Source organism: Thermobia domestica, chromosome 15 (genome assembly GCF_964235325.1).
Source record: "Thermobia domestica chromosome 15, izTheDome1.hap1.1, whole genome shotgun sequence".
Lineage (NCBI taxonomy): Eukaryota > Metazoa > Arthropoda > Insecta > Zygentoma > Lepismatidae > Thermobia > Thermobia domestica.
Genome location: NC_137468.1, coordinates 185,883,929 through 185,956,017, shown reverse-complemented (window position 1 = coordinate 185,956,017; position 72,089 = coordinate 185,883,929). Strand labels below are relative to the sequence as shown.

The 72,089-nt window shown below is 35.5% G+C and overlaps 1 protein-coding gene across 1 annotated transcript; it reads left to right on the top strand.

The window, feature by feature from the left end:
- The first annotated feature begins 17,277 nt into the window (after window positions 1-17,277).
- On the top strand, window positions 17,278-67,926 carry LOC145671381 (uncharacterized). Its single transcript, XM_081740460.1, has 2 exons — window positions 17,278-17,958; window positions 63,063-67,926. Exons 1-2 carry the CDS (start codon window positions 17,597-17,599, stop codon window positions 65,068-65,070), a joined length of 2,370 nt encoding a protein of 789 aa, XP_081596586.1. The 5' UTR covers window positions 17,278-17,596; the 3' UTR covers window positions 65,071-67,926.
- Window positions 67,927-72,089: the final 4,163 nt, after the last annotated feature.

The following is a 72,089-nucleotide window of genomic DNA, read 5'->3' as shown; positions in this document are numbered from 1 at the left end:
TACCTTTGAGTCCCGTTTGTATAGTTTAAAGCCAAAAGGTCCCAAGTTGAATCCGTCATGTAATTTTTACTCTTTAAAGTTAAACATAAAGAACCTTACTTAACATCAACCTCATAATCTGATTTTAATTTTGATCGTTGTGATGTTGATTATACCTAGAATTAATTTTCCCATTTTCTTAATTTCAGAAAATAGAAAAATGGAGCGCACGAAGAAAGAATCTCATGATATATCAGTGAGAAGGTTAAAATTCCCTTGCTTAACAATATTATGCGCTTATAATACATTTCATAATCAAGAATAAAACATGTATACGAAACTTTTAATATCATTGAGATGGGAAAGAAAAACGTATTACAATCTTATTCAATATATTAAAAAGACAAATATTGTGGAGCAGTATATGTAATTAGAGGTAATCCAATAAAGTATATTGTATGTTATTCGTTTCTTTCTATGTTACGCCTTTCTTATTCTTTAATGTATATAAGTTCAATAATTTGTAACGTTCTCGGCCATTAATGGATGGCATGTTTTGATTGAAGTTAATGTTTCTCCTATGAGTATGATAATATGAAAAAAAAGGGGGGGATAGTGTTAAAAAGTTTTGGTCATCATTTGTTTCAATATGAGAAGTGAAGCGTAGCTGTCTTGTCTGTTCTCAATACTAAGGAAAAGGGAGAACTGATATTTCCAAATGAATTTGAAACTTTAGAGGGAGGTTTCGGTTTGTGATATCTTTCTATGCATCTACAAAGAGTGGAAGAGGATGCAGGTTTGAAGCTTTTTTAATCAACAAATTGTATTAACTAAAGCGTATGGGCAGAATACTTTACATTGTTAATTATATTTTGAGTTCTCATTTTCGGGAGATAAGGATGCATTATTGTAAGGAAGGATTAATTCATGTAAAATTGGAACTAGATTTGCTATTGATAGCGAATCTTCAAATAGTTTGACCTTTCAGTAGATACAAATCGAAAACAAATTATTTTCGTGGAACACAGAACAAGAATTTTGACTGGAAAGGTACGAAATATTAAACGTATTAAAAATATTTCTCATTGTTTTTTTGTTTGCTCATAAAACTTTATAGTATAAATGTTGACGTGTGTATTTGTTGACTGATAGTAAAAATTGATGGAAGATGGCTTATTTAAATGTCACTTTGATATGGTAAAATTTAACCTATGTTAAAAATAAATTGATTCCAGATAGTATGGCTTCTGTATCGGGCTTTAAGTGAATAATCCTTCTGTGGCAGTCCTTTAGAACATTCAGTAAAAGGCCATAATTGGTCCGTGTAGGAACCAAAAATAGTCACAATTTGTACGTTCAGGTTCCCATGATATCCACATATGGACATCCTCTACATCAGTTTGGAGTCCATAATAGGTCCATTTTAGCTCCCAATGGACGTCCAGGAGATGCATGGCAACTGTCCCAAAGTAACATCTTGTGTATATCGAGTAGACGTCGTATGGACCAAAAGAACACGTCCTCTGAACGTCCATTGGGCGTCTGTACGTCCATAATTAGTTCGTTTTGGTACCAGAAATGGACATAATATGTACGTTCTGGACGTCCAGTAGATGCACGGCAACTGTGCCACCTGTACTCTCCCGTGTACATCCACTAGACGTTGTATGGACCAAAACCACACGTCCACTGGACATCCCGTAAATTCATTTTAGCTCCGAATGGACGTCCAGGAGATGCATGGCAACTGTCCCAAATAACATCTTGTGTATATCCAGTGGACGTCATATGGACCAAAAGAACACGTCCTCTGAACGTCCATTGGGCGTCTGTACGTCCATAATTAGTTCGTTTTGGTACCAGAAATGGATATAATATGTACGTTCTGGACGTCCAGTAGATGCACGGCAACTGTGCCACCTGTACTCTCCCGTGTACATCCACTAGACGTTGTATGGACCAACACCACACTTCCACTGGACATCCCGTAAATCCATGCCCGGACGTTAAATGGATGTACATTGGACGTCGGTGTGCTGTGTGGGAACGTCCCCGGACATAGGGTAACTTTGTTATTATCAGAGGTACAACAAAAGGTAAGAGGGAAAATCGTCTCCAAATATGACGTTTTCAATCTAAAGTAAAGGATTTTTTGAAATCGGACGAGCCGTTTGGGATGTACACTCTTTATGCGCTCAATGTTAAATGAAAATGCAACGTTGCCATTTACTTGGACCCACAACAGAAGTGTATTTAGTTACTGTCTTTTACGTTAACATGACGATGGTCAATCCTCATTTCAAACAGTAACTTCATTCACATATGTTGTGAGTCCAAGTAAATTGCAACATTGCATTTTCCTTTAACATTTGGCATGAGTGTACAGCACAAGCGGCTCGTCCGATTTAAAAACTTCCTTGGCTTTAGATTGAAAAACAATCTTTGAGTTTTACGTCCTACGATTATGCCGGCTAGGCTAAAGGTGACGCTGGTAATGAGTAATGAATGAAATGGTGGAATAAAGAAAGAGGGAGGAAACGGGAGAACCCCGAGGAAACCCACGCACACGGTGTTTGTCCACCACAAAGTTCACTTGGCGGGAGCTGGCTTTAGATTAAAAACATCATATTTGGAGACTGTTTTCCCTCTTACATATTGTTTTAACTCTGATAATAACAGAGTTACCCTATGTTAGAGGACTTTTGAGACACTTTGTATGCTTATTCAGAAAGTCAACAATTTAAGGGTATATTTAAACTATGTTTTATGCAAGAAGATAGAAGAGGGACATATAGGGTCTAACCAAAAGAAAAAGAAAATGTTAGAATAGTTTATTAAAGAGAATCCACAGAAATAAAGCAAATTATTACAGCTTTACTTGACAGAAAATACAGTTCTAAACATTTTACTCAACAGTTTAGTACAATAATGCATGTACCCAATATTATAGTACAATGTTTTTCAATATTTTCTGGAAGGTACCGAGGAATATTAACACTTCATGGATTTACGAAATAGAAATAAACAAACAAACAAAGGCGTATGTTACTTCAGAAACAAAATCAGTATTATCCACTTTCTAAAATTTGAGTGTTAATTGACAAGGAAGGCAACATACGACATGGACCTATAGCTTATATATTAAGTCAGAATAATTTGTACTCCTAGGAGCAGAATCGGGTTTTCCATACTGACCTCTAGAACACTATCCATTTTAACATTGAACAAGCACATTGCTTTTGTTTGATGCCAAGCGTATTCACACACAACATGGGTATCAAAGATTACCATTAAATACCTAATGCTATATCTGAAATATCATGTTCACATGCTACTGTCATCCAAAAAGTTAAAGCTAAGAGTATATATTGATACGAGAGCGTTTGATCCACTGGTCACTTGTAGTTTAAAGATTGAGAATCGCTATTCTGGCATGATAAGAGTGAAGTAATAAGAACAAAAGAAAACCTAATATTGGCCTCAATCCTAGTTATCCATAACTCCATACTGCATAGACACACGAAGAATCAATCTTGGTAGTTTCGCCTTGCAAAATGAATTTTTTCTTCTTTTTTTTCCGCTTGCAATCCTGACTCCGTTTTAACTTATAGTATAAATACTAACTACAATAGACTAACTACAACGTGATTTAAGACTAATTAGAAATGTTCGACGCGCACTGTTAGAATGCTTAGTTATTTATTATGATTCAGTACGGTACGGTAATCAATTTGCAGAATAATCAATAATTATGCCGAACTCGTTTATTTTTATATTATAAGGAATATGTTATCTAAAAAAAGGAAATTGATTGTAGAAAAAAGGGCACTAGAGAATCTTTTAAATGAAAATCTTGTCAGTATACAAGCTATTGGCCTACAATAATTCTGTATCAATCCGCTGTCTTTGAAAATGTAGAATTAAAATTAGGTTTTGTCAATTTGAGTCGAAATTATTATCCTATCGTTCCTGGTAACAATATTTGGTGCCAAAATATCATGTGATAGCTGTAATCAGTCTAGGATTTAGTGTGTAGTGACCGCGGCATATTGACCAAGTCTCGAACATGCCGGATTATCAGAAGTCTACTGTACTGAATGAATAGGAAAGATCTAAGTTAGGAGCTATCTCGGAATTTTGTTATAACGCGAAGTTTCTGGACAAATTCAGAAACCTAGATAACTTTAATATCAGACTTGCCTATTATTCTATCCATAATTGACAATACTCATAGTTAATATTCATTCTATCAACAATACATCATTTACTGGAATGTATTGGATTAAATAATGAAAAATGATAACAATTAAAAGAAAATCCGTACTTGTTACGTTATGGAATGGCAATGAAACCACAATTGACATTTACATCACTTCGACATAAGAGTTGATTTGATTTACATATACACTCCGTATAAATCAAGAAATTATCATAAATCACTGCTGTTCTTCTAAGCATTTACACATTAAAGCATTTGTTGGTTAAGCGTTAAGCTATTTACTGATTTAATCTAATGTTTACAACAGGGGCGTCATTTAGGGGGGGCAGGAGGGGGCAATTGCCCCCCCAAGAGTTTGAGGAATACATATTCTTTAATAGATTGTCTACTAATATACTAGTACAAAACGCGAAAGTCTTATGTCGGTGGTCTCTTGCCCCCCCCCCCCAAGCGAAGTCCGAAATGACGCCCCTGGTTTACAACCACAAATTCGAACGCTACCAGTCAAATAAAGGAAAGTAGTAAAAGTATCCTATACGTCTTCAAATTCATTTAAATTACACTATACTATATTACTTACAATTCCACAACAAATTGAGACAAAATACACAATCAACAAGAAATGCGTAAAACAAAATTTGTACATTTATTATTCGTGAGTTACTACACTAATAATTATTTAATGTTAATTAACAACACACTTGTAGTGTATATGATATATTCATTGGGAATAAATATGTAAAAATAAACACTTTTACAGTTTTTGGAACAAAATGTTTCATGTGCTATGTAAAAAGTGATTAGCGTTATTTTTATCATCTCAACTAAGAAATTAAATTCTTCATAATTTACAAAGCCAGTAATTCACATATTAAACATAGTTATGAGTCTTTACACACACCATATTACGCTTAACCACTGATAATTTGGTACCGGAAGGAGCAAAGAAAAATACACGACATTTCTAAATTTCATTAATGTCAAGATGGACGCATATTCACAATAAACTGACATCAAGATTTTAGAGCTTGAATAAAAGTAAGAGTATATATAAACATTTGAATAGAAAATCCTTTACATTTCTAACCTATCTAAAAAAAACTTTCACTACTTCTAGGTAGTTAGCTCAGAAAAAGGTGATAGTAGCTATTACTGAAAATCAGCGGAAGTACCATATGGTAACTGAACTAGTACAGTTGAAGTAAAATCATTTATGTACACCTTATATTATACTTGCGTTTAGTTCGTTCTCATAAGGAATTCTAACCATATTTCTAGAGAATATTTGCTACCTGTATAAGTTTAGTAAGATGTTAAAATAAGGTATAATATTACCGTGTTATTTACTAAATTTAATGGATTTTGTAAAATAAATTTTAAGTATCATTTAACTACATCATAAATTAAAAGTGAGTACAATAAATATGATTTTAGTTTGACGTCCAGCGTTACGCTCTATAGGCTAAGGAAGACAGACGATCCATGAAAATGGATGATTATGAAAGAATTGGTGAAACGAGGATGTTGGAAGAAACAGAGGGATTGCCAGAAAACCCACGAACAGCTGTTGTCCACCACAAACTCATATGGTCTGAGATTGAACCAGGGACTCCTAGCGTCAGAGATGAGGATCTACTACTAAGTCAAAACGTCACCACTAACTCAACCATATCCATGCAAAATTACTTTAGACTTGTTATCAATATGCACCATATATATCGTACAAAAAATAAAATCGTAAGGAAGTTTTCAATCTGGATTCCAAAATATCCATTTATAATTTCCAGAATTCTTTAGTCGAGATTTCTAAATTGCCGCAATTGTAGTTAGGTATTGTACAAGTGTGTATGTGGGAAGCTTAGATCACTGACATTGCATTACAATCCAAAAACATGAAGTCGGAATGCGGAAAGGGGTAGGCAAACGACGTGCTTTCGTTGTTAATATATATCACAGGAATGATAATTCAACTCAAGCTCAACAGTTCGCATTTCACCTCGACAATCCAGTTCCTGCAGATCATACAACGGGTATCAAAGAAATAGAGTCCGCACTATTGGAAAAGTCTCAGGATACCTAAGAACATTATTGCAATGAGATAAGCCAACCAGCACAGTCTGCACTGCTCTTGAACTCGTCAAGCTACATACATTGAAATATCCGCCGCAAGTGAAAGACGCATTCGTAATTACGGAATCCAATCCCTATAAAGTGTTAGGATGGAATGCAAGTGCATGCATTAACCAAGAATTATGTAAACAGAGTCAAATTTTGCCAAATATTACTACAAATGTTGGGGCTATTCATAACAAGAGGCCCGTTTTCACTTATCGATGTATGTGAATAAGCAAAATATTTGGTACTGGTGCAAGATTAACCTGAGTAACTTTACCAAGAACCTTTATATAATGAATAAGTAAGAGTGTAATGTTCTACCTATTTCTTACTTAGGAATTATTGTCTGTACGTCTTTGAAGATAACAACGAGAACTATATAGCAATGTTAAATACATTCTTGAAGTCACAGTAGGCAACTTTCTCTATAATTAGCGGAGAAATATACTTTCAACAAAACGAGGTTAAATGTTCACAGACGGTGTCAGGAGTGTTTCCAATCACATCATCTCAAAATATGGTAACTTGTCTTGGCCTGCGCGATCCCTGGATCCCTATTTTCGCTCGTGACTATTTCTTTTACATATGTTTATAAAGTTAAATGTTTAGCTCCCTACCGTCAAGGGATGTTCCACTCCCGTAACAAATAATACACAGACATATAGAGAAGATCCCCTTGAAATGTACAGTGATCGATAATTTGTAACCGAAGTTCTAGAAATGTGTAGAGATTGTTGCCAACTGCAGGACATTGTATTCAAAACTTGTTTTGTTCCTCACATATAACATGAATACTAATTAATACCCTTACACATTCCATACGCACAAGTTTTAAAATAATTTAAATTTATGAAACATAAACTTTAAACATTGCTTTCTCTTCTGGTGGACCCTGTACATGCAACTTAAATCGTACTTTAAGCTGTAGGTCTACAATCTCATAATAGCTGTAGCAGAAAAGGAACATTAAACTTCAAATACCATTACAGGTATATTCATCTCTCACATAAATAAGGGATCTTCTAATTAGGGGAAATTTCTATCACTCTGGAATTGCTCCTTTGCATTGAAAACGCGTAAGTGGATGGCATACATTCTCTCTGTACAAACATAGCCATGAATACCAAATATTTTTTTTTAATTTTCAGCATCCCTCATCCAGTGGAGACTCCAGAGTCTTACAAGTGAGAAACCGGCAGTGGAGAAATTGTCTTCAATAGTGTCTCGTTTATGTAGCAGATACGAAATATCTAAGTAAATCACCATTTGTTCATGTAATGTAAACGACATAACTTTCTCGTAATATTAAAAGGACAGACTTCAAGTTTCTAATAAACAAATACAAATCCAAGCACCTTGCACGTTTTTAAAAGTAATGAAAACTTAATTATATATTAATGAATAAATAGTAAATATATAATTAAACTAACAAAAAATTAAAATCAGAGCTAGCGGCCTATCACACCATTCTCACCCAATATTATTAATAATAAATATATAAATTGGAAATACATCAAATATAACAATAGTAACGAAACTAATAAGTAAGAGAATTTCGTTCTCACTGTGCCCCTTCGATAGACTACCAACCTATGGGAATGCAATACTCAAATTTGAAGTAGTACCTCTATAACTGATGGATGCATTAGAGTAATAAGATTTAAGACACAACCTGTTCCTCAGAACCGGAATCCATACCAAAAAGCCATTACTCGCTATATCTTACTGTTTTTGTTCAATACCGACAAATGTTGAAATCGGAAATTATAAATCTGAAACTCTTCCGCTTTGAACAGAAAGTTAACGGAAAAGATTGAACCTATTCCTGGTAAGCTGAAACAATTGAAAAAATCCACATATCAATCTCTTACCGTTTTTGCTCTGTGTAAATCAGTATTGAAACAGGACGTAATAGTAAATTTCAACTTCCGGTTTTAGTAGTGTTCCGGGTTGTGATGTTACATTGTCTTGAGGCCCTGACTCAATTGTAGAACACCGTTTTCCACTTTCTACTATATTTTTTCTCTTGCGATGAATGTTGAAACCGGAAATTGTTAATTAGAACCACTTCCAGTTTAATAGTTGGTTAATGGAGGAGACAGACACTATTCGTGAGAAGCTGAATCTATTGTATAAAACAGCATCTCCATATCCCTTATCGTTTTTGTTCTATCGGAAGTAATAGTAAATTTGAACTACTTCTGGTTTTGGTAGAGTATTGTGGATAATCATGTTATATTGAGCTGCTGAATCGTTGGCTTAAACCATTTCTCGCTATCTTTTATAGTTTTCGATCTATATATATTTAATGTTGAAAGCATCCTACCAATATATCTTTTACCAATTTTTCTTTGATACCTGTCGATAGACGGACGAACGAACAAAGGCATTCTATAAGACCTGCGACACTTATGCATAGCATAGTTTGGAAGACTAATAATATAGCAATAAATGTTAAATAACAAAAAAATTTTCCAATAACATATCTATCGAAAATAAAATACAATCATGAATACTATAGCAACAAATATAAATGGACAAATACATTTTACAAAATACCAAGTTGATCTACATTTATGCATGTCTTAGTATCAGCTCTGAGCGCTATGCTGTTGAGCTAGTGCCCATCAGCAAAACAAAATAATTTGCAATTTATATATCAATATGGAAGCAGTAAAGAAACATTGTGTATAATAGATTTCAACTGAAATTTCGTATAGTTTGCACTGGTAAATAAACATCTCTGTTTGTCATTTCAAAAGTTCTTGCCTCAAAATCGATGACAATAACAAAGCACAGCAAAAAATCCTAGGAGATGGTGCATGTTTTATTAATAGCATCATCTGAAAGGATTTCCAACTGGCTTGGTGTTCTTCAAGAAGCAGTGGCGACAATCTCTCAACTTGTGCAACCCAGCACTCATCCTACCTTGCACAAAGGCGGAATCCAAACTCTATGTTCCGTCACCATAACCTTCCAAGAAACTGCAGCAGCTTTCGCATGATGAGCAATTCAATATTCCACTGAACATGATGCAGAACTTTGCATGCTTCGATTTCCAGCTAGTTGTAGACTGTTTTGGATGCCAAGAGTAGTATTAAGCATAACAACATTCTCTGTTTTACTAGATGTACATGTAACATACATGAGCTGAACAAGTGTTCATTGACATATGTACTGCGCTCTACAAGCACAACGTTGTGATACACTCCATTTGGTAATTTATGTACAAGAGGAAATATGTTTGGCTGACCAAGAAGCGGTAGTGTAGTATAGTAGTTAACCCACCGTTATAGTGAGGAGGAGTCCAGGATTTAATTCTCAGTCCAGTCATTCATTTTACATTCTTCAAATTTCAGTAGCATTCGTTATCTAAACAAATCACCATTTGCCATGGAACGTAAACGACAAAATTAAGACTTTAAAATCACAAAAATTGTCTCTTAAATCCCAAAGAAGCTGTATATTTTAAAAGCAATGAAATATATATATGTAAATGAGTGACAATAAATACAGTAGAGCATCGATCATCCAAAACAACGGTTAACTGAAAACATTCCAGTGTAGTGATTTCAAATCTATTCGAGAATATTTTTTCTTGTTATTCGAATTTTAACAGTCCTTTTCCAGTCACCAAATTTACTGCCCTGAGACGGCTATGAAGTGGTTAGAAACAAGAAGAATATGATGATGTCTTTTAAACAGGTATGAGATTCAGCGGGGAAAAAATAAATAGAAATGTCAGCTCTGAAGCACACTAAAAGTCTGAACTCCCTTTACTAAATTGTAGGTTTACTTTAATAAACTACTTTATGTAAAGTTGTGTTTATTTTTTGTTCCGTCTTTCTTCTATGACACTGATACAAGTTTTTTCGTAAATGATTGGTTATCCGAACACCACTAGTCTACAATTGTTTTTGATAATCGATGCTTTATGTATATAATTAAACAATAAACAGCTACCTATCACATTATCGCCACCCAGTATTAATAATAACAAACATATAATTTGGAAGCATATCAACAGTAACGAAATTAACAATCAAATAATATGTCAACAAATATTACATAACGAAAAATCAATATCAGAAGTAAAAAAAAAATATGGTCATAAATACTGCAGCAGCAAATATAAATGGACCTATACATTTAAAAAATAGCAAGTCACTGTACATTTATATGTCTTAATACCACATGTGTGCGCTCTACCACTGAGCTACAGTGGCCTCCTAAGCATAAGAAAACAATCTGTAATCCATATAAAATTACTGAATCTTACAAAAAATAATAAATAAATAAATACATGTTTCACTGTGGTATCAAAGATCTCTGCCTCCAACGATGACGAAAACAACAAAGTACAGCAAGAAACCCTAAAAGATGGTACATTTTCTATTAATAGCAGCATCAAAAAGGATTCCCAACTGACTTTGTTTTTTTGAGAAGCAGCGACGACAATCATCACAGAACTTATCCAAAAATTAAATAAACACATATCCAAAGGCGGATCCTCACTCCGTTTTCAGTTACTACGATCTCCCACTGAAGTTGAAACAAAAACATGTTTTCCTCCTTAACGATGATAATGATAATAAATAATACAACAATCGATAAAAGATGAACAAAATAACTAGAAAATTACAAGAAATTCATCAATGGCAATAATACCAAACGTGAAGAAAAAAGGAAATTGAGATGATGGACTGATCTCTATTAAAGTAATTACCCATTCTTACCAGTATTTAATTCATAATTTGGCGAGCATCATTACGTTACAAATTGCAGCAGGTTTTGTATACAGATACAACATTCCACTGAACAGGATCCGAATGCCAAAGATGTTCCTCCATGATACTAAGAATTACGACATTTTGTTTTTGAAAAAACGAAATTTAATATTTGAGTTTTACGTCCCACGCTTATGCCGGTTAGGCTAAAGGAGACGGTGATGATGAGTGATGAATGAAATAGTGGAATGAAGAAAGTGAGAGGAAACGGGAGAACCCCGAGAAAAAACACGCACATGGTGTTTGTCCACCACAAAGTTCACTTGGCGGGGGCTGGGAACGAACCCGGGACCCCAAGCACCAGAGGTGAACGCTCTACCACTGAGCCACCGCGGCCCCGACATTTTCTTTTTATTAAATGCTCATAAAAGATATACAGATTCTCCATCTATATCTAACACGTGTAATGTTACACATATTCTGCCTTAAGAAGAGAACTCGTTATAGTGTTTTGTCTGAATCAGACGGGTCATTTTATATAAATATCTATGCAAATGAACTAAAAACACATTTTATATGAATAAATCCTCGAAACCATAGTACAGTATTGTAATTATTTCAATTTTACCTCAAGACGCTCACGTATGCACTAAAGTAATCACTTTCTTTCCTTCCTCTCTGTTTCTCTCTCTTCGCAAACGACGAGCAATTTATTTCTTTAACAGCTGGGCCAGAAATTCCATCCTAGAAGAAATATTAAAAAAAAAAAAAAAAAAAAAAGCAGCACTTACACATAAGTAAAAGTTTTCTGAAGTAACTAACCTATTCTAACATGAAATTATAATAAAGGCATTATCAACTAAACAGAAAGCAGAAAAATACCGGCGGGAACTCATATTGTCCGGATACGACGTTAATCAGGATGTCCCGTCTCATATAGCCTCGCTGCAGAAAGGGACGTTAAATGCAAAATCAAGTCAACTCAAGAAAACAAAGAAAATAAATCCCTTCATATCAGAATCTATTCTCTATCTCTACGTATATAGTTAATTTTAAACTTTACAGGATAGTAAAATTATCATTCCTACCTATGATTGTATTTTGTGTATTACTCAGATACAGTTTTGCAGAAAATATTTATCAACTAAAACTTACTGCAATATAAAAACTTAAATAGAACTCTATACTTATATATATTGGCCTTCCTGTCCTGTTTTCCTTCTCGAATTCGCATATGCATCTTCTGAGAACGAAACCCACTTATTTCATAAAAATCTACCTTCCTACAGGATTCACGAAACTAATCGAATGAAATACCTACATAGCAACAACTTTTAATTGTTTTTTCGACTAACATCACAAGAATTGTTTAAAACATCTGTACTTCTCAATCAAAAGTAGTAATTTGCGGATGTCGTCTTTAACGCACTTCTTATTAATGCGAAGTAAATGGCGCAATTACAAATTAAATTTAATGAAGCTAATTTATAACATCCCATAATATGTACCCTGATGTAACGTTTTTAATTTGTGTAAAAGTTTCTTCTAATGGAGTGCATTGCATAAGTCCTTAATACTTACAGCAGCGTGCAGGTTAAGTATATGCACACCACTCGAAATAAATGTTGAAACGTTATAATTATTTCAGAAATTTTCTTGGGTTAACTTTACAATGCCCGCTTCAGCTGGTATATTCACTCAGAATCGAGAAATTACACTCTATTTTATGAAAATGGATCCAAACTCCACTAACCTTAAGCAAACCCGTTCATTCCCCCTACTCTACTTATCAATATGTTAGTCTATTCTATCCTACCCTACTCCACCATACCTTTTTAAAGTGGCCCTATTAATCGATGCGCATCTGGAGTGTGTATTGTCCTAAGATTTGCACTAGCTGACATGACAATACCCCATTCATTATTTTAGATGAACTTCAAGTGAGCCGCCAAATGTAGTTGTTAAAAATTACAATTCTTTCACGATTTGCATATAAATACAGCGCCCGGTCATAAGCCATAAAACTACAGTGCAAAAAATACAACCACTCCAAGTTGGGTGGCGCATAAAACACTAGAATGGTATTGAATCGACTCAAGGCAGAGCGATTATGCTGCACCCCCGTGAAAGCGCTGGAGTGCTTCGTACGGGTCACACGTCTCAGCGATGGTGAGTATGTGTGCAAGCGTAGAGAGTGAAAACACGAGGGTTTTCTCAGTGACAGTTCCTATGACGCTTCTAGTGGTTTAACACTAAGGAACGCTCACTTGTAAAATAAAAATACAGCTTTTGTATACTGTGCAAAAGTATTACATTGTCAGAAAATAATATCTAATACGGTCGTTTTGTGTCCCCTCGAGAAGACGGTTCTACCAAATTAATGTTTAAAAGACGATGTGAAACTTTTTTTTTTTTTTTTTTGTGAAGGAATGGGGCTGCGAGTATAAGTAAATACTGTCTGTACACAGCATATTGAAATTAATTTTGAGTGCTAGTGAAAGTGTCTTTCTTCCACCATCCTCGTTTATGTGTATCCCTACATCGCTGACGTGCCTGCTTCCTATGGGCGCACCACCTCGCTAACGCCTGGACCCCCTGCTGCGTCCTCCTCTGACTCGGTTAGATAGTATTCGTGGTTGTTAAGAGTGCACTTTGTGCAGAGCAAGTGACTGTGGATATCTAGTTTCTCGCCAATTTTGCAAATATAAGAGCACAAGTACTGCTTATTTCAGAAAATATAGCTGAGCGAAAGCCCCGCAGGGCTCGTTTAACCGGTAAGTACACGCACCCCTTTTTTGTGACAGCAGTACTCTCGCGGGGGTTCAATAGACCCCCAAATTGAAATTATTTATATATATATATAATTAAGATAATGGCATAACTCTACACACGTTTTTGAAAGTATTTGCTGCAATTGGATTTTTGTACTCGTTTTGAGACATTTTGTTCAATTCTTCCATCAGGGAAAAGCCGCGGTTGCTCAGTGGTAGAGCGTTCACCTTTGAGCATGGGGTAACTGGCTCGATCCCAGCTCCCGCCAAGTGAACTTTGTGGTGGACAAATACCGTGTGCGTGAGTTTCCTCGGGGTTCTCCCATTTCCTTCCACTTTCTTCATTTATCACCATCACCGTATCCTTTAGCTTAGCCGTCATAACTTGGGACGTAAAACTCAATGGTTTCAGTTTTCATCAGGACATCTGGCTACCAACACAACATTTACCTGTTTGGTGGGGGGGTGGTGTACATCCCGCGCGAGTACTTAAGGGTTAAGTATTGGTTCTTATAGATGTTCTACACAAAGTTCACTCTTACCTCCTGGATTTTAGTGGTCACCTACCACAAGTTGATTCGTTTTATGCACTAGTTGTTGTCATACGTCCACGCTTTCTGAGCCCTCCTGAAAACAATCTCCAAGAAGTAATGGAGTTTCTCATATAGCTCATGCTTGGCTAAAAGAAATACAAAGTTCAAACCTAACGTCAAAATGTAGGAAATGTCAAAATTAGGTAGAACCGTCTGCTCGAGTAATGGCGTCCTTTTTATATGCACTTACCGGTACTTAGTTTCACCGTACTACAGCACTATACGTGCAATTTTACTATACGGATCCATACCGTAGTATAAATAGTAATAGGAACGGGTTAGAAGAACCGCAGGGGTTCTTTGGGTTCTGTTCTCGTCATAAAATAGGCAAGTTAAAAACTTCCCCAAATTTTTTCGTACATTTTACAATCTGCGGATCCGTATAGTAAAACTGCACCGCACTTTAATTTTACGCTAGTAATGCTACACTTCCGAACTTAAAATCAATTGTATTATTTGCATCACTCATTTACATAAATTATTTCTCATTTCTATCCGTTCAGTGTTCAACATTACCTGTAAATTTGGAAAGTGTGGTGTACCTAAACCAAATCTGTAAGTTTTGCAAGATGTGATGTGCCTAAAATTGACCAGCACCTTCTAGAATACACTACCGATTATCATTACAAATTGCTAACATCTGGTAGAGTATGTCAACACAAATGGGCAAATTGTTCTAACTCGTTTATGTTTACAATTTAGTGGTTTGTTTCGGGGAAACCTACACAACATTTTGCCACCAGCGCAACTGAACATTTTTATTAATTCTTGAAGCACTTGACCATAAAAATCAATAACAATCTTTGATAAATATTCTTCATCATCTCCTGCTCTTTCCACACACGCCACAACCACACATGCCATATTGCAATAGCGACTCGTAGTCTGTACAAGCACCGGTTGCAATGTTGCAATATCAAAGGTATGTAGGTACGCGCAAATGTCCCCCCCCCCAGCATTCTTGAGTCTTATCCAAAAACTATTCAGGAAATATGAAGAGGAAAGTCTTTTAAACTCTATTTGTATGTTATTGATTAAATTACTACTCTAATATTGATTTAATATATAAGCTATTTCCTTTTTTTCAAACAACCACTATCAATGTACGTTTATATACTATTTATATATAAAACCTCTACACTCATGTTATTGAACACGAGATAAATCGAATATATAGTATGTGCTGTAAGCCATGAATGATGGCGTTAATCCGAAAAGAAGAAAAAAAGCAAGAAAATTGCATGCACGCAGTTAAACAAAATTATTTAATTATATAAACTATGCATTATTTTAGAATGGAAGGTGTTTCTTCCATCTTTTGGACTTCAAATTTTTCTATGACTTCATTGAAATCTGAAATGCTGCTCGCCAAGTTTCTCTGAATAGAAAGCATCGCTACCGCAAATATTTTCCGCTTTATTTTCTTTAGGGCCCAGAAACACCTCTTTCCTCCGCAAATATGCATTTTGTTAGCATTTCTTTGTATAAATATACGGTACAAAAAGTCCATTTTCAGAAACCACGTATTTTCTCTGTAAAGAAGCATGAAATCTAAGATGTTTTCCTTCGAAAATGAATAAATAAATAAATAAATAAATAAAGTAGTTTAATATTCCAGCAAATTAGGCTAAAGAAGACAGATGGGTATTGGAAGTAAATTATTTGATATTAATTTATGCTCTCCGCCGGAAATCGAACACAGAATCATGTGCACGAAAGATACAGAGCTAGGAATTAGACCAGTAGTAAGACATTTTCTTCTTCGAGACTCGGTCGATCCCCCCAGAATAGGATTTTTTTAAAAATAAATCTTATCCCAAGAATTTTCACCTTTGTATTATAAATGTTAAATAAAATCTATTGACTTCGAACGACCGCCCCCCAAACTTTCAGCCTGGATCCGTCCCTGCTACCACCAGACTTATATTTGTTCTTTGCGAGTTTATGTTTTGTGAATAACTTCTTTCTTCCAAGCGTCTGTATCTCGCTCACCCTGCTAGCGCTGCTAAGCGGAGAAATTCGCAACTATTACAGAAGCTGACCAGTTGCGGAAGAAAGGCAACCGCATGAGTCCAATACGGGAAGATAGGAGCGATGCAAGAATAAATCCACTTCCCCATGTTGAGATAGGAACTCGCTGCCATATGCTCAATGATACTGCTTCCAGTGGCAACGTTCGATGCCACTGGAAATGTAAATCTCTCTCTTTCTTATCGTTTTTTTTTGATTGATTTTTTTGAGAAATGCATCAATACTGTTTTGCGCTCAAGAGCAGAGGTTTATTTTTTTACTGATACACTTACTTTAATACTTAAAAATAATTTTAGTATTAAAAAAATATCCAGTTGCACAACCATACAACATATAGTACCAGTCGCCACTGCCATATTGAATACAATTTACCCATGCTAAACTGTTGCTAGACTAGGGTCCAAGTTGCTCTAAATTAATTAGTAACTTATGACTAACTGAGATGTCTACTATGTGCTAAACAGAGATTCTGAATACACTTTTCATAACCAATCCTTAGTCAAACCCTTAGTATTTAGCTAATCATTCGTCAAAATGACTCTGCATACGGACCTATTATTTTGCGTGAGGTACCGTTATCACAAGACACCTGTGATTAGTACAATCAAGAAATTTTAACATATTAACCTCCAAATTCTTTAAAACCTTGAAGTAAATCATAATAATTAAAAATAAAGTAATTAGTCATATGGTTCTTATAATTTGGAAGATAAAGAAATGGAAATAAATTACTCCCCGGGAATTTATATGCCAGGGAAAGAAACCGGGAAAATCCAATTTTCTCTTCCAGCAAGGAATATTCCCACTGCCCAGCCCATCACTATTCACGGCGTGGGGTTGGATTTGGTAACACTTCTCTTCGCATAATTATCTACTTTATACTTTAAATCTTTTGTTAAGTACTTCGCTTTTATAATTTATTATACGCTTAATACAAGTAATAACAGTCCAATGGTCTTTGTTACCTGGGACATTAAAATGTTAAGAACTTATTGTTTTCAAACTGCATTTATTCTGTATTTTATTAAAATCTGATCGTATGTTTGATTGCAAGTGTAAAGTTGGAGTGAACGGTCTTGTCAATCAATTCATTAACACTGGCAGCTTAAAAAACAAGGGAAGTACAAGAACTGTAAAATTCTTATTAAATTTGAAGTCATAATGGCTGGTGAGGTATCTGTTAAGTTGGAATTGATGTGCAAAGAAGAAATTGATTATGACTTACCTCAGGAAGATCCACTGGAAGGGAAAGGGTGGACATACGAATTGATGACTGAAAACAAAGAATTAGTATTATCTACAACGGAAAGAGAGCAAATAATGGAGAAGGATACAGTTATGTATTCTTTGGATGAGAAACTAAACGTTGATACGGTGAAATCAGAATTAGCTGTAGAACATCCTGCATTTGAAAATGATAAGGAAACGCTAAGAAAACTAGTGGTTCAAGAGACTTGCGCGTCGTACTCTAAGGACTCCCAACAATTAACAACAAATAGTTTAAATTGCGTTCTGCCAGAAAGGTAATATTCAATTTTTCATAAAGTAGTTGGCTCAGATTAATAATACGGATACATAGGTTCGGAGAGTTTGTAGGTTAAATGAGAGATATCTCGAACGTAAATTACTAATCTATAATTTGGAAATAACATGACACACATAGAATAACCGTATACAAAATTATAATAATAAGATCTACACCATCGTTACAAATCTTATGTAGTTCGTATCTTGATAAAACAATGATTCTTTACTATTAAATATGAATTTCTCACCAAAGTTTATTGTTGTATATATTTACAATATGGGTGCTCGACGATAGTGTTTTATTTATATAGAGTCTTAGGTAAAATAACCGATTTTGAGAAGAACATTTATCCTAAAATTTTCGAAATTTTAAAGTGAAATGGTTATTTTGGAATAAAAACTATGTACGTTTGTTATTTTTTTGAGGATTTAGCTCCAATGAGTCTATCCCCAATTTCCGGAGGGCTTCGACAGACATGAAAATGTAAAAGGTAAAAGAGTATTCTAACCCACAATGGATGTTTAGTAATTGTAGATGACAATTCAGACATAAGTTTATTTCATACTGGTATTCATTTCTTTAAAGACTGTCGCCTTTTTATATATTCACCAATCAATTCTAGGATATGGACATCTATTTCTTCATACGAAGTCGAACGTAGGCGATACAAGAATTATGGTGCAATCAACACTAACCAACATGTGCTAGACGGTCTGTAAAAGAAAAAGATTAATGTGTAAATGAGGGCAAGGCGCAGGTTGTTAGTCCGACTGGAAGTACAGGGATGTGTCTGTTAGGATCAATTGGATCAACGCAAATAAGTATACAGGGGCCGCGGTGGCTCAGTGGTAGAGCGTTCACCTCTGGTGCTTGGGGTCTCGGGTTCGATCCCAGGCCCCACCAAGTGAACTTTGTGGTGGACAAACACCGAGTGCGTGGGTTTTCTCGGGGTTCTCCCGTTTCCTCCCAATTTCTTCATTCCACCATTTCATTCATTACTCATCATCACCGTCTCCTTTAGCCTACCGGCATAATCGTGGGACGTAAAACTCACAGATTTCATTTTTTGCAAATAAGTATACACGAAACCGAGGATAGCGCAAAGCACTGTATATAGCATAAGCCTACATATCATATGTGTTGAATATGTATTTGTACGTTCCTTAAGACATTGTGAGTAACACCCTGAAATGCTTTCATTGCTTGCATATTTGCGTTACAAAATAACACAATACATTAGGAACGTAAATTTCTTACCTATGTAGATTCTTTTAGTCCCAAATATTTTTTTCCGTGTTACGATTTAGCACATTGAATTTTGTTATTCATGTCGCTTACAGTGTTTGCTATCTACTTTTTGAACGAATTTATGTATAACACGCACAATACGGTATTATTTAAAATGCTATTACGAATTAGTTCCCTGTTTTTATAATAAATCTCGACCAGTTAAAATTTTCATATTCGTTGCTCCTGTATACAAATTCCCACCGTAGAGTTTGTATACTTCAAAGTACTTTTATGCAAGACATCACAGTTTCGAAGAAACTGTAGACTGTGTCATCATTTGGTTTACCATAACAGGGGAAAAAGAAGTGTTAAAGAAGATATTAGAAATTTACTCTCTCTCTCTCTCTCTCTGTCATCATGTTAGAAAGATGAAGCTCGGCTCGAATACAAATTTACAAGAGCAAGTTAACATACACTTATGACTAACAATATGGAAAAGAGTTCTTTAGAGGTGATATGATAGGAGTTTCGTTTGGCTACCGTTTGTTCCTGTTTTATAAGAGGAGGTGGTTCCCGTAACGAAAGCCAGATATAATAATATTGGGATTCGAACCTTGGATCTCTTTTGGAGTCTTCCTTGACATCATTCATTTGTAAAAGCCTAATAGATCCAATAAGGAACTGACAAGTAAACAAATAGTCTCACTCCCACGGTCCTAGGATTCGGGCGTTAAATATTTTAGAGGCATGAGCCGTATACCCACCGTCGCCGTTGCGTCAGCTCCAAGTTACACTGGTCAATACTTGTAAAAAAAAGTACAAGTGGGGCAGCAATGGATAGTGAGAGACGAAAGTAATGTTTGTTCTCCACTGTTTAGAAGTACCTTACCTGTTTGGTTTTACTCTAAGTCATGTACACTATTAAAAGGTAATATTTTCATTTGCTGAGAAAGATACAATATGAATCACACACTTTGAAATTATTAATATTATTTTCACTGCATATTAAAAAAAGAAATATTTACGAAATCACTTATATTTAGCTTCTCAATTCCAGGAATATAAAACATTTACAAACTTATGAAAACACAATATTTCACTGAGACGAAAAGAATGGCCCAATCACTATGGTGAACGTACCGAGACGATGCCGCAATAATACGCGCAGTTTCGACCGAACGAAGATGATGAATCGGTTAGTGGCTATGCAGTCCACTGCAGAAACTTTACTTCGATCGCTGTATAAAGTTCACAAAACATATTTGTTTATTAGGCGGCGTGAAAATTATTATTTGAATAGTAGACTATCAGGATTTACGTAGTGTGAATTCATTACATTCTTCCTGTTGGTTGCACTTATACTTGATGCAGCTTAATATTTGAAAATGTAACTTATAGTATGTTGCACTAGCTTGACATTATGAAATATTCCAACTTTACATTTTGAAAGACTTATACTCTCCCTTTTGAGAGTATATACACTTGCAACTTCACATGTTGAGAAAAAGAGAATGTGAGTCCTCTCTCCGGATCTTCACCTGCGTCGCATAGTTGCCAGTCAGCGGCGCAAGAATACACTGACTAAACTAAAATATAGTTCGTAGAAAACATTAAGTTTTTGCGTTATTATATTGTTAATAATATATAATGAATGGTTCATAAGTTAATAGAAATCACATTAAAACACTGATTGTTCGAATAAGTTGTACAATCGACGATTATTGATAGACTTCACATTGTCACGTAGAATTCTGTCATCGTCATGAGGGCTTGGTGCGTGGGCGGACAGCACGAGAGTAGCAAAATTTTTCCTCCAAATATGGGCTGACGGGAGGAAACAAGACTGTCTGGAGAAGTGAGGTACCTTCTGGGTGACAAATTCCTGAGCATTATTCTTCTCCAACTGTTAGCTGATTGCATTATATTTCTAAGGATTGAAGCTGGGGAAATACGAGGGTTGGTTTAAAAATCCAAGCCAATCCATACTGTTATAGATGGCGTCGAACGGAATGTCCACTGAAGATACCACAGAAGTGGGCAAGAACCCTGGAATCCAAGTTTTCCTAACCATACTGCAACATAACAGCACTCACAGCATTCCATTAGTCCATAAAGGGTTAATGTCATTTGTAGTTCGTTCACACTGGTGAATAGCAGTTTGTAACTTCACTCGAACGCACATAATCGCGAAAATCGAAGAATAACGAACGCGAGGGCCATTTCGTAAATGTCTTTTGAGTCCTTTTTATTTTTATTATTTGTTTATATTTTCCATTTATTTCAATTATTCCTTGAAATATAAACACAAGATAATTTCAATATTTGAATATAAATCAATAGTTATTTGTAATTCAAAATACTATTCAACATTATACTTCATAATGTTTTTCAAAATTCAAACTAAATTACACAAACATATTAATATATTCAATGCAATACTATATTCAATAAAGCATATTGGTAAGGTATCATATTCAATGCCATATTTAAAAATACATAACAATACAAACTAAATGTATACCAATAAATTTAAAATGGTAAAATTGCTTTAATATTTTGCAATAATGCTTCTTAATTGTAAAATAAAACACACAATATCATTCAAAAATAGCATATATCATCAAATAATTCAACTTATCATGATTTTACTTTCCATAAAAATAAAATATTCCTTACAGCTAAATGCATAAAAATTTATTATATCTGAAACACCAATATTATTCATAAAATTCAAAAGTGTATGTTCATTGACATATTAATACAAAATATTTATCAAGAATGTTCAAAATAATTCAACACAACTAAAATATACGATATAATACACACAATTGGTTCATTTTTATTAAAATTACATATTAAAAACACATGTGTAAATATAACACAAAAAATATTTCATTTACTATGAAATGAAAGACTGGGCACATGTGAGCTCGTCACGCTCAAAGTATATAAAAATATACTGCCTGCATAAAGTATGCAAGACCCTAACCGATTTATTTATTAATATGTTTCCATCCCCGAAGCAAAGTGAAAAAATAGAAAGTTTGGTTAAAATTTAAAAATAATATAGAGGGGACTAATAAGAAAATTGCCTACTCCGGGCATTACATAATATGAATAACCCATAATAGTGGAGGAACCTTTGCTTCAATGTCTTCAAGTACTACTTGAAATATTTTCGTATTCAACGAAAAGATTAATGCAAAGTAAATGCAACAATGGTTGCTAACAATTATCATGTACACAAGTTACTTGGTACTCATTTATAGTAAGATGTCCCGTTGCATTTTTTTTTTTAACTAAACAACGCGCCATGAAGTGGGTACAGGTAATTACCATAACTTACCACACCAAACTTCAAGTATCCTCAGCTGATTAGTAATCCCAGAGGCATACTGATTAGGTAAAACGAAGTAACTTGACGTAACACATCGTAAGTATACATTATTATTAATTGACGCTTGGTTGTTATTTAAAAATTGAAATCTTTACTGCATTAATTTAAAATGTGATTATTCAGGTTTATTACCGAATGGTTTCTCACCAGAATATTTAAATTTGTGATTCGAAAGATTTTTAATTTTGTAAAATTGCAACACTGTAATGGAAGATTTTATATAGATTTCCACATCTTCACAATTTAAATTTTATTTTATTTCACTATATTTGAAAATTTTCACTGCGCAAATTCACTCTTGCACTTCGAAAAGAAACACTATATTTTCTATGATTCGAAAAATTAAATTTCGTTTTGAATGTGTTAACGAAAAAATATGCTATCACAAGTAATTTTATATTACGTATGTATGAAATATCAAGATTTTTTTTTTTTGTGTCTCTCATCCAACATTTTCAATATATTATAAAATGCAACAATGTATGAAGTGAAAAAATTAATATTGAAAATTTTCCTGAATCTATTGGCTATAGCCATTCACATGATACATACAATAAAATATTATTGTTTTTATTTCAACATGCAGAATTTTGTAAAACACTAACAGTGTTGAAAAATATTTATAGTATGAAAAATAGTTACTAACAACTGAGAATTTTGTTTAAAAGAACTTTTGCAATGGATATGACCAAAATTTATTTTTCATGGCAAGGTCAAAATATGGAAAATGGGCAATTCGGCTATGCATTATTATCGTTTACCCAATTCCTTTTCGTATTGGATTTAGTACAACATCGTAGACTAAAATTCTCATGCATTCAAAAATTTTGAGTTTAACTTCCATAGTAGGCATCCATGAGATTTTGTTAATACAAAAACACAACATTCTGTAAGCACTAGATTTTTGTGTTACCTTACTATGAGAACTAGCAGTTACCTTACAAATGGTTTGTACACTCGGGACATTTACCACTTGAGTGTCATTGCAAATATCGGCAGCGAAGAATTTACATTTTCTACGTAGGCGTAATACCTTACTTACTTTACGCACTTTTTTGCGAGTCTTCAGGTTATTTTTCATTTTCGCACGGTGAAAAAATCGTTGCCTACTTTTCTTGGTTGCCAAATCGAAATTACTGTTCCTAAATTTTTCAATAACCTTTCGAGTTGAGTACAGAATATTGGTTGGTGGATAATCAATCTGAACGTTTTGATTTAGTTCAATACACTTTTTCTTACCTTTCTTGAATTTAAATTTCATAGATTTACTAGTTGCACGATGTATGCCAAGCGAACGTGGAATGGTTTCATTTTTACTAAAACATATGATTACGAATGTACATACTGTACCTTCTAGCAACACTAAAGATAAATTACCACTGGAAAAATAATACAACTCGCCAATCTGAATTGGTTGCCTGATGCAGCTTACTGTGGGAAAACTCGTAACATGCCGTGTATACACCACAAAAATTACAGGACTTACCGACAAACATTTCTTATGAACAAGTAGCATTGAGCCGGAGGGGGGAAACAGCTGATCCACCCACTTCCTATCACATCAGGGACAAGTGCAGACTTTATTTTCGTCTAAAAATACTACAACAGTATCACTTTTTTCCCTAGTGGTGGTTACGTTAACCACACTCGTACTACTATTGAAGGTAGCCTCCATGAAGTCAACCTGCAGGGTGTTTACATTTACACTGACATTTTCATTACTTACTTCATTTCCCTGAGCAAAGATATCATTGCTCTGTAAAACAGAAATATTTTCCAGCTTGGTTGTAATGCTTTGTAATTGTACGGAATTATTTTTCAACAACTGAAACAACTCATTCCACTTATTATTTTCATTTTCGTTAGTTTGAACAAAATGTGATTCTTGGACTTCAGATAACCTACCTTTCTTAACAGGATTTAGATATGAATCACGATCATCGGCAACATTTTCCAATTTCCTCTTACAACTTTTAGTTCTAACCTCAGAAGGACTACTATGACAAACATGTGCTAACGGGTACACGTTAAATTCATCTGCGAATTTAACTTTTTTCGGAATTCTGTTTTCCTTATCGATTTGACCCACATTACATGACGGTAAGTAAACTAACATCCTTACTACGTTTTTTGAGGATAGATTTGATACTACTAACAACACTTTTCGGAGAATTTTCAACATTACTTGAAAGTAATTCTTTCTCCTCTCCATTGAATGTACTATCCTGATCACTAAAAGAACTAACATCATTAGGATACTTTTTCTGTAGCCGTTCGACTATTATTTCAATGACTTTATTCTTGACATTAACGTCATCACATTGAAGTTTCAACTTTTTTGCTACATACTTGAAATCTATATACTTGCCGCGAGCACACTTCTCTTTCAATTTTTCGTATTGCTTACTTCTACGTATACCACGTACACGGAGATTGACCTCCTTTTCTACGTTTTTCCTATATTCGCAATTAAAATTAAATACAAATTCACAAATAGCGACTTTCGCTGCTCTACTGAATCTATGAGTTTCTACATTGAGGCCTAAAACATTTTGAAACTCTTCTAAACAAAATGGAACAGTACTATATTTGTATTCATTTATTACGTTAGCGTACTCTAACTCTATCTGTGCTCTTACATTCATTAAATTCAGCGCTAGCATTTTATACGTGGATTTATGAATTATATATTCTAAAATGAACACAAAAATATAAAATGTAAGTAACACTACATGTAAAAGAATATGAAGAAATGTTTCTTTCGCAGAACATTAATTCCTAAGTTCATAATTTGCATTTTCAGTAATTGTTTCGCATTCTTGTATGCATAAACTAGGACCTACCTGCTTTTGTGCAGCAATGTTTGGCTGATTTAACAGCTCTTGAGAATTACTTTCAACCTTTTTGTGCGTTTCATACTTTTCACGTAATTCAGCCAGTTGTATTTTTAGATTATCAAATTGTTTGGTCAACTCATTATGATTTAATTTTAGCATTTGTTTAGTTGCAGCCAAATCTGCGGACAATTGTTTCACCGCTTCAAGCAGTGTTTCCGTTTCACTAAGCGTTGACATTGTAAAATATTATACTTAAAAATACAACATACAAATTAGTGGCATTGAATACGAAATAGTGAAGTTCAAAAATTCGCTTTCTCCCCACTAAAACATCTGTCCCTGTTCGGGCGCCATTTTATGATAGGAGTTTCGTTTGACTACCGTTTGTTCCTGTTTTATAAGAGGAGTTGGTTCCCGTAACGAAAGCCAGATATAATAATATTGGGATTCGAACCTTGGATCTCTTTTGGAGTCTTCCTTGACATCATTCATTTGTAAAAGCCTAATAGATCCAATAAGGAACTGACAAATAAACAAATAGTCTCACTCCCACGGTCCTAGGATTCGGGCGTTAAATATATCAGAGGCATGAGCCGTATACCCACCGTCGCCGTTGCGTCAGCTCCAAGTTACACTGGTCAATACTTGTAAAAAAAAGTACAAGTGGGGCAGCAATGCATGATCCACGCCAGATGGATAGTGAGAGACGAAAGTAATGTTTGTTCTCCACTGTTTAGAAGTACCTTACCTGTTTGGTTTTACTCTAAGTCATGTACACTATTAGAAGGTAATATTTTCATTTGCTGAGAAAGATACAATATGGATCACACACTTTGAAATTATTAATATTATTTTCACTGCATATTGAAAGAAGAAATATTTACGAAATCACTTATATTTAGCTTCTCAATTCCAGGAATATAAAACATTTACAAACTTATGAAAACACAATATTTCACTGAGACGAAAAGAATGGCCCAATCACTATGGTGAACGTACCGAGACGATACCGAAATAATACGCGCAGTTTCGACCGAACGAAGATGATGAATCGGTTAGTGGCTATGCAGTCCACTGCAGAAACTTTACTTCGATCGCTGTATAAAGTTCACAAAACATATTTGTTTATTAGGCGGCGTGAAAATTATTATTTGAATAGTAGACTATCAGGATTTACGTAGTGTGAATTCATTACATTCTTCCTGTTGGTTGCACTTATACTTGATGCAGCTTAATATTTGAAAATGTAACTTATAGTATGTTGCACTAGCTTGACATTATGAAATATTCCAACTTTACATTTTGAAAGACTTATACTCTCCCTTTTGAGAGTATATACACTTGCAACTTCACATGTTGAGAAAAAGAGAATGTGAGTCCTCTCTCCGGACCTTCACCTGCGTCGCATAGTTGCCAGTCAGCGGCGCAAGAATACACTGACTAAACTAAAATATAGTTCGTAGAAAACATTAAGTTTTTGCGTTATTATATTGTTAATAATATATAATGAATGGTTCATAAGTTAATAGAAATCACATTAAAACACTGATTGTTCGAATAAGTTGTACAATCGACGATTATTGATAGACTTCACATTGTCACGTAGAATTCTGTCATCGTCATGAGGGCTTGGTGCGTGGGCGGACAGCACGAGAGTAGCAAAATTTTTCCTCCAAATATGGGCTGACGGGAGGAAACAAGACTGTCTGGAGAAGTGAGGTACCTTCTGGGTGACAAATTCCTGAGCATTATTCTTCTCCAACTGTTAGCTGATTGCATTATATTTCTAAGGATTGACGCTGGGGAAATACGAGGGTTGGTTTAAAAATCCAAGCCAATCCATACTGTTATAGATGGCGTCGAACGGAATGTCCACTGAAGATACCACAGAAGTGGGCAAGAACCCTGGAATCCAAGTTTTCCTAACCATACTGCAACATAACAGCACTCACAGCATTCCATTAGTCCATAAAGGGTTAATGTCATTTGTAGTTCGTTCACACTGGTGAATAGCAGTTTGTAACTTCACTCGGGTTTGTAACTAGTGGGCTCGCTAGTGAAAGAGCCCGAAATATTACGAAGAATAGAGATGAGAGATTAATCAAATAGGGGTGCTATCAGTGTCGAATACATAGTTTTTAGGCTCAGTAGTTTTTGCTCATTGGTATTATTTTTGCGCAATTTTTATAATAATAATTATTATTAGAATTATGATCAGAAATGTTAATTGTATCGGCAGTGGACATGGAAATTGCAAGAACGTTGCTCTTCATATTTATTCTCATCAGTTTCTTATTTCAAAATATTTTGTATAAGCTTTCTTTTTTTCTGAAGCTATCTGTTTTTCTGCTATTTCGCCTGGTACATGGAAAAATACAAGTCTGTACAGTATTATAACAGTAATTTTTACATAAGCTTTTAAATATATATATATATATATATATATATATATATATATATATATATATATATATATATATATATATGGGTGATTCCACGAAAAAGGGAAATTTTCACTTGGAAAATTTTTGTTCCGTTGATGGTCGCCTATTTCGATAAAAATATCTCATGCACTTATTACTACTAAGTACTTGTTAATTAGGTGTTCAGCAGAGCTGAATCGTTATTGGTGTAGTAAATAAAAAATAATAAACTTTTCAGCACCCACGGAGTTGAGACCATAGGTCACGGAGTTGAGATTAGTTAACACGTAGTTGAAAATTGCTGTGGAGTTGAGAAACGTGATACATCTGGGTGATAAGTTTTGGTTTATAAGTGATTAAACTTATAAATTACATAAAAATTGAAATAATTTTCCAATAGTTTTTGTAAGTTAGAATTATTCTCATGTTGAATAAAATTCCAACAAAGTAGATGACACGTAATTTGTTATACAAAAATACTCCAGAAAATACTGCAAACATATGAAAATATATCTAATGAAGGTTCCAAAATTGAGTATATATATATATATATATATATATATATATATATATATATGAATATGTAACGTAAATAAGAAAAAAAGAAATACACATACACTTATCGAATATTGAAAAATTATTGCACTTTCAATATGTTGACTATCATATGAAGAGGACAAACTTTTCACATAAGCTTACGAAACAGACGAAGTAGTCACTAAACCTGTCTATTGTCTACTTCATTTGTTTTCTGAGCTTATGTAAACCGTCTGTCTTCTCTGTGTGATCAAGTCAACACGTCGGAAGTGCAATACTTTTTCAACATTTGGTAAGTGTATTTGTATATTTGGTATATATACAAGGTGTTTCAAAACAATACACACATCGTTTGGGAGCTGATTCCTGACACCAAGATAAGACGAAAAGTATAGACAACTGGGTGCACAAATGATTTCCTTTCGGAGTTATAGGCTGCCGAAAACATGAGAAAAAAATGAACTTTAAAGGTCCATAGCTCCAAAATTATGAGACCTGCCGTAGTCGGGTCACGACTTCACTTTGGAACTAATATGTGCACTATCCAAAAATATGTTTCAGAATCCTGAGGCACTCACGAAGCAATTTTTATAGAAGGAGTTTGGCTACGGACGTATAATCTGAAGTACTCACCAACTACTTCTATAAAAGTTGTTGTGGAAGTACCGCAAGATTCTGAAACATGGAAATTTGGATAGCGCACATACTAATTCCTAAGTGAAGTCTGACCCGACTACGGTAGGTCCCATAGTTTTATGATATAGACCTTTAAAGTTCATTTTTTTTCATGTTTTCGGCAGCTTATAACTGCGAAAGGAAGCATTTGTGCACCCAGATTGGTCTATACTTTTTATCTTATCTTGGTGTTAGGAATCACCTCCCAAACGTTGTCGGTATTGTTTTGAAACACCCTGTATAATGCACACTAAATGACAGTGTAAGGCACTCATCATGTCTGTTTTCTTTGGATAATTCGATGTTCTTTGTTAAGTAGCCCTCATTTTCCACTCCAATGAGGGAAATGTCTTGAGGAAACAGGGAAGGGCTGTTCTGGTCTACACAGAATGACAACTGCCAACACTTTTTAAACGTCAGGTTTAGTAGGCCAGGAGAAATTCCTCCCGAACCGCGTTATAAAATTGACTGTCCGTATATTGCCCTCAGACTCTTCGACAATCCCTGAAAAGAAAACAATTAGTTGATCATAAGATTGAGACGTCAATAGGTTAAAAAAAGATACTATCCATCTTGACTGAAGTTTTACCTCCGGCTACCTGACAGCCCCAAATCTGAACTTCCGCGAAACACTCCTTAAATAGGCTAGAACCCTCCAGCCGGCCTTTGAGTGTGAATGACACGTGGTCAGCGTGTCGGCTCCTACGACCGTTGCGATGGTCTGCGTGATCAGGTTTCAGTACATCTATACTCAAATGAGTTTTTCAATTGCCTCACTGTGCGAAGTAAACACCATTAATTTTTGAGCTTCCACCGGGAAACAAACCCAGACTCACGCACGAAAGGTGAGCATAATAGTCACTAGACCATAAACGAGCTTTATTTCTATCAATATATTGAAAGAAAAAATATTTGAAAGAGCATGAGCATAACAAACACTATAGGATTATCAACTCCGTGAACTTGTCTCAACACCGTGGATTGCTTAGTTTTCAGACGGACATGGAGTTGAGAACCATGGAGTTGAGAAAATCGAATATAATGTATCTTTACCGGCCCACTTTTTGACCAGTACATGTGAGTAATTGTGTACGAATTTTCTACGTTAAGGCGTAAGTTCCTCAAGGGAAAGAAGGTATATACCATATAAATACATTCAGTAATAAATACCATGGTGTTGAGTATCAATTAATATACGCACCTGCTTTCCACACACAAAAATATTTTTCCTATAGCTTTTAACACATGCACACAACTTTTTCTGTTCTTCAGTCAAACATGTCTGCCTTGTCTTCCTGTGGATGTTGCCAATGTGGACGACAATGCTATCTGTTGAGAGCAATGATATTTTTTTCTATTGCCATGGAGTTGAGACGAAATAGAGGTGACAGAAACGAAGCATAGTCAAGCTTTCGAAAATAATCGTTATAAAGGTTTACTTTCCACAAAACCGAAACATTGAAGTGTTCTCTTCCATTTAATTACCATTAAATGATGTTTGATTTGCGACTTCAGTTGTAATTTATTGATAAAAATCAGTCAACTGTAGTTTGTGACAGCCCACGGTGTTGAGAAATTGGGTAATAATTAATTTTTTCCGTATGTTTCGTGTTATATTTGCAAACTGTTATACATGGCATACCTACTTTGTGACGGTTACTACCAAACAAAATAAAAATGAGGTGATTCTTTCTAGTAGTAGTTTAAAGAAATGCCCGTGACAGAAAATTTCCCTTTTTCGTGGAATCACCCATATATATATTAGTTTTTGAACATAGCATACAACAAATATAACTGCAAAATATACATTATTAGTAATAACCTATTGAGTAATCCAGGACAATACAGAGTTATTCCACTGATGTATAAATATATTTTTATCAATTTTTAAGCATCAGTGCTCCCTGCAGTGCCGAAAAACGTCTAAAATAAGTACAAAAGTTGGAAATGATTTGTGACTCATATCTAGGTGCGTTCTCTCTTTAAGATCCAACAAAATTTAAAGTCATTTTACTTACCTTACAAAATGGCGTGATTTCAAATTGTAACCCCTATGTTTAAAAGCCGAACACTCGCCATTACTAGATCCAGATTCAAAACATGTTACAGATAAAACGATTGGGAATATTTTAATAGCTCATACCTAAGATATTCTTATCCTTTTTCAGATTGTAGAAAATAATAGCAAACTATTTCACTCATCGAATACCGATAACGTTATTGGAAATAAAACCTTAGTTCCTCAGAGCGCGTAAATGAAAGGTCAAATGTTTTAATAGGTAAGAAACAAAAGAAATGGATAATCTTAGTTTCTGTTATTTGCGAACATACCTGTATCCTTTATATTGTATCAGATAACTGTAAACAATGTGTTTCCCTCAGTTAATACGGATAAGATAATTTCAATTTATATCCTTTTCGTTGAGAAGCGGATAAACTATTATCAACCATAAGATCGATAATATTTCAAGAATAAGAATTACAAACATTTTTGTAACATGTTTTGGATTTGTACCTTTTAATTGCAGCTATTCTACAATCAAGTTTGCGGAATGAATAATTTATTCCTTTTCATTCTTAGTAGTTAAGTGTAACAAATTTAAAGTTTGTGCTTTGTAAAATTTAGAAATTTGTAAGAATATCCCTAGTTGGAAGAAAGTTCTGTTTCAAGCGCTTTCCGATTTGAACTTTTTGTTTGCGTTGCTCTGAGCGTAAGATAGAAATCTGTTTTTAATATCGTGCTATCCCTAGTAGAATAGGGAAGTAAATCGTTATTTTTTAATTTTTATTTATTTATTTATTTATTTTTTATTTATTTATTTTTTTGAATGAAGGAGGAAGCGTTAATGTCCGTACTGACGAACAAGACAAGAAATCTTGTTCGTAGCATTAAACTTGTTTCAAACTTGTCGATGAGAATGTTTCCCACTCTGATTCTAACTGCAGAAGGTATAATTCTGAAATCATTCATTCCTTTTAGGCAACTGAAATGAATTGAGATCTTATTTGAGAACATAAAGGAAGGTAAGAATATCCCAGGTACAAAAAATAAAAAGTGCGTTATCATTCTATTTGAAACATGTTTCGAACTTTAACAGCTATTGGTGCTATTTTGCTTTTAACTGCAGAGGATGTAACCTGAGATCAGGTCATTGTTACTAAGTGAGTGAAATAAATTTTGATACTTTGCTTTTAAATTTTTGGCAAACATGAGAATGACCCTAGATACATGTCCCGCAGGAATTTTTTTTTTTCATTAAAAATTCCTTTAGAATGGAATATTAAGAAGAGATTTTTCAGTACGAAATAACTATGCAGGGTATCTTTTTTGTTTTACAAAATATAATTTTAATACCTTTAAAAAGGGTGCCCGATGGTGCTTTTATCTCTGTGGATTTCCTTTAAAAAGGGATGGTTCTTGTGACTGCAAATCGATTTCAAAGTAAGGTTAGTCTCAATTTTTGTTAAGAGCAGCAGCATTTTCTCAGACAATATCCTCCTAGTACATTTGAAAATGGTATTTTATTAACGGTTCTTCTATTTAGAACTCCTTTAGGCTGGCATCATCATTATAACTAGATTGATTTCAGAGCGACGTTAAGTCAATTTTCATTGCGGTGTACTGTTGTACTCACAAAATCCAGCAAAGCGTTATTTATTTATTTATTTACTTGTAAATTAGCCGTCTGCAGTCCAGATTAACAATATATTCCTCAATACGAAGTTATTAAGTAAATCCATCCTTTCGAACAAAAGTTTCATAGTAGCATAGAAAAATTCACCTTCTTTAATGCAGGTTTACATTACAAAAGCGCAATGATGGCTATGAATCCATAAGATATAAACTGCTTTAAGAAAAACTATTGTCCACTTGTATTAGATTTCTTGCACGTTAGAATATATTCTGTTATGCAATCGAAAGTGCAGGAGCGTGAGAGTACAAGGAACAAAATTGACGAGAAGGTTATGAAGCCAAGGGTTTATAGTTTACTTGTATATAAGTTTTTTAAAAAAATATATTTTGTGTTTCCACGTATTTTCCCTTTCTTTAATTTGTAGCATTTCTCAATTTTTAAAATATTTTTTTACTCTTTTCGCCTTATTCCACCAGGATCTGAGTTCTCTATCATCTTGTCAGTAGTCGTGTATTTATAGTATTTACCGTACTGTATATTGGGTTTTTTGTACAGGTCCATACATTTTGAACTTGAAGATGTACCGGTAAACGCTGAGCTATTCGATATAAAATCAGGAAGTTGACAAGTGAAGCCTTAAAAATTAAAGTTAAATTTAACATTTCAAATAGTATTACCAGCTGGCGGAGAAAATTGGAAAGTTGAGATTGTTTTCGATGTCAGTTTTGAAATTACAGGTTCTGAAAATACTCACAATTTACCAACAAAATGTTGCGTGCTTCACATTTGTTCGATTAGCGTTTGCAGATGGCTCAAAGTTCATGGGATACTGGTTTGGGTGTCGACTTTAAGCTTATGCATCACGCTTTACAAGAATTTCCATTATCAAACATGGATTTCTTTAAGTTATACTATTGTTTCCTTTTAAGATTATAGCCCGCATCTCCCCTTTCTTTGTCGGCTACTTACAGTCTTATCTAGGGCACTTGCCTCATGCCTTTCTCTTCCTTGTAATTGTCTTTTTCCGTTGCCGCCCTTTTCTGTTTAATTATAACTCAGTAGGTTACGGTTATGCATTTCAGATGTTGCATGGTCTGTGAAGTTAAACTCAATCCCTTTCTCCTTCGTTTCCTTCTATTTTTTCCGTTATTTTTTGAATTTTTAAAATTTCTCTAAAAGTATATACCTTACACACATGGTAATCCTAAAAGAGCTGGGAGTGAATCAAAAAATTAGTTTCCCTTTTTAGTCTTCAGTTAAAGTTAATGTTATTATTTGGATAAATCCTTCAATATTAATTACCATTAGTATCGTCTTAATGTAAATAAGATAAAGTTCGAGTTAAAATGGAGTTAATGCAAGAAGATACTGATGCTAATCAACAGGAATATCATCTAAAAGTTCCTTCTTGACTTTCTTTTCATTCTTCCAAATCTCATTTGGTTATGGTTTGTCCTCTCTTGCATTTGATTTGTTGCCACACTAAACACAAACACACCTGGAATCACAAACATGTATTATAACGTTCGTTAACAAAACGAAAGTGAAGTACACCTGTTCCAGGTTATTTCCAGAGAAGCTAATTTTTTATAACAAATTTTCACGTTTTTGTTTATAAAGATTTATAATTTGTGCTAAAGTAATGTTACGACCTTTTTCTTGTTTTCCTTGTGTTTTTCTCCACGACATATACTTGATTATATGTTTAGCTAAGTTCTGAAATTAATTTGATTCTACATTTTATCATGTGATGTTATCCCATGCTTCTGGATTAGTTTTTTTTCTAATATCAATAGTTTCCTCATTTCCATCAGGATCATAATGAGGGGGCACTACCTCTACCAAGAGGGCGCATTACCTCTAACATAGAGACGTTATTACATACGCGTGTTTTATGTTTAACAGTAGTATATAATGTGTTATTAAAAACTATCATCGCAGTCCGTTTCAACGCTCAAACTGTACATTTCAGAACCACATAATTTTATTCCGTTAAACCCAATAAAACATCTACATCAAACGTAATGCGAAGACCTTGGAGGTCAAGGGGACTAACTAACTTTTAAAGTAATTTTATTTATACCCAGGAAAACATCCATAGTGAAATATATAAACTTGGAGGAGAACCACGATGCAGTTCAATCGTTTGTAGAGCTTAAAGTGGACTGCGATGTTGTTCTTCTAATTAGTATTTATATTGTGCTGCGGAGAGTACATTTTTGAATATAAATAAACCTTATTAGAAACGTCATGTATAACTTAGATCCCTTTTATTATGGGTTCTCAATTGAGTTGTGTGAAAGCAGTGAACTAAATGCACTTTCGAACTATCCCTAGCCAGATTGAACTATGTAGTTTTTACTGATTTTTGATAAATTAGCGCTTTTGAAAACAGTGATAGATAAACTCACATTAAAAGATGATGTAACAATGTAGGAATCTACCTTTTTTCGTATTGTAGATACTGGGTTTAAAGTTTTACACGTACTTGTTGTCACCTCGAAGATGCAGTTGGGCCATTCCACGCGAAAGTGAGCCTGGACCCAAATTTTTGAAAACTGTCAAAACCAATGCATTTTTACGTATATATGAAGTAAATAGAACGAAATTTACTTTTCCACAAAGAAAAACTTATTTATACTTAGAATTCACGTAAAATTTTAAGTCTGAGTTGTGAATTTGTAACACGTCAGCTGCGAGGAAATTTTTTATTCTTGTAATCAGCAACATTTTACGGTATATTGCGCATGTTTGGCTGAAGTAACTTCGAGCTATTCAAGATGCTTCTTTTTGCTACAAGCTGCAGTTCAAAAAGTGTTTGTAGGATAAAAATTGTTTATAATATCATTAAAGATATAAACGTCAACTTCAGTGTCCTGCCCGTGACAGAAAACTACCAAAAGTTATTGTACTGAATTACTAAATCTGAGAATGTAGTTCGTACTTAGTAGAAGTAACAATTTTACCAAATTTTGGACTAATGCTAATAATGTATTTCGATTTATTTCAATTTGAAAACTTGTCCTGCCCGTGACAGTGGGCATGCCACTGGTGGGATAGTTTGTATACATTGGTTATTCATGATAGAAAATGGTTCCATGTGCACTAAAATAAAGTCTTCTAAGCACGAACATTATTTACTTAAAAACAGGATTATCTATTACTGTCAGTATGATGTTTTAACTAAAAATAAGTGTCATATAAATATTATTATTAGCGTCACCTTTCTGTTCGTTTCAAGGGAGAAGTGGATGGGATTGGAGTACGTACAAAAAGGCCAGTATGGAACTTTGTGAAACAAAAGAAAGTAATTGTAGAATGTGCTGCTGATTTCGTAGTAGCTTTAAGCTCTTCGTTTCAAAATATATTTGTTTTACTACTAAAGTACGGGACAAGAATAAACGACCAAAAATGCCATTAGTTTCGTCGAACTTTTAAATCAGAGCTTCATCCATGTAAAATCTTTAAATTTCTAACAGACTTTTATTCAGATTCTGAAAATGATGATTCCGAAAGCCATGAAGCTATCCTAAGGGACGACTTAGTTGTGCATGTTAACAAGGCTTATGTTACGCCAGCTGTTGAAGATATAACACAAGGAACATTTTTGTTGATGGAATTTTTCTCTAGTGGACAGAAAAAGAAAACATAGACATGCAACTATCGCACAAAGCCCAGTGGAAGAGGAGGAAGAAGTCAAGGAAATTCGTATTAAGACCGTAAGCGATTGCGGTAAAAATTTTCAAGACTGTTGATGATGTGTCTAACGTGCATTTCGATCAAATAATACGTGTGATACCAGCAGTGCCGGGCCGTGGAGGGAAGGGGCGAGCGGGGTGACAGCCCCGGGTGTCAAAGTAAGGGGGCACAAAACTCAGGAGGAAAAAAATAAAAGATATATATAAAATGGAAGGAAAAAATTATTAAAAAGTGCTCAAAATCAGGGAAAAGCAGGGTTTACGCGTCGCGCCAACCATGGTGACGCTTTGCGGTTGGTCTGTCGACCTCACTCACATTTACGGGACGCCGTCGCGACGCGTCGTATACTCTCGCCCCGGGCGCTGATTTCGCACGGCACGGACACTGGATACCAGCACCTATTTTATTTACTGTTAGACACCATTTCTTAAAGTGTAGGTGGTGAGAAAGTGTACGACATATTATTATTTTTATGTGATAAAAGCGAGCCTCAAATAAAGTAAATAGAATTATTTGTGTACAATGCTATAACAGAACAGCAGAAATTGACTTATTTTCGATTTTATTTCATGTTTGAAATCATTCTTATTGAGATTTTGTGTATTGATTCACACGGTGACCTGCCCGTGACACAGGAAAGTTTAGTTTATTTACCAATACACATATTTGGCAAATTTCTCTTATATGAGGTTTGTTTTAAAATTTCATCATTTATACATTTCCGTTTAAATAAAAACACTTTGAGCTAAGAATTCACAGAGATTTGTAACATTCACTTGGTGTGTCGAAAGTCACTTCTCTTTTTTGTCCCCGCCCGTGACAGACGTTTAGGAATTAATATTTTCTACTCTAAACGGAAAAAAATACTGAAAACATCAGCTACATATACTCCTAAGTCTGTGCTGTTCATATATCATATAATTAGCAGTATTTATGTTGGACTTTTAGAAATATACAACTTTAAAGCATCAAAAATGTAGTGCAAATGTCCTGCCCGTGATGATAGAATGGCCCAGTTATGAAAGTTCAATTCGGTTTCAGACAGCTTGATTACTATTGGTGCAGTGCCACATTATATATATATATATGAAAAGAGCATTTAACTTTTATCATTTTGATCTGTTTACATGACAAGAAACAAGGACATTCTTATCTTACATCAGAAATATTTTCAATTCTGTTCTATCATGACAGAGTTTGTTAATCATGACATCTTAATTCACTTTGTTTAGTATTCCATTTCATAGTGCATCAACAAACACGACTCAATGTTGTCTTGACCGAGCTTCGCCCTTAATCTAGATTTAATAATCTTGAGTTTAAAAACGCTCGTTAACAATTTACTTGTGTTAGACGGATCGTAAGGAGGAATTTGTACACTTTAAAGAGCTATGTATAACATAAGACATACATGCGACATTCGTATATAATTTTGAACGCACATGTGAAGCAAGACTCACTAGCTTTCTTTAAGTTGACTTTTACATCTCTGGTTCAATATCGTCTTACCATGTTTCCTCTTCATACTCATTGCTTATACATTCACTATCATATTCACTCACAACATCTGCTTTCGATGTTTTGGATCGAACCTCTGCAAATAATTTTAGTTCGTCGATAAGTTTCCCTTTCTCTAGTCGATAAGTTCCCCACAGATTTTGTTAATTGCTTTCTATGGGTAGTTTGAACTTTAAATCAGAAAGTCGCCTTGGATCGAAACATACCAAGTCATGATGAAAGTTTTCGTGTTTCGAGTACCGGTTAGTCATACTTTGATTTTGTCAAGGTCATAATTGAAAACACACAGTTTTAAACTTTTCTCTTCTGTATTTCCTATGATTTCATGACACGCCAATTCAGTTCACATGATTACATTCTATGGAAAGAAATGTTTTAGACTATTGCGGGGAAAGGTATGCAGAATTTATATGAGTTGATCACAGAGAAACTTATGTCCCCTCCTCGTGTCTTCGGCACCTCCCCCTCATCAGCTCTCACTCCCTACAACGTCGTGTTTCGCGCGACACCCAATCTGTTAAGCTCCTTGTGGCTTATGACATTGCTCTTGCTAAGCCAGTTTTATCTTATTGTTAACACTTGGTGTGAAATTCCCCGTAGGAAATTTCTCTGTGATGAACAACGCAGTTTCAGAACTGGAGCTCGCCAACGGTTGCAAGATAGATAGTTTCAATTTTGTATCCAAGTGAATCGTCTATGAAATTTAATTGAGATTTTTATTACTTGTTTACGGTAATGAAAAATTTGTTAATCAATTCATTTATATTTTTAACTCAGTGTGATATGAAAAGTAACGAAATATCAAAACTGTATGCGAGGTGGCAATTGTATCATGACATGGCAGGACATGATTCTGGTACTACTTTCCTGGTGTAATCATCAGCGAAACTGACACCTGCGGAACAATTTCCAATCAAGCAAACGGAGGGAAATAAATAATATATACTCATTGCTTTCATGAATCATAAAGCAAACAAATCTTGAAAGCTACGGTTAGTAACTACTCTTTACAGCTCTTATACGATACAACTTCTTTACAATATTCATCTTACCTTCTTGTTCCAAAAGAAAACGCAGTGAAAATAACGAAATTATAGCTATATCATAACTGTGTTTGTAGATTTGTCTTAACACAGGCACCGTAGCGAGTCATCAAAGTTGCAGAAGGCAGTTTTATAACTTTTACGTTTGAAAAGAAATGTTTAATCGAATATTTCTGATTAAGACCTACACATCCAGGATAACAGTGTTACCAGCTTCAAATGTGCAGAATATCGCTAGACAACCAACTTTTATACATGTACAAATTTTGGCCTGAAATTTAAATTGAAAGGTCGAATAAAATACAATTCAAAGATAGAATAGTCTCATACATAGATTACTTTATCTCTGTAGATTGAAACTTCACAAAAACTATCATGTGGTATTTTACTATATTTGATCCAAAAGCCATTGCATGTAGTGAGCGTAAACCGTGGGCCGGTGGTCATGTGTTAGCGGTAATTAGGTAAGAATATGTTCGCATAAAATATAGAACGATGCCATACACAGCAATGCTTTGCTTTTCCTTTATTCAGAAAATTACTGCGAGAATGTGCTATGCAGGTGAACCTTTTACTCTGTTAGAGCTGGTGGCAGCAGTTTTCTGAACGTAGACGCTCTCTCAAATCACGTGTTTGGCCACACAATATGTGACAGCACGATTAGGGTTTCACATTCAAAGCGGATCGATTGAAACGAACTATTTGTGGTATTAATATTTGTTATCATCGGACGGAAACGGCAACTAACTGTAAAAAATGGTTTGTACAAGCGATTGAGGATTTGGAGTGGAAATACTACAACCCACAGCACTTTACCAAACTGGAAGTTGTTGATGGTTTCTCAACAGGTAGTTTCAATACTGATTTTTGTGCAGTAAGGACGATAAGGGATATCGAGATACGGTTTCGTATAATTCATTTAGCTTTTCAAGAATAGGGCCATCTTCTCAATTAACCCTCTATTCAAACGGTAAGCATTTCAAGTTAGCCATTTCCGCTTTCAGCATCTACCCTTACGGAACGGAAAAGGTAACAGATATCGAAAGGCGGCTTTCTGCAAACAATTGAATGTTTAAATTGAACATATCATGATTAACCATTGAACTCTACATGAAACGAACATGGTTCAAATTTCAAAATTACTATTAAAACCGGTTTCAATATATTTTTTCAAGTTTTATTGCCATAGAACAAAAACAATAGCATGTAACCAAATTAAGTTTTCTGCAAGCGTCTCAATACAATATATAATGACAACTCGCAACACTGTCAAATACGTAAGTTGTTCAAGTTTACCATTAAATTCAATTTTAATACTTATTTTCTTAGAGGAAGAATGCTGAAATCTATCAGGTTGCAGTTTCTTATAAACGATTCTCTATTCAAATACTATGTTCACTTCCTCCGTTGAAGTTGTCACACTGGGAGAGGTTAGAATAAACCTTTCTGGTTTCAATGTTTATCGTCAGAAAACAAACACAGTAACAAATAGCGAAAAGCGTTTTTGAAAGCATTTTAGCATCTTAAACATATCTCTACTATTCGCAGCACTATATCAGAACCACACTTTCTACAACTTACAATTCTGGTTACAATACTGATTTCCGTAAAGCAAAAGTGGTAAGAGATATTGAGATCTGGTTGTGTTCAATCGAAATGAAATCTTTGAGTCTTACGTCCCACGGATATGCCGGTTAGGCTAAAGGAGACGGTGATGATGAGTGATGAATGAAAATGGTGGAATGAAGAAAGTGTGAGGAAACGGGAGAACCCCGAGAAAACGCACGCACACGGTGCTTGTCCACCACAAAGTCTACTTGGTGGGGGCGGGGATCGAACCCGGGATCCCAAGCACCAGAGGTGAACGCTCTACCACTGAGCCACCGCGGCTCCCTATGTGTTCAATCGAGTCAGCTTGCCGAGGAAACGATCTATGTTTCTCGTTGAAGACCTGTTCAAACTTAAAGGGATTGAAATTATCTGTCTCTAGTTTCAACATTTATCATTATAAAACGAAAATGGTAACAGGTTTCGAGGAGATGTTTTCTTGCAAATGATTAGTATTCTTGTTATCTGATTTTCATATGGAAATACTGGATAAGACGTCGAAAAGCTCTTCTGTGATCGCATCAGCGTCCCAACGATACGTTCTATTTCCTTCCCTAACTTTCTATTCAAATTCGAAGTGCTTCAAATTAACGATTTTTTCAACATTTATCTCTATAGAAGTAAAAGAGTAACGCATAGCTAGTAATAGTTTTTGAGATGGATCCAGCTTCCAAGGAACAGATTCTATCTTGATCCTGTTACTCTATATCAACAAGTTGTTACAGATGGACAACTTGGAATTTAATTATCGTATTCGCATATTTAGGAAGCATTAGTTTCACACTGTGAAACGATATTCACTTGTTTAAATTGGGTAAAGTATAACCCTTGTAATACTGTGCAGGCTGTGTATAGGCATGGCTTTATCGAAACTAAGTATGAGGTCTAGTTTCTCATAACTGTATTTCATAATAGGTTCCCCCTCTTTTTGATCTCTGGAACGAATAGTGTTTTCCGTCACCTGCTTAACCACAAAACCACCAAATAATGTGATCATTCGTCTCTTTATGTCTACATACGACAGATTCACAAATTCGTCTGTCCTAGTTAAGGCTAGAAACCACGCCAAGGCTCCGTCCCGTAATAGATATGGAAGCAAATGACGCTTCTTTACTGCATTGAACTCATAAATGACGCAGTAAGATTCAAAATACTCAAAAAATCGAATAACGTCTTCCCCATACTTGCCGTGAAAAAATGTGGGGCGCTCAATAGAATCTAGAGACGTAAGTCGAGCTTGTGCCATAAAGCTAGTATTCACCATTTTCTCTAAATATTTCTAAATAATGTAACTAAAATGCACATAAAGCAAAATAACACAACAAATTGAGAGGGTGGAGGGAGGGTGTTAAAACAAATAGAATCTCATCAAATTCTAACGGTGGGCGGCAAACAAACTAATGCAACATAAATCTTAATTATGTTCAGCTAAATGGGAGAAATCGAGGGTCACAGATATGTGTGCATCCACACAAGTTAAAACCACATCTCCGCCATTTGCAGTTGCCCCTGGTCGGTCTAAAAGCTCAGATGATGTACTTCTAAATGACGTAATTGTGGATGTCAGGACCGACAAGTTGCGCCCAGGATTTTGCATGCATAGAACTTAACAAAATATGAGGTACGGGATCCAACCTGAGTTGCGTTTAAAGAAAATCCAACACGTACAAAAGAAACAGACTGTGATGTAAAAGGGGATGAAGAGGGGTAAGAAGGGAGTAACTTTCAGGATAGGTTAATCTACTTGCACTTACTTGCGGGATTGGTTGCCTTCTCGACGATTCCTCCAGCGGGCTGATGACCGTCCATCTCTGTTTGGCTGGCCGTTCATCCAAGTAACTAAGGTTAAGGTTCGGCGAAACCCGGACTGAGAAACCAACTTTACGAGGACCGCGATTTTAGTTGAACTTAAAACATCTTCTCAAAAAGCAATACATCGACGTGGACGGCTATCTGGCATTAGCCGAAACGAAGGTGCTCTATAAGACAGAGCAAGGCTATCAATCGTAAATTTCAAAATGAAGCTCGCGGTCTACAATCTAACTCGTCTCTCGCTCCATGTCGACTGTCCCTTCCCAAAGTCTTTCAATCGATTTTGTATGGCGTTCCTTCCGGGTTCATATCCTGGGTTATTCACTCTGATTGTGTCTCGATGAAAAAGGTGCATGCTCGTAGATTAACCAAGGTAAGGTGATGATAGGAATGCAGACGGGGAAGCAATCTGTTGTTTTATTAATTGAGAAATTACAAACGTAAGAAGTAAATGACAGACAGCAATGGCAAATGAACTTAGAAAGAAAAGAGTCGAAAGGTGATTTAACTTAAAACGAATGGTTATTCTTTTCACTGTAATGTTCTTTTAAAATAAAATGTCCCATTGTTCAAAATAAGATAATTTGCCATGTGTCCAAACACATATCTTCACAATACACCGCACCAGGTTGATACTGTTAGTCATCCATTAAAAAGTTGTGGCTATGTAACAGATATTTGGCAGAAGTTATATGAATGGTTAAAAAAAATAATGCCGCCTTCACAGTTTGTCCTTCACTGCCATCAGTTTAAACCTTTATCCTGGTTTGAAATGTTATCCTATTACAAAGGAATGCTGTTGTTTTGATCTTCAGCCAATGATGTATGACACGGCAAGTTTTTACTATTCCGACATTTACGTTGGATATTTCACACATTCCGCTAACACTGTATCACTTCTCCATAAACGCAAATATTTTACCATTTTTGATCATCTTGAACTAGATCTTGGTAGTTGTCTTTGCGTAAACAACGTGTTTTTGTGAGATTTTTAAACACTTCATTATTTCCTTATTTCCATTTGTATGCAATACTTTGGCTGATTCATTCCCTGTATTAACTGGCTTATAAAGAATAGCTGAGGATATCGGCTCTCTACTAAAGCCGAGGTGTTATAATTAAAGCGTAAATTCATGAGTTTGATTCCGGTTTGGGTCAATTTTCTGGTATATAATGATATATTCCTTAGTGCATGAATAATTATTTCCATAAAGTTTCGTCCCGTTCATTAAACTTTATTTTGCATGCATGTCCTCAAAATTTACTAGTTTGTAAAATATTAAATATTAATACCAGTAATATCACTTTGTAGGAGACATTTGCTTTGGATGTATAATAATTTATGTAATTGTTAGCTGTTGCTGTAATCAATGGAATAAGTGGTTAGAATAGACCTATCATGCAGCTACAGTTTTACTCGCAGTCGATCAGAAAGGTAAAAATATCGGTTGACCAGATTTACAAAATGTCATCTCAATGCAGTCAATTCTCAAGAAAGACGAAATTGAGAAAAGGATGATTTTCTCGATTTATATTCCTTTCCAGCCGTACGACTGTTTTTTTTTTTAAAAAAAAGAAAAAAAAATTTACTAATCTAGTATGATCTACCGATCCTCATAAATTTGGTTTAGTTTTCTTTTTTAAACTAGGAGCTTTCGGGAAAAAAACCTGCACAATTGTGCGTGTTCCCGCTGATATTTTATATGTTGGTCACTCTATCTATGTGCACAATTGTGTATGTGAGAGCTGAAACGGTTAGAGATGCTTATTAACAATCAGGATAAAGAATCGTTAAATTTTGATTAACTTACTTAGCGTGATATGAACTAAAAGAAAGTTAAGGTTGCTGTATATAGTTAATATTTACAATAGGAAGACATCACATATTTTATGTCTACGATTGATGGGTCATGTCGCTCGTGTCAGTAATACGGAGGGAACTGTAAAATTCTTGTGAAAGGTTAGTAGGTCAAAAACAAATGTATAATATTGTACAATGAGATACTCTAAGAATGGTGATTATAATCCAAGTTTGCATGGTTTAGTGTAGGATGATATTCTGTTGAGAAGTTAAATTTATGAGGTTTGGGTCTTCGGATTTCGTTAGTCATTTGGTGAATGAGTTTCGTATACTAGAGTTTAAAGTGAAGTATGCATTTTGTTTTAGTGAGATTTTAATATTTCCTGCTAAAATTATACTGCGCAAATTACTATGAAAACTACAAAGGAAAGTCACGTTTGATGCAAATAATTAACTCTTTCGGACTTCATTCATAATTTCGCGAACGTGTGCTCAGTATGTTGTACCAGGTTGTCGCACCTGATCACGAGAGTGCGATATCTGCAACATAATATGCAGAAATCCAATATTTAAATTAAACTTTCAAATTTCGCAGATCGTTCAGTAAATACAATCTCTATCATGCTTTTGCTTATTGTCCCTCATTCAGGATTTGTGAATTATGTCGATAATAATTCTTACTTTAATGAGATATGAACCAGTTTCAAGACGGAAACATAAGGGACTTTGTCTGAGATAATAAAATTTATAGTTTGTTCGGAATGTTTTCGTAAAGTGCAGAAAAATTTTCTTAAAACTTTAAGACGAGAAATCCCAGGGGGTGCCTCAGAGGCACCCTAGTCCACTTTTAATGGAATTATTCTTTATAGATGTTTCGTCGCGTGTCTTCCCCTCTAGAATTATCCTATCTCTTTGGAATATGGCCCCTGGTTGGGTCGTTCATACGTTTTCTTATTTTACTTCAGAAAAAATAGGTTTATTTTTATATTGACGTAAAAGCCTAAAGGAGTGATGGGTAAATTCCGGGAAAATATTTTTCGGGAAAATTCCCGAGAAGATTCCCAAAAATGGAAATTTTCCGGGAATTTGTGTACAATCAGAAATAAAATTGCATTACACTACTATATTATAGTTTCAAAGTTAAATCCGTTTATCACAGTATATTATTTCTGTTGTCCCCAGAGGAGTCTTTAAAATGTATATTCTCAACGATGTTATGTTATTTTATTAATATTTTATTATAATTAGAGAGTACGCATAAATGGATATTTATTTAAAATATGTTCTATGAATGTAAACATGTTTCAAATATGGTATTGTAAGTGCACATTACATGTAAATGGATTTTCTAAAATTGACTCTACTACTGATATATACATATTAAATTTTTAAATATTATAAAAAAATTAGCTTGGGTAACTGTCAGAAGACATATGTCCCACCATTTTGTCAACATTTGTGCATAAATATGTATGTTTACAATATTTAGAAGATGCATTTCTGTTTATAATTTAGCATTTAACACTAGAAGCACGGAATTTTCTAACCCTCTATGAGCACAAAGCAGCCAAATTGAGTGCTTTCCATTTCTCACTCAAATAGAAAATAATGTTGTTACAGGATTACAGTTTTTATTGACATTCTCCATGAGCCACATCTACAAGTAATCCTAGGAAGCATATTATTCATTTTATTATTTTTATTTATAAACATTACGTGCATCAATACGTAATATTAACAATATTTAGGAATAAAGTATGTTTGATACCAGTATTTTTAAAATAATGAAAAAGTAATCAAAGATTACTCTCAACTCCTAGATATTAAATGTTTATTTTAAAATAACATCTCCTATCATATCTTTCTAAAATATCTTCCTACGATTAAATCATTACCAAGTCACTTACACTTGCTGCAGATAACTCGCTTTCAGATCTCTGCACTATACATTCCACAAACATGCTTTTGGCATTCGAAGCATATCTCAGCTGTTTTATTGTTTATGTAATCCTACTTGCCATTTTCGCATGCGTGTGGAAGGAACTTCCTCGTCTTGAGATACATTGTAACTGTCATCAGCGACAGTGATCATCAACTTTTCGGCCAAGCGTTGGAGATATTGTCCCTACTGATTTTCTTTCCGGTAACTCCTTTGATTATTGCGGAATTCAAATATGCTAAATCCACCACTTTGAAGATAACGTACACCATACATTCATTGTAATATGTTATAATTTCTGGTCTTTTCTGGTGCCATGAAAACTGACCCTCACTTGTACATGGATCTCAACACACTAACACTTGTTTCGCTTACATTTGTAGACAGTTAATGTACCGGTACTACTTCTCTGATCGCAGTAAACATCATAGTGATGCAAGTCTTCGTTGTTTGGGGATGCAAAACCTTTAGGTATCTCTCTTCGATTTGCTTTATTGTCGCAACCAAACTAATACCTTTAGCCCTAATATATTCAGCTAGTTTCCTTGTGAATAAGTTATCACATGTCATATTTATTCCTTATTTTTAGTAAGAGGATTTATCAAACTGCGCACTACAAATTCACCTTACGCTAACTCAGCAGAACGTTCCAAATCCTTACAGAAAACCATTAAGGATATTATTGTATTCTATGTCGGCAAGTAACCAGACTAGATGACAATTTATCGAGTTCATTGGCATATATTGCAGAATTCGATATCTGAATTTCGTAGGATAAAGTTGTTTAACAACAGTCACGTTATCATCTAATTTGTAACATTTTGTGTAGTTCTCAATAAACCCATGCCACAGTTCGGGTGCGAATGCGAATTTTTCCTTTTGAAGTCTTGCTGATCTTGTCGCCTATTCATCAAATCTCAAGTACCGTTTCATTTCACAGATCCTGTTCCTACTCGCTGTTTTTCCTATAAATTGGTGGCCCGGTTCTTTTTCCTCCACAAGATCGTAATGCGTATTGCTGAAGCACCAGTAGCACTTCCGTAAATAATAAGGCGCAAATAAGTTTGTGGTTCAGAAAGAGTTAAATCCATGTTGTTGACTTCAGTTGAATATTTGCTTCAGCAATAGTGTACTTTATGATATGCCTCATTATTGATTTATCAAATAGAGCTAGTTCACGAAAAGCACTAGTATATTCTTCCTCAGACAATCGCCACTTGACAAAATTTGTCAGTCCTGGAGCTTCTTAAACAATATTCTGCTTACAAGGGACATATTTCGGTTCGAACGCGAGGATCAACATAAAACTTGGTAGACATAGACAGCACTAAGTACTGACCAGCAGTGTGTGGTAGTAAGCTCGAATTAGTGTTAGGTGTGGTAGTCAGTGTGGAAAAAATGGGTGAGGTGTTGGCATTAACCCCTTGAAGTAGTTGAACTCTTAAAAGACAAACTAAGGCACAGATTTAAGGATAAAGCGTCAGTTGGAGCAGAAGATGAGTCATTTGCAACATTTTGATGCATTTTAATTATCAAAGAGTGCGAAAATCAATTAGAAATGAGACGCACATCGACATTCGCCAGAGATGATAAACAAAATGGCACGACACAGCAAGCTATCTATGATAGCAGTTCAAAGCGGGAAGAAGATAGCAGTCTAGAGCGGGAACAAGACAGCAGTCTAGAGCGGGAACAGGGCATTAGTCAAAGCGAATACGACGTGTCTTCAGCATGAAGACTGAAAAGAACAGACATTTTATCGCAGTTTACGGACGAGGAAGTTCGGAGTATATACAAAGATTATCATGAAGGAAAATATAACTCATACAGGAAGCATCTGGCACGACACAATAAATTATTTCTTTAAGTACTGCAAACCTTACTTGGGTTATGGGCACGCGCTGTCTACGAACTCCGCTTCATTTAAAGGGAATGAGGAACTGAAACTCCAAACAATGAAGTTTGAAGTCATCAGATTATTTGACTTGGCGCGAGAGCATGGAACATCAGAGCATTATTGGTTTTTACAGTGCTGGGCTCTCCAAGCGGCAAAAGAAGTTGGCTTATCGGATTTCAAAACGTAGCCGACTCTCATTGAAAATCTTTAGAAACAAGCGGACATTATTTCACGAACGAGTACGATCTTCATCAAATAATCTGATGATTTCACATTTCACTGTTTGGAGTTTCATTTCCCGATTCTCGGTTCCTGCTCTGGATTGCTGTCTTCTTCCCGTTCTGAACTGCTATCATAGATATCTTTCTGTGCCGTGACATTTTCTTTATCATCTCTGTCGAATGTCCATGTGTGTATCATTTCTAATTCATTTTCGCACTCATTGATAATTAAATGGCACCAAAATGTCGAAAATGACTCATCTTTAGCTCCAACTGACGTTTTATCCTTAAATCTGCGCTTTAGTTCGTCTTTTAACAGTTCAGCTACATGAAGGGGTTAATGCCAACACCTCACTCATTTTTTCCACACTGACTACCACACCTAACACTAATTCGAGCTTAGTACCACACACTGGCGCACCTGACTGATTTTCACTCAGCACCTATAACGTGGAACCTAACTACTAGTGTTTCGAAGGATCGGTGGCGCTGTTGGCGGAAAACGAGTGAACAATGGTCAGTACGTAGTTCTGTACATGTCTACAAAGTTTTATGTTGATTCTCGCGTTCGAACCGAAACATGACCCTTGTTAGATATATGGTCAATGACACTTTGTCCCAAATCCACTTTTGTCCACATTGTTTCACCTGGAGCAATAAAACTATCACCACTACTGGCGTTGTCTTCTCCATCGCCGTCTTTCACTGCTTCATGACTTGAATTTAAAATGTTCTTTTCAAGTCTAGAATCATTTTACTTTCCATCTCTTTCATTCAAATTCTGCAAATTGTCATTATTTCCTTCAGACTCATCTCCTGAGAGATCATATAAACTCGAAATCTTTCTTGAGGTTTTCTTGTAAAATGTCAACGTGTACACAGTTCACCTCAGCGAATTATACATACACTCTAACATTTATATATCGGCTACATGTACCTGAACTAATTTGTTTTTCGTCAATAAATCACTGTGAGATATGTTGTAAGGCAACGAAAAAACTTCTATAGATATCTCATAAAAATTATTGTTGGAACTATATATCTCAATAAAAGAATAAGTTATCTTATTTTTAATACCTCAAATTACAATCAATAAAGTTTTCAACTCTTCTTTTGTACAGAAATAAAAACTGTTTTGAGATGGCATTTGTAAGACAGAAACAGAAACACTAATATTCCATATTCTTTATAAGGCAGTCACAATGATTGCTTCGTGCTTCTAGGTATAACTAACACGAGAACACTGTAAAAAGGGACATAAGCTTCCTGCTAATACTATCAGCAAGTGAGCACAACAATATTAAAAGTCGTTGAATTTCAGGACCTTAGCGGAAACATTACAGAAGTGATACGAAATTATATTTCTCGAAGCATTCAAGATGACTGCATCGTGCTTCTAGTGTTAACATTGCCACACACGACCTTTCTTGCTACCTATTTCTCGAAAATTCATGCGTTAATTCACATGTAAGAGAAGTCCGAGTACCTTTTCAGAAATTCGAGTCAGAGATAGGAGACAGACCGACTTCTATTACTAACAGTAGTTCCGGGCCTGCTAATAGTACTTAATCTCTATTTCTACGTAATTCTACATTAATTCACAAAATGGTTCTTTCCATCATTTATAAATTAGAACTTTCTTACTTTTGGCTATTGTTTAGCTTTGGCGGGCCAGTTTTTGCACCTACTTTTTGTGACATTCTAATCCGATGCGGTTGTTTTATAATTTCATAGGTTAAATTACGTTACAAACATTAAATTCAGACAGTATTGACGAGCGAGCGTTAGCGAGTGAAGGCGGGTACAACCCCGTAGGGCACGTTGTTTTTATCTTCGTAGCCATCAATTCACTTTCGTTTCTCACATAAATCACATACACTTATCTTTACGGTTTGTACATATCACCTACTTCCCCCCCAAAAAAAAATTGTGTCCGATATTTTCGTGACTACTTGAACACCACTATCAACTCATTTTTGCTAGTTTTGGGCCCCTAATAGTAAAGAATTGCCCTACTTTTAAACACAAATGAAAATGGAAATTAAAACTCATATTATTAGTTATATAAAGTACAGTCAAAGAAATTCTTTAAAACCTAGAAGTAAATCATAATGGGCGGTATTCAGAGAGAATGAGTTAATCGTTTGTTTGTCTCGGACTAGTTAATGGCATACTATATTTTTTACTAAGGAAGGTGCACTTTTTTGGTATTCAGAGTCAACTTTGAGTACAACTAAAACGTTGATTTGGGTATGATTAACTTACACAACCCCAATGCATTGGTGAAAAAATGAATCTGGCAACTACGGAAAAGTATATGAGCGCATGCGTAATCTTTAAAAATCAAAATAGATGAATTACGATATCCGAAATGTTGTGTCGCGCGCTAAACCGTGGGTATAAAATTAGCCTCTGCTCTAGATTAATTAGTCACATGTTATTAACTTCATCAAATACGACGTCCTAATCAGAGACTCTGAATACAATTTTTATAACCATCCTTTAGTCAACCTCGTAGTATGGCTTTAATCAGACGTCAAAACGACTCTGCATAAGGCCCAATATGTTAAAATAATGTAATTAGTCATAGGGTTAATATAATTTGGAAGATAAAGTGAATAAATGGAAATAAATTCCTTCCCGATAATTTATGGGCCAGGGGAAAATCCGGGCATATTCCCATTTTTTAAATTTCTTCCTACCGGGAATATTCCCAGTGTCAATCACTACCCAAGGGGTGCATCGGAGGCACCCTGTTCAATTTTAATGCCATTATTCTTAAAAGATATTTCGTCCCGTGTCCTGTGCTCTAAAATTCTTCTATCTCTTTGAAATACACCCTTTGATTGCGTTTGCTTTTTTTTTACTTTACCTCAGAAAGAATACCGGTATTATTTATGCTAACGTTAAGGGGTACTTCTGACGCTCCTATTGAAGTATGCACTTTTCTAATTATTTGATACTATTCATTGTTTATTACCATTGACAAATGATTTCATAGCAAACTAGTGATTAGCCCTTCCTATTAATGACGGAAAATAAAAATGGTCGCGGTGAGTTCAGGTAGCTTGTGCAGCAGGGAGCCTCACAGTCACCTCTTGGGCCTTTTAAGGTTAAAATTAGCATGGGCTTTCTCGGGTTAAGTATAAATTATTTTTGTTGTTTTTATTTTGAAATGGTTTATATTGCAAGTTTCAAATGATAAGCAGCATGGGCTTGAGTTGGCTTCACGCGGCGTCCAATTGGCTTTGAGCGGTGTTGACAATTCGCGACAAGCAGTTTTGCACGCTGACTTCTCGCGCTACTGCGAATCTTGACAATACCAGAGGCGGTTTTTAGAAATATTGTATTAGCACATCAACTGCCCACCTTACGAAGTAGAGAAAATAATTACGAACACATACGTGAAAACTACATCTTTTTATGTCACCTGGTTGTTATGATACACACTTTTAAAGGTTTCCATATAAAACAATTAGTATAACGAGCGATGAGTCCCGCATCTAATTTCCAGTGAATATTTCTTCAATTTGGAAATAGAACTCAACTTTTATCACAGAATAATCTTAGGTGTAACCATTAGGTTGTTCTAGGGGAACATTACTTTCAGGATGAGGAAAGCTTTTCACACATTTAAAAGGGAACAAATGATCTCTTTCAGAATATAAAAGCAATTTAACCCACCATACATACTATACACATATTATATTTTCACGATGCTACCTTATCAAAAGACGGATCTTGACAGTACCGAAGTTGAAAACCGGATTGTAGATGAATCAATAACAAATGCTGTTTATAGCAGTCTGTTTATCTGACTTTGTATTTATATGGTTTAAAACAGTAAAGAAAAAAAAAACTCGAAAAAATATCAACTCAGATAGTATTATGCAACAATCTAGTAGTGAGTTCATACGGTGTGCTTCCAGTTAGGGAAATGAGAGTATAAAGCGTATTGTAGAATCCTCTGAGAAGACGGAAAGAAAGAAGAAAGGACGATGATTTTGGACGATGAGTTTTTTTTCTCTTGACACAGGAGGACAGAGAAAACATGCCTGTAGTTTTGTCAAGGACTAAAATATATCTGAAAGGAATGTAGTTTTAGTTTACAGTTTAGCTGTAAAGTTCTGTTGTTCGAAGTTAATTGGGAAATTAAACCGTACAGAACATATGTGAATCTTATTTAAGTGGAATAGAGTGCTCTCACAGTAGTATAGTGTTTATGAAGGTATTGAGTGCGTTTTAGTCGTAACATTTCTGGCGCCCAGCGTGGGGCAGTGACTTGTAGTTGTGAGAGCACAAGAGTCCAGTTTTAGTTTGTTCGAATTAGTTGCAATGGAAACAATGAACAAGTTAATTATTGGAAGGAAACCTGTAAGAGCTTCATTAATAAGAACTTGTGAACTATTAATCGGTGAGTTTGAAAAGGACGATCCAGATGAAACGCTACAACTAAACGTTACGACATTAGAAAGGTTGTTTACCGAACTTTCCACTTTCGATGAAAAGATTTTAGGTGAAATTCTTTGTGATACAGGTGTGGACTGTGATATCCGGTACGAAGTAGAATACAGGTCAATAGAGGAGTACCGAAATAAAGTGGATGAAGTGCGCGTGAAATACGACAAATTTCTAAGGCGCGAAACGGACAAAAGCAGTAATAGTGGTAGCCAGGCAGATTCTGCAGGACGCAGAAAGCTGAAGTTGCCAAAGTTGGAACTAAAGAGTTTTGGTGGTGAAATTAATGAATGGCTAAGTTTTTGGAGCCAGTTTAAACGTATACATGACGACGAAGACTTAAAGAAAGAGGACAAGTTTCAATACCTTCGTGAGGCAATCGTAACAGGTACAAGGGCCTGGGATGATGTAGCCAGTTACCCGCCTACCGGTGAAAACTATGATAAAGTGATTGAAATTTTAAAAACGCGGTTCGGAAGGGAAGAACTTTTAACGGAGTACTACGTGCGCGAGTTACTCGGACTAGTTATCCAGAACGTGTCGGCGCCAAAGGACAGTGGATGTTCCCCGTTATTTTCGTTATATGATAAACTGGAATCACACCTGCGGTCCTTAGAAACATTAGGAGTGACTAGTGATAAGTGCGCAGCGATGCTATTTCCTCTAGTAGAGTCGTGTTTACCAAAGGATGTGTTACGTGTTTGGCTAAGACACACCGGAAGAGACAATGCAAATGAAAATGGATCCAATTTTTACAGTGAGAAAATGAACCAGTTGTTGGTGTTTTTAAGAAATGAAGTGGAAGGTGAGGAAAGGATCAGTTTGGCACAAGCAGGGTTAATCTAGTAGGCAGTGGTAGTGGTAGTATGGTTAGAAGTAAAAAGAGTTCTACAGAAAACAAACTTGCAACTGCAAATAACCTGTTTTCCAGCCATCAACAAGAAGTACCAATCAGAAAAAGGTGCGCGTTCTGTGAAGAAATGCATGCGGAACAAAATTGTGTGAAAGCGCGAGACTTAACACTGGAAGAAAAGAAAATGTTTTTGATAAAGAACCAACGTTATTTTTCGTGTTTCAAGCCAAAACACTACGCACGCGAGTGTGAATTGAACATTAAATGTTTCAAGTGCAAGGGGAAATATTTCGCGATTATGTGCAATAAATTATCGGTACAAAGTAATAAGAAAATTGGGGATGGTAAAGAATCTGCCACATGTACCTTAACAAAACAAAATTCTAGCGAACAATACCTATTACAGACGATTAAGGTTAGCGTACTGGTAAGTGGAACAGTACGTGAGATAAGGGCGTTGATTGACACGGGATCACAGCGTTCGTATGTTTTAGAAAGAACCGCGCGTGAAATTGGTCTTGTTCCACAAGGGGAGGAAACATTAGTACATATACTGTTTGGAGGTGTTCATTTAAACAAAGAAAAACACAAACGTTATGAAATCTGTGTGGGTGCCGTCTGTGGAACTTTTACCCAAAACTAGAAGTTTTGGAGAGACCGATAATTTGCAACAATATTCAAAGTCTAAAAAAGGGTCCGTGGTTAAAGGAAATAAAAGCGAAGAAGATCTGGTTAACAGACTTTGGTGGGAATGATAGTGAATTTGAACTTATTGGACCTGATATGGCCGGACAATTGTTAACCAATAATGTGCATAAACTAGATTCAGGTCTTGATGCTGTGGAAACGAAGCTAGGGTGGGTCGTGATGGGGAAAATCCCTGCCCACAAGGAAGACTACCAAGGGGTGTCAGCAATGTGCGCTACCTCACTGTTGACACAGAACGTAACAATAGCTGATCTGTGGAGGTTAGATACATTAGGAACCCCAGACCCGGTGCAGAGTGTAACACGTAAAGAACGGGAACAGGAAGTTATCGAGCACTTCGAGAAAACCGTGAGGATCAATGAAGAACGGAGGTACGAAGTGAGTTTGCCGTGGAGTGAATATCATCAATTGCTTCCTGATAATTTAAACATTGCGGAAAAGAGATGTCTGATGGTGTCGGAGAAATTAGTTCAACAGAGGAAGTATGAAGAGTACGATGCAGTCTTTCAAGAATGGGAAAGGGACGGCATTACAGAAGAGGTGCATAAAGATGAAGTTTTGGCTCCAGGTTACTATTTACCACATCGTGCTGTGTTTAAGGAGAATTCGACAACTAAAATCAGACCGGTGTTTGATGCTTCTTGTAAAGTGAAAGGTACGCCTTCATTAAATGATTGTTTGGAAAAAGGCCCAAATCTAGTCGAACTTATACCAGCTTTATTATTGAAATTTAGAGAGAAAAAGATCGGGGTTGTCTGCGACATAAAGAAAGCTTTTTTGCAAATAGTGGTAAACGAAAGAGATCGTGATTTTTTAAGATTCGTATGGTGGGAGGACTTCTCCAGCAAGAAACAGAAATTATACAGACACAATCGGGTTGTGTTCGGTTTGAATTGTAGTCCATTACTCCTGGGAGCTGTGTTGAACCACCTTTTAACCAATGCTCCTCCGATGTATAAGGAAATTGCGGACAGACTGAAGCAGTCGTTTTCCGTAGATAATTTTGTAACTTCCGTTAGTAGTGAGGCAGAACTGGTTATCTTTATCGAACATTCTACTAAGTTGTTAGCTGAAGCAAAGTTTGACCTGCGAGGATGGGAGCATACAGTTTTACAAACAGAAAGTCAGGAAGAAAGATTATTCCGGTACTAGGCGTAGCTTGGGAAAAGTGCAAAGATGTTCTGAGCTGTGATCTACACTGTTTCGACGAAACTGAAGAGACCGTAACCAGAAGATCCATTCTGCGGCGCACATGATTTTTGATCCGATTGGATTCTTGTGAAAACAAAGATATCAAGGAGAGATGATGAAGAATATTTTAGATATCCTATTGTTTTGCCATCTGACCACAAGTTGGTGCATATGTTGATAATGCAAGAACATTTGGAAATGTTACACGCTGGAACACAGATTCTATTGAACAATCTGAGGGAAAGATTTTGGATTCTACGCTCAAGAAAGACGTTGCGTTCTGTTATCCGCAAGTGTGTTAGGTGTAGGAGACATGATGCGAAGAAAATGTCCGTAAATCCAATTGCTTTACCCGAAGATCGAGTAAGACATGCTTCAGTTTTTGAAATCACTGGAGTGGACTTAACTGGACCGTTAATTCTGAAGGATGGCATGAAGGCATGGATAGTGTTGTTTACATGTGCAGTATACAGGGCTGTTGATCTTGAGTTGGTTCTAGCTCTGTCATCTTGTGAGTTTTTGTTGGTCTTACGAAGATTCGTAGCGAGAAGAGGAAGACCTAAAATCATCTACAGTGATAACGGGACCGATTTTGTGGGGACTAGTAATCTATTCCACACTATCAAGTGGGAGGAAATAGCTGTTGAGTCCTCAATCAAGAGAATTCAGTGGAAATTTATACCACCTAGTGCGGCCGGGTGGGGTGGCTGGTGGGAGCGTATTATACGAACATTGAAATCCTTCTTAAAGAAAACGCTGGAGAGGGCATCGTTGAACAATCAGGAACTGATGACCCTACTATGTGACTGTAAAGCAGTTTTGAATTCCCGACCTTTGACCTATTTATCTGAAGATGACGATGATTTACAGCCGTTAACACCTGCCATGTCTCTTCAAGATAATCGGGAAAAAGGAGTGCCAGATTTGGATGACATTGGAAGTTCGCAGTTAACAAAGAAGTACAGAAAACTACAAGACCTGAAGAAGAGATTTAGAGAGAGATTCAGGACTGAATGTTTGGGACTATTAGTGCAGCGACAACGAGAGAAAGGGCATGCTAAGGACATAAAGTTGAGTGAAGTCGTCGTGGTTGAAACTGAAGAAAAACGTAGAATTAACTGGCCATTAGGGAGAGTAGTTGATTTCTTCCCGGGTCAAGATGATCATGTTAGGGTGGTGAAAGTGAAAACAGAAAACGGGATCCTTGTTCGTCCGGTGCAGAGACTGTATACTCTAGAGGTGTCGATGCCTCGGGATTTGGTTAACGACGCAGAACATGCTGTGGTGGAACCAATGGAGTCAGAACATGCTGTGGTGGAACCAATGGAGCCGGAACATACTGTGGCGGAATCAGTTGAGTCACAATCTCCTGCGGTGAAGAGCAACCGAGTTGGTGATTTATCTACGAGGTGTGGTCGGAAAGTTAAAGTTCCGTCGAGATACTTAGAGTAATTTGTTTTGATTGTCATCAGAAGGTGGGAGTGATGTAGAATCCTCTGAGAAGACGGAAAGAAAGAAGAAAGGACGGTGATTTTGGACGATGAGGTTTTTTTTCTTGACACAGGAGGACAGAGAAAAGACGCCTTTAGTTTTGTCAAGGACTAAAATATATCTGAAAGGAATATAGTTTTAGTTTACAGTTTAGCTGTAAAGTTCTGTTGTTCGAAGTTAATTGGGAAATTAAACCGTACAGAACATATGTGAATCTTATTTAAGTGGAATAGAGTGCTCTCACAGTAGTATAGTGTTTATAAAGGTATTGAGTGTGTTTTAGTCGTAACACATATGATTAATTTAAGTTGTTTTAATTAGGTACAGAACTGTATTCATGATGTTTGATTTTTTTTAATTTTCATATTTTATTATAAACTTCCCTTATTTGCATTAACTATTAAATAAGTTTATTAAACATATGCCAGACGATCCTCATTTTGGAGTTGGAAATAGTGTGGAAAGACAAGGACCCCTTTTCCCCCATGGCTACACGCCTTTGGAATCTGGTTCATTTATATATATATATATGTGCCGTAAGAACAAAGTATGGGAAGTTCGTAATATTGGTTTGAAATTTACTTCGGGATAAATTCTTCCTTATTCGACAGAAAAAACGCAGTATGTTTCGTTTATTTTTCCCCTTCACGTTTCATTACCTTACATGTATGCGACCACTTATTCCCTCTTTCCTCCTCCAGCAGGGATTCAAAAGCCAGGCGTCTGAATCGTGTCGTAAATTATCGTAACCCAAAACAAACTCGATCATACGGACTTGCTTAGGAATCAAACGGATTGTTTTTGTGTGACCTAGACCAAGCCCAAGAGTGTTATTTGTTATGAAAACTGAGAAGAAAACAAAGGGACTAGTTGTGTAGGAACGTAACTTATCCTCTAGCACAAACATAATTCATCAGTGTCTGGGTTACTTTCTTTCGTGGTAGTTGGTTTGTTCTCCAAAATTATAGTTGACAATGTCTTTAAGCAAACCGAGTAACAGTGCGGAGTTTTCTTTAAAAAAAAGGTAGAAATCAGGGTCGAAGAATTAATTTTTGTGTTTACAATTTTTTTAGCCCATGATAATAAATTTTTGCAAGACTTAGATTCAGACAATGTCGTAATATTAACTGACATAGACGATAGTGAAAGTAGTGTTGAAGACTAGTGTTTAGCGTATCCACTGGACAAGTTAATAGGTAGATAATTCAATTGCTATATATACTTCTAGGATAAACAGTCAAAATTCTTTAGTTTGCTGGAATAGTATATTTACATTGCGAATAATGTTGCCAATGTATGTGTCACAATCTCAACTGGAGGAAGAGCAAGAAGGGAAAGGGGAGTCCATGATCCGGCAACACCGCGCGGAATATCGCGCACCATTGGCTATTGCCCGTGATGCTTTACATCTGAAACACACAGTAAATGTCCAGTGTTCATGATAATATTAGGCATATAGTATTATATAATTTTTATTCCGTCAAGATTGTGTTTAAAGAAGATATATTATGTATAAGGCCATTAAAACTACGTAGACATACCCAGTGTAGAGTGTCCATAGTCGTCTTTGTTGAGTATTGTATTGTAGTAACGCGGGGATGAAACATATAATGTTAATGTGAATTTCGGAGGAAGAGGTAGTGATTTCTCGATGTTTTTCCCATGAAATAGAATGTTCCATATAAGTAAAGAAGTACGTTCGAAAACTGTAAAGGCGTTATTTGAAGAAGAAATGATGAAGAAGCTTTGCTTCCCTTTCGTTAATTCTTAAGTCGCATACTAGAAGGTCTTTTGCTGTTTTTGGCGTTGCATGTGTTCAAACATATACAAGTCTATAAGTTGATTTGAAGTTACATGGATTTACATGGTAATTTCACAACATCCGCTTGAAAATGTAGTTTTCTTAAAATTTCTTGTATGCTAGCAAAATTGCGATCACTTAACTGTATCAGAGAGTACATGATATAGTTCTATACATTACATATTAATTTTATATCATATGTTAAATTTATATCTAAAAAAATCTACGGATATTACCCGTTTTAAAGTCGTAGAGCGTTGATCACTTGCTCACAGGTATTGAGTAGAGATTTTATATGACAAATTCCATCTCCCTAACATAATCCACTCGTCAGATACATTGCTTTTCGCCTAAAATTTAAATGTTCTCTTACTCGTAGGATCTTCATTTTACTGACAGTAGCGAAAAAAGGAAGGAAGAAGTTTTCTAGCTAAGATGCATGTCTGGCTAACTGCAGTGTAAAATCTAATTTCAATTGATTTACTCATCTCCGCAGCTGAAGCCACATTAGCTAGATGTCTAGCTTGTTTACTGAGATATAATATCGTCGCATGAAAACCAGAGGAACGTAACTTCAGAAATTCTGTTTTCATTTTCTTCAGGTTTGGACACAATTTTAAAAGCCCCTACTTCGTGTAAACGGACCGTAACGTCATCTGTTCTTCTTGTCGATCGTCTGATGTAATGTAGCTCAATTACCATTGTATTAAATTCACACCTTTCTAAGAAAACAATGTTTTTGTCTTTTGGCTTGTAAACCTTCGAAAATGGATTTACGTATCTCTTGTTCTTATTCAACGATATGCAGATTATTTATCTTCTCCGTCTTGAATGTTGTATTTTCCACAATACTGGTGCATGCGACAGTTTTTCAAAAGTAAAAAAAAAAAACTAGTATAAAACTGTCCTCTCTCTAAAGAGAGAGGCTCGTCAAAATACAATTTTTTACGTAAAAATTTAATCCTCCTCCCATCCTTATGATAACCATTTGAATGAACGTTACATGATAAAATGCCACTTAAATATAGACATTCCACAAATTAAATATTTTATTTCACACAGTTCAGCTTCCTGTCTTATGTAACCTAATGCATAACACATTTCTTGCCTTTTTTGCTATTCTTCGTGTAGCATCTATCTTTAAACGCCATGTTAACTTTTAATGTAAAAAAACAATAATGACTAAAGGTTTTCACGATGACGGTAACACTCCCGGGCATTGTTTTAAAAAAAAGTAATTGCAGGTTTGCAAACCGAGTATAGAATTTTATTTCTCCGAACGGAATTACGCCAGGTTATTAGAAATGTTTTTATTTATGTATTTATTTTTTTTGAGCAGAAACGTACAATACCACTAGTAAAAATCTAAGGGTGACGAAAGTGGTAATACTTGTCTACATTACCTTAACGTGGACTTCCGGAATCATAGTGTCACATATTTCAAATAAACAGATAAAATTTACAAGAAACTGATACTCGTCGCTTCTCGAAAGTATTTACTTAATAAGAGGACTTAAGTATGTATCAAATGTAACCGCTTAGCTATATATCAATAGACGCAACGATTGTATTACGTATTAATGTTTACTATCTCAAAGAATTAGACTATATTAAAAACACACGTAGAGATTGGTGAACTGATTTAAATGACATATTTTGTGCAGTATTATAAAACTTGTTATACCTTTCCTTTGTTTCTTTGTCATCGCATTTTTTTGTAGCGGTAATTGCAACAACTTCTTGCGATTGCTAAATTTTGTAACACAAAAATTAATGATATATAAATATTTTAGTGATAATGGATCTCTATTTTCACTGATAATAATGAAATATTTATTTCATAGCCCAACATATACAGGGTGAGTCAATATAAGTGTTACAAGCCAATATCTCGCGAACTATACATCATATAAGAAAAATATTAAGAGACAATGTACAATATAGAGGGGCCTAAGAAATGAGTCAAACATTAGCTTTCCCCCGCCCCCCATTTTTGGGGAAGGGAATGAACGTGAAATTTTCAAATGGGAACATAGGTCGAGTGATGCTTCGTTCGAAAGAGCTTGAAAAATTGAACAATTTTTGTAGGAAACAATTTTTGATATGGGGCACCGTTTTCAAGATGGGCCCCAAAAATGGGATAAAATTTCCAGTACTTATAAATCGGAAACGGCTAAGTAGAGAAGCATGAAACAGAAAATGAAAAAAGGTGAACACCATAGGCAACGGTAGGCAAGGAGGTAGAGTACTAGCTATTGCTACGTTTCTAATGTCTATTTTCGGGTTTCCGGCACCAATTTATAATACGTTTAAATGTCTATTTTCTGGAGTTGACACCACTAATTTTACTACATTTATTTCTACGTAGTATCTAGATTGTATCCCGGTTCTTAAACTACGTGTCAACACAATTTACCATTTTCTTAAATTGGTTTTAATACTTAATCTTGAGAAGCATTTATATTCCACATTTACATATTTAACAAGATGTCTGCACACTTACACTTACATTTATTACGTTTCCATAGCGATTACATTAACAGTTGACGATCAAAAATAATCTAAAGATATTTCTTTGCAAGTTTCTTTTCTTTGTATAAATTAGCTCAAATAATTCGCCTCTGATCGTTTTTTTATAAGATGGTACAGATTGTTAATGCAATATACGTTATCGTTGTACTATGTTCCAAAGGCCATCGGTTCCATTCCCCAGGCAATGACGTTGACGTGCTTTCCTTACTCTAACTGGGCACAAGTTGAGATGTATCCTACAAGTAGGGCCTAATAGGTACCTTCCTATCCCTTTCTCATACGATTGTAGTGATTGAGGAACGACGTCTCTTTACGCATACGTATTAGTATTATTCATTGTCTTATCATTTACATTCATATTATTATTATTATTACTAGTTTTGTTATTATTTTTCGTAGTAGTTTCCTTCTTCCTCTTCTTCTTCTTATTATTAATAATAATAATAATAATAATAATAATAATAACTTAATCCTTATAGGCCGATTTTGCCCCCGAATATTTTACTTGTTATTCACTTACAGTATGATGATGGAACCTCGTGTTCGACATATTTTTAGGCCTGTCTGTATTGTACATTGACCCTTAACACTTTTTATTTGATGCAATACTTCGCGGGATATTGGCTTGTAACACTCAGTTTGGACACTGCACTTTCTATCTGAATGTGGAATCATTTTCGGCGGCCATTTTGAAACGGGCTTGCCCGAAATCAAAACAATTCTTTTATTAAGCTGTTTGGTTTTCCATAATCTATCAAACAAGTTATCACTCGCCCTATATTCAGATTTGAAATTTTAAAATTGGTCCCGGGGCCCCACAATGGGGCCCTGAGGCACCATGACAACACCGTTCCACGTTGCCTATGGCGTTTACATTTTTCATTGTTTGTTTCATGTTTTTCTACTTAGCCGTATCCGATTTATTAGTACTGGAAATTTTATCCCATTTTTGGGGCCCATCTTGAAAACGGTGCCCCATATCAAAAATTGTTTCCTACAAGAATTGTTCAATTTTTCAAGCACTTTCGAACGAGGTATCACTTGATCTATGTTCCCATTTGAAAATTTCACGCTCACCTCCCTTCCCCCAAAATGGGGGCGGGGGAAACCTATTGTTCGACTCATTCTTTAGGCCCCTCTGTATTGTATATTGTCTCTTAATATTTTTTTAATATGATGTATAGTTCGCGGATATTGGCTTGTAACACTTATTTCTAAGTACTGGAAATTTTATCGTATACAGGACCATTTTGGGGCCCATCTTGAAAACGGTGCCCCATATCAAAAATTGTTTCCTACAAAAATTGTTCAATTTTTCAAGGTCTTTCGAACGAGGCATCTCTCGACCTATGTTCCCATTTGAAAATTTCACGTTCACCCCCTCCCCCAAAATGGTGGGCGGGAGAAACCTGATGTTCGACTCATTTCTTAGGCCCTTCTGTATTGTACGCTGTCTTTTCATATATTTCTTATATAATGTATAGTTCGCGAGATATTGGCTTGTTACACTTATTTTGACTCACCCGGTATATGCCTTCGTATGCACTTAACTCTGATATCGTATATATAAATAATTGAACAATTTGATATACTAAAGCAAATTACACACTTTTCTTTCAAGATAGAGAGATATGAAGACACCTCAATAGTTCTCGGTTCCATGTTTCTATAATATTTACTGTAACAGAACAAAAATAAACGTAATTTTATATTGAAATAGAATGAATAATTTCATTTTTGGTTGTTACTTATTAACTCAATTCACGTTTCCTTGTTTATTGAACTTGTTACAGGCGCTACAACGAATATGATCGTCACAGACAAGTGAATACGTGTATTATATTAAAGGAAGCCATTTCTCATTCAGATGAGAAAACTGATATTACGAAGCAGTTGGAAAAAGAAATAATTTTGTCGCGTTTATCAAGTAATATGGTAACACACAAAAGTGAAAAGCATCATGCGAACCGAAAGACTGATAAAAGTTTAACTTCGTTAAGACGTAAGTCCATGCATACAGCTGAGAATTCCCAGCTATACAAACAGTGTGGTAACGGATATAGCATACGTTCAAGTTCGGCTACATACATGTTAATCAACAAACGAGAAAAATCTCACACATGCAAAGAGTGTGGAAGGGGATATAGTGACCGTTCAAATTTGGCTAAACACATGTTAATCCATACCGGAGAAAAACCTCACACATGCCAAGAGTGCGGAAAGAAATTTAATCAACGTTCGCACTTGTCAAGTCACATGTTAATCCATACAGGAGCAAAACCTTACACGTGCCAAGAGTGTGGTATGGAATTTCGTCAATCTTCACACCTAACAAGACACATGATGATACACAAAAGTGAGAAATTATATACGTGTAAAGAGTGTGGTAAGGAATATACGCTACGTTCAAGCTTCGCAGTACATATGTTAATACATACAGGAGAAAAATCTCACACGTGCAATGAGTGTGGAAAGGGATTTAGTCAACGTTCATACTTGAGAACTCACTTGTTAATCCACACAGGAGAAAAACCTCACACATGCCAAGAATGTGGAAAAGGATTTAGTGTACGTTCAAGTTTGGCTACGCACATGTTAATCCACACAGGAAAAAAGGGTTACACATGCGATACCTGTGGAAAGGGATTTAGAGTACGTTCAAGTTTGACTACACACATGTTAGTCCACAGCGGAGAAAAACCTCATACATGCAAAAAGTGTGGAAAGAGATATAGTCAACGTTCAGGCTTGTCATATCACAGTTTAATTCACACAGGAGAAAAACCTCACGCTTGCAAGGAGTGTGGAAGAGGATTTAGTCAACGTTCGTACTTATCAAAACACATGTTAATCCACACAGGAGAAAAACCTCTCAAGTGCAAAGAGTGTGGAAAGGGATTTCGTCAATCTTCAAACCTGGCAAAACACACGATGATACATACAGGTGAGAAATTACAGATGTGCGAAGAGTGTGGTGAGCAATTTACATTACGTTCAAGCTTGGCGATACATTTGTTAACCCACAAAGGAGCAAAAGCTCACAAGTGCAAAGAGTGTGGTAAGGGATTTACACTACGCTCTGGCTTGGCAAGTCATATGAAAATCCACACAGGAGCAAAACTTCGCTCGTGCCAAAATTGTGGAAAGACATTTAGTGTCCGTTCAAGTCTGCTTACACACATGTTAATCCACACAGGACAAAAAGGCCACACATGCGAAAAGTGTGGAAAGAAATTCAGAGTTGTTTCAAATTTGTCTACACATATGCTAATTCACACAGGAGAAAAACGTCACAAATGTCAAGAGTGTGGAAAGGGATTTAATCAACGTTCATGCTTGTTAAGTCACACGATGGTCCACAAAGGAGAAAAACCTCACCAATGCCAAAAGTGTGGCAGGGCATTTAGCGTGCGTTCAAGTCTGGCTATACACATGTTAATCCACACAGGAGAAAAGCGATATACATGCGATAACTGTGCAAAGCGATTTAGAGTACGTTCAGATTTGGCTAAACACATGTTAATTCACACAGGAGAGAAACCTCACAAATGTCAATGGTGTGGGAAAGATTTTAGAGTTCGTTCAAATTTGGCTACACACATGTTAATCCACACAGGAGAAAAACCTCACAAATGTCAAGAGTGTGGAAAGGGATTTAGTCAACGTTCAATTTTGTCAAATCACATGACGATCCACACAGGGGAGAAACCTCACATATGCCAAGAGTGTGGAAAGGGATTTAGTCAACTTTCAACTTTGGCAAGACACAGATTAATCCACACAGCCGACAAACGTCAGTAGTGTGGAACAGTGTTTACGGTTTTTTTCAGTTTTGGCTAATCACAAGTTAATCCACACAGCTGTAAAACCTCACTCCAATGAAGATCGAAAATGATTTTGTCGAGTTCTAGTTCGGATATACATCTTGATACAAATGACACTACTCGCAGAAGCCGAGGGTGTGGAAAGGGATTAAGTTTCAATTCAAGATTGGAAAAGCATAACTACATGGGTGTAAAACTAATGTCGTACGATTAATTTCATTCGCATTTAAATTTGGCAAGATAAATTTTAATGCACATAAGCTAGAAATTTCATATATGCAATAAGTGTCGAAAGTATTTGCTCAATCTTCTATAATTCCAAGACATTTTACCATACACATAAAAGTATCAGGTACCGCAGGACGCACGTGATAAATGGTGGATATCAAGCTCATATTTTCCAACGCACGTGTTAAAATATTCACGGGAAACATATTACTACCTGAAGGAAGGAACTAAATCGTTCTAAATAGGTAGGGTGGATTTCATTGAAATTAATATTTGGCAACAGTTTTATTAATACAGATGTGAAGGATTGAGCGTGCCGTAATTATGAAAATGATTTGGTCGAAGTTTAGTCCCACAGACACATGTTATCCCATACAGGTAAAAAATTGGTGTGCAAAAGTGTGAAAATCGTTTACTTGAATTCCATATTTTATTAGTGGAAATACACAAAAAATATGTGACGCGGTTTACTAAAATATCATGCTTGTACATGAGAGGATGTAGCCAGGTTACAAACATAGAAACACATACAAGTGCGAAACATCTTACTTGTCAAAAGTGTGCGACAAAATCCATCAATATCACGTTCCTTCAGACAAATGTTAACATGGAGATGACAAACTCTGTACAAGCCAAGAGTATGGCAAGATATTTTGTTGAAGTTCACAAATCTAAGATATGATAGTATAAAGCACTAATAATAGTAATAGTAATCACAGTAACTATAATAATAATAATAATAACATGTAATTGATAAGAAGAATTATTCACAGTAGCTGAGATAAGTTTGTTTTAGTTTTTGTAAACTTATTGCTCTGTATGAATTGCTAGGTATGAGATGTTCTGTAATTATGTTAATCTGTTCAAAGGTTTTAGAAGACGCATTGAATGCGTAGTGAAAGTCTTTGTATGCTCTGTGAAAGTTAGTTTTGTGCCAAGAGTAACTCTGAGATACTTATGAGTATTGATTCTTGAGATAGCCAAATCGATTATGTTTTATGAAGTATGTAAATATTTTTCTTTACGGCTCATGCTATGTTATCCATTTACTCTTATTTACTTTTAGCTGAGATGCACTTTTAGAAGCCATGTGTTACAGCAGAAGGAAATATTATCAATGTCGCTTTGAAGCAGCTCGGGTCCTCTGTTCTTTTCACTTCTCTGAAGACTGCAGTTTTCTGGAAATAAGAGCATTCTCTTAAAATTCGAGTTGAAGCAGCTAGTCCAGTCATTCATGTTAATGTCAATAAGAATGTTTGAATTACGCTTCCCAGTGCTTCCCCGGATGTTAGGGTTAGAAATCTATCTTACCAAAACAACTCTCTATTCAACAATGATATGAGTGTCACATGAACACAGAATATATTGCAAATTTTGTAAGTTAGATTAGAATGGTTAATGGAATTGAAAGCACTAGATAAACCGAGATAGACGCCGTCAAGTTTTGCATTGTTAGAAACACAATGTACAGCGTGATTAAATACGTTAATGAGGTTAGTGAGGCAAGAGCAGTAGACATAAACCATGTTGAGCTGTGATAAGATAGGAAGAGGTGAATTTGAAAACTTTGATAATTTTCTCGCAGACGATCGATGTGTCTGAGAGAAGTGACATGTTGCTTTAGGATGACATGTGATCTTTCAATCCAGATTTAAAAATGGGAGAAACGGCGTGTTTTCCAAGAAGAAAGAAAACAGCCTCCCCTGAAACATCTATTAAAAATGAGCGAAAGTGGAAAAGAAATAATAGATGCTGTCGAACACAGAAAGGGCTAGCTTATATTGTCCGTGCGAGCGGCTCTCTGAGGTCGGAGAGAAAATAAGACTAACTAATCCTCTCTAGGACTTATATAGATAAATGAGATAATGAATTAAAAAGGGACTACGTTCCTTATGCTTTTTAGAATTTTGTTCTTTCCTCATTTTCTGCACTTGATAGATCATTGTACACCAGAGGATGTATGCTAGAAGTTTAGACCTAAATCTGATAAGAAACCATTGTTGTTTAGTGTTGTTGATGCTGGTGTCTGAATTTTTAAAATATAGTATATATTTACATCTGAATAGCTTTTTCGTGTGATGTCTTATATTAGGAAAGTGACCTATCGCGTACCCTATCATAGTCAATCCCCAAAAGACAGCAACCCAACTCAAAAGGAAAGCTTCTACCTGAATGGTGAAAGGAAGTTGCGGTTAAATTTATAGGGTTCTATAGATGTTACCGCAGACACTTTCTAGAAAGAACAATGTACGTGGCACTGGATATCTTTGCCAATGTTCACAGAACAGTAAAAGATTTTGCACTATTCATAAAACAAAAACGATGGAATTTCCAACACGTCAAAGAGACTCGTGATACATTCCGAAATAAAAAGAAGACTTGGGAACTGTGGCGTATATTTCCAAATCAATTTCTAATATATATTCATTGACTATCATAGGATGCGCGGTAGGTCACTTCCAGAGATTCATGGTCAAGGAAATGTATCTTTTTATATGAGATGATACATTCCGTCGAAAAACGTAGAGAGGACATAATCTAAGGTGTTACTTTTACTCGTTTTATGCATATTGTACTATCCCAAATCGAGTCTCTGAATAAAATAGTCGACGAATTTGTCTCATTTGTGTCTGATGCTATCCCATGTTTATTGTCGATCCACTCTAAGCCCAAGTTATAGTCATCAAAATGAACAACTTTGTTATCTTGTGACAATATTTGAAAGTATACCGTGGCATGTTTCAAGTAAACTTCGATGGCTGTTTCTATGTGGTCTGCAGAAACACTGGTTGAAGTTTGTTTTTTGCACAGACTTACCCCGGCTCAAAGGATTTCACGCTCACGTATGAGATCATTTTGCCTCTGCTGCTCCATTTATTGTAGTACATACTAACACTCCGCCCCCTCTGGTCTTGCGGCCATTCCTCTATATAGAAAATTGATTGTGAAAAGGCATTTCAATGTTCCCTTCCGGATCACTCAGCTATGATTCACTCATCACTAACAGTCATATTCCAGGAACTAACTAATATTAATAGCACTATCCGTAAATTCGTTTTTAATGCTTTGTATATTTTGGTAGTATACTTAAACGCGGTTTTCTGTTCACTGCACTTTGGACCAGCATTCGTCTGTACAATCACCACACAACACAAATACAGATTATGGAGCATGTGATTTGGCACACTTCTCCCGCGTGAAATGACGTTGTCCAAGTCACTCTCACTGTTTTCTTGCTATCTGTGTTGATCATTGTAAATTATGTTAAGAGTGCGTAATGTAGCAACAAAAAATAACGGTATTTCACTGCCTTTCCAGCTTGATATATTACAGCGTTGCGTTGTCAAACACAGAACTATAGCCGTAACGTTACTTCTGTGTTTGAATGGAAATGATAAAAAAGAGATAGCACAAATATTCTTCTGAAACTGGAGCACGATTTTTACCTTTGCTGCTGTTTAACATTTCCACTTAATGCACAGACGATCTTAATACATAGAAAGTTTTCCTACGGCCAAAGGGTTGTTATCGCTGGTGTGAAAGGTCGCTTCTATTTATCCTTGTACTCAATAGCCAATATATATTCTAAGTCTCCCAAACATCTTCCTCCACCGAGATACATAACATGTTTTTGTACGATTGAGTGAAAGTTGGTACGGAACGTCGTCGGTCGTGTTCGAGTTATCTGTGTGTGATGATTAACACTATAAGTACTCTTTTTACCTTTTGGACTTCGTGCGAGGGATAGGTCACTGCTCCTGTAAATTATCAGAAAGCACGTACCACAACCTATGTTCTCGCGGTATGAAGGGTTGTCAAGTTGAAAGTTAAATGATTACGTCAGTAACATATACATTTAAATGATCATATTTCAGCTTCAAAATTATCTGAATTACATATTTCCTCTTTAGATAAGTAACCTAACATACACAACAGAACACAATAAGAAATACACTTGACATTTTGCAAGAACTACTTATTCGGCCGTGAGAAGCTTTAAAATAAATTCTGTTGTACTAACTAAACTTTCTTTTTTACTTAAAGATCGATTAAACTAAAATATGTAATTTTAACTCTCGGCGCAAGTGGTTTATTCCCACAATAATGCGTATAATGAATCTTACTTTATTTTTTTTTAATAAATTCGTAGTAGGCGTGCTGGCTAATTAAAATGATTTTAGATCTTAACACAATTGATGAAACAGCCCTCGCGAGAGATAATTCACTGAATACTCCTGTCGCTGTCTCAGAACAAACTTGCCATTTTACTTACAATTGCATCCAGGTAAAATTCTACAGAACAACGTGTCCTGTCGAGAAGTATGACGAAATGGTCCTCTGACGACTTGGTATCCTGGCAATAAAAATTGTGTGCACTTTAAGACCACTGACGAGTGTCTTCTGCTTGATGACCAAGAGAGATGCTTTCTTCTTTGTTCAATCACAAACGATATATTTGGTGTTTCAATCCCGAAATGGACACAATCGAAGCAGTCGAAGCGGAAGGGATGCAAAACAAGAAAAATTGTCAACTTTGGCAAAGGATTGTTCGAAGAGACCCTCTCTTTCAGGGCAATAAAACGTGTGAAAGCTACGAAAAATACGACTGTTATCAGTTTTATTTATTTTTGACAATGTTGCCATCACTTTCAGGCCCCGAAAAAATATATGTTGTACCTAAGTTTATAATAAATTTTTAATCGAAAAATCAAAGACGTGTCCTCCCAAATTTTTTCTACACTTTTTTTAAATTTTCAACACGCAAAAAATAAAGAAATAAAACACGCATTGATGGTTTTGAGAAAAAATTGTTCATTTACATCAAAATACTATCTACAATCTGTGAAACTCAAAATTTTTCGAACATTCCCACCAAAATTTAAAATATTCAATTTTGAGCATGGTAAGGGAAGAGGGTGGGGGTCAAAAATTTTTAAGGTTGTTTTAGGTCAAGGGTAACCTTTTGGGTCAATAACAACAAAATTTGGATCAATTGCCGATTTCACTATCTTCCTAGCAAAGACGCTTTAGCATACGGATTCAAAATGTGGATAACCGCGTCATCTAAATTCTATCAAAAGCTTTTGATAATCGAACAATTACTTTTCCACATAGCTTTCCGTGTCCGATTACCTAGTTACCCCCACCCTGGAGCTATACCAACGCATAACAATCTCCACATTACAGTACTATACCGAAAAACTACCTCTCACCAATATCAACAAACGTTTCAAAACCCATCTCCCTTTACTTCATACAGTATCCACTACCTTGCATTACACCCCATTCCACATGGCTATCAGCATACTACTTGTCTCTACTTTTTACTCTCTATCAGTACACTTTATCCCCGTTAGAATCATCGTTCTTAATTATACCTGATAATGTTATTCATGAGAGTCTTCCACTCTTTCATCCATCATATCCTGCACAGTAAACACCTTCTACTCAATTTGGCTTCCCCTCTTCTCATCATCACATAGAGATGACCATACGCAGAAGACAGATTCATTTGTCTGATTAACAAAATCCATGTGTTATCTTCTGTTTCGCGCCTGGCTCATTCTCCATCGCTATCACATTATCACTTTTCCATTTTCCCTAATTGTATTGTATTTATTTATTGAATCATTCCATCTATATGACGTTGTGTGTTATATTCGTTTACTTTCTTCATAATGCTCAAGATCAAAGTTCCGCCCAATTCTTTCGTTTTTCTTTTTGATTTTTCGTTAGTTTTATACCATATAATTGTGAAATTTCAATAGAGCACAGATCACCTTCTCATAAGATAAGGGCGTAACCTTCTCATAAGTTGTTATCCACTGTGGCAGGCCTAGTGTTGTGTCCATCATGAACGATTCGATCATTATGAACGAATCATGGCGTGAATCAAATGAATTATGATTCTCTTCACAAATGAATCGATTCTTCTAATGAATCATTTGTACTTTCATGAATTGCTTGCCGTGATCGACATGAATTGAGAATCACAAACTACCTGCTTGTGTGAGAGTTGGTAGGGATGCTTCTGCAAATGCGCTTGCAGTTCTCCTACCAACTCTCACACAAAAATAATGAGTGAAAAAATAATGAAAACCATACGCGTGCATTTATTCCTGCTTTCGTAGATTTGTGCGGTTTTTCTTCCTCTGTGGCAGGCTTGATTCCTACGAAGAAGGGAAGCCGCGTTGTTAGAAACAGATTACTTTCAGAATAAACTTTCTTGTCGTGAAGTACTGACAGTGTTGCTCAATTAGGTGTAATACGGTTTCGTAGTTAATATCAACATACTCTTGATGAGCATTTATCCATTTTATTACGATATTGTATTATCTGTCAGGAAAGTAAATGTACACCTATTTTTCGAGTCTGGCATTCCTGCTATCCATCCGTGGAGAGTATGAGAATTAAATCAATCAAATGTTTACTGAGGGGCAAAAAGAAAAGTTTAATCTAAATAAGACATTGCAGAGGGACACAAGTTGTGAATACGAATAGTGCATGGTGTAAATAAAGGACGACACCGAAAGAGAAAGCCAGAAACAGCTGCTTAACTTAGAAAAAAGAGTAAAAATTGTCCAAGTGGGAACATAAAGCACAAATACAACAAATACGCCGACAACTAAACATTCACCATCTCATGATCTTGGTGTAGTGGTTAAGGTGCTGGCTTACAAATGCAAAGGTCGCCAGTTCGAATCTTCAGTAAAGACATTTTTAAAAATTTTTGTTAATAATACATGCAGCTCATGAGAGATGGTAAAA

What these genes read in the sequence shown, in the direction of transcription:
- LOC145671381 (XM_081740460.1), top strand. Translation starts at nt 17,597, where the DNA reads ATGGCTGGTGAGGTATCTGTTAAGTTGGAATTGATGTGCAAAGAAGAA. An exon ending in AATTGCGTTCTGCCAGAAAG is followed by an intron (nt 17,959 to 63,062) that starts GTAATATTCAAT and finishes AACTTGTTACAG; the next exon opens with GCGCTACAACGAATATGATC.